The sequence below is a fragment of the Mya arenaria genome, chromosome 3 (genome assembly GCF_026914265.1).
Source record: "Mya arenaria isolate MELC-2E11 chromosome 3, ASM2691426v1".
NCBI classification, from domain to species: domain Eukaryota; kingdom Metazoa; phylum Mollusca; class Bivalvia; order Myida; family Myidae; genus Mya; species Mya arenaria.
In genome coordinates this window covers 23,472,201-23,544,289 of record NC_069124.1, presented here as the reverse complement: position 1 = coordinate 23,544,289, position 72,089 = coordinate 23,472,201, and the positions used below count along the sequence as shown (strand labels likewise).

At 32.8% G+C, this 72,089-nt stretch overlaps 2 protein-coding genes and 1 long non-coding RNA gene across 4 annotated transcripts in view; 2 read left to right on the top strand and 1 right to left on the bottom strand.

Annotated features, from left to right (window-relative positions):
- LOC128227387 (receptor-type tyrosine-protein phosphatase alpha-like) overlaps positions 1-7,155 on the top strand; it is an 8,849-nt gene extending 1,694 nt beyond the window's left edge. Inside the window, exons 4-17 of the mRNA XM_052937887.1 lie at positions 515-588; positions 753-789; positions 924-1,021; positions 1,325-1,447; positions 1,754-1,905; positions 2,161-2,296; positions 2,489-2,638; positions 2,969-3,050; positions 3,191-3,264; positions 3,974-4,111; positions 4,384-4,509; positions 5,994-6,154; positions 6,489-6,627; positions 6,952-7,155. Of these exons, the coding sequence (XP_052793847.1) occupies positions 515-588; positions 753-789; positions 924-1,021; positions 1,325-1,447; positions 1,754-1,905; positions 2,161-2,296; positions 2,489-2,638; positions 2,969-3,050; positions 3,191-3,264; positions 3,974-4,111; positions 4,384-4,509; positions 5,994-6,154; positions 6,489-6,627; positions 6,952-7,023 (1,562 nt within the window). The 3' untranslated portion in view covers positions 7,024-7,155. The remainder of the gene's footprint in view (positions 1-514; positions 589-752; positions 790-923; positions 1,022-1,324; positions 1,448-1,753; positions 1,906-2,160; positions 2,297-2,488; positions 2,639-2,968; positions 3,051-3,190; positions 3,265-3,973; positions 4,112-4,383; positions 4,510-5,993; positions 6,155-6,488; positions 6,628-6,951) is intronic.
- A 13,613-nt stretch (positions 7,156-20,768) lies between these two features.
- On the bottom strand, positions 20,769-24,489 carry LOC128227392 (uncharacterized). 2 transcript variants are annotated; one of them, XR_008259807.1, is made up of 6 exons: positions 24,404-24,489; positions 23,436-23,557; positions 23,032-23,184; positions 22,711-22,817; positions 22,352-22,465; positions 20,769-22,149 (listed from the first exon to the last, which is right to left on the bottom strand). It is a non-coding gene; the product is annotated as an uncharacterized LOC128227392 (long non-coding RNA). The 2 variants fall into 2 exon arrangements; XR_008259806.1 differs by having other exon boundaries at positions 20,770-22,149; positions 22,711-22,804.
- Positions 24,490-30,060: 5,571 nt separating this feature from the next.
- Positions 30,061-43,131, top strand: LOC128225861 (multiple epidermal growth factor-like domains protein 10). Its single transcript, XM_052935759.1, has 7 exons — positions 30,061-30,094; positions 30,559-30,699; positions 31,265-31,438; positions 32,145-32,282; positions 35,155-35,249; positions 40,620-40,760; positions 43,033-43,131. Exons 1-7 carry the CDS (start codon positions 30,061-30,063, stop codon positions 43,129-43,131), a joined length of 822 nt encoding a protein of 273 aa, XP_052791719.1.
- Positions 43,132-72,089: the final 28,958 nt, after the last annotated feature.

The following is a 72,089-nucleotide window of genomic DNA, read 5'->3' as shown; positions in this document are numbered from 1 at the left end:
TTATTATTTTAATCCAATTTATGCAACGGCATTTAAATAATGCCAATGCGCTATCAATCATTCCCTATTTATTTTATACATATTGGCAATTACCGGTAATTTAATAACAAAAAAACACACACAGAAAGAAAGATACAGATATATATTAATGGTTGGTTGCATTTGATTCATGTGCAAATGCTGTATAAAAGGAGATTTCTGTGGAGCACTTCACATATAGGAAGCTTGCGATGCATGCTGCGATTATTCAGCACACACATACACACACACAAACTGGGACAAAATCTTAATATGCAATGTAAACAACATTTGAATCAACAGCAAACGTGATTATACAGTTGAAGTATAGTTGTTCTTTAAATTTGGCTTTCATTTTAATAAAACCATAGGTTGCTTTTTCATTTAGTAACCAAAGTCTTATTGTATTATTCATATATCATATACTACTTCATGTTTTACTGTTTTCCTTTATTCTGTCTATGTCAACATAAAAGCTCTATAACCATGTTTTCAGACGATCATTCACGTGTACCACTTGAAAAAGCGAAGCCAGACGATCCAGACTATGTAAATGCTTGTTTCGTCGATGTAAGTATCTTTTAATGAACATTTTATCCGAACATCAGTTTTTTAATTAAGTAGATATAAACTAATCGTTTAGGAATCCCATGTTGCTAGTTACGTAAGTTATTTTTTTTGATAAATGTCACGTTATGTTATTATGTGACTCACAGTTCCTTGTTTGTTTGCAGGGTTATGAGAAAGTAAAGAAGTTCATTGCATCACAAGGTTGGTAACTTATGTTTTCTTGCAATCAGAGCTGAGACTGTCTCATTGGTTTTATACACCTTTATACATAAGTTTTGTATCTGTTTCTCAATATGTGATGTCATCCCACCAAAACTTCGTTGTCCTTGCTTTAGGTCCGACGAAAAACATGATAGATGAATTTTGGCAGATGGTTTGGCAACAGAAGGCTGACAAAATTGTGATGCTGACAAATCTAATTGAAATGGCATCGGTATTTGTGTTTTCGTACCTATCAGAAGCGTTTAGCTTACAGTGATTTGGTGTTTGAAGCGAATCAATGTATCAACATTAAGTCTTGTTTGTAATTGACATATATTAAGAATTCGAAAATATTGAATATGGAATACTAAATGACTCGTTTAATCTACTGTATAATATTTTCTGTTTTCAAAATTGTATTTTAAAATTAATTTGAACAGAACTCGCTTTGTATAAGAGAGAATGGAGTTTTCAGAATAATAAATGAAACACAGCTTTTATTAACGTCAATTAAGCTTCTCCATTATAACTACAGATAAAGTGCATACAATACTGGCCAGAGAAAGGTGAACCTTGCTCATACGGCGGCATAACTATATCATACATCAACACGAAAGAATTTCCAGACTACAATATACGAACATGGGAAGCCGTGCAGGTACACTGACTGTTGGAATTGAGTAATACTCCATGAGTGCAAGATCAACTGATAAAATAACCTTTATTGTTTTATTTGTTAGCCTAAAAATACAAAGAAAATAAATGTCATATTGATTTCTTTCATCTACAAAGATCAGGGTTATTTCAAACATTCCTAGTAATGGTACATCACTGTTGACAAACATGACTAATGACTTTTCTGTAAATGCATGTTAACCTCATACAATAACAATTTCGTTTTGAAAATCGGCGCAAATGAGTATTGTGTAGCCTTGGATAATTCAGGAAGATTATTTCTTTTTAGACTGGCAGTAAACCACGTCGAATACGCCAGTTCCATTTCAAAACCTGGCCTGACAAGGACGTTCCAGACAGTGCTTGGTGCCTCGTCGATTTCTGGAAATCTGTTGACACTAACTGTTCAGCAAATGGATCACCGATTATTGTGCACTGCAGGTTAGGTTATTAGATTAGGTTTGTTATAAACATCATGTACAGCTGCTTACAAAGTGACATGATAAAGTCTTATCTTTAGTTATCTCTGAAGTCAAAACATTTTCCAATGGTGTTATCATATTCATCTCAAAATAGTGTCAATTATTGTTAAGTTATGTCAATACAATGTTCCTATTATTAATCACACATTAAACACATATATTGAAACCATTTGTTGCTACTACTTTGAACAACTTAGCATTAAATGCTTGACAGTGCTGGAGTTGGTCGGACAGGAACATTTATTGCCCTTGACAACCTGATATACCAGGCAAAAGAAGAAAAGTGTGTTCGACCTCTTCAAATGGTTCAGACACTGCGCAGACAAAGGGTGAACATGGTACAGACAAAGGTGAGCTACCTTTATCACTGGACTTTATATTTTTATAACAATGGCGAAATATAACACCTTTTTTCCAACACTGACGCTTATATATATTAAGTGCTTGAACAATTGAATTATGTGATACTATATTCATGACATAAGTAGTTTGAAATTATTCAGCAGATGTATGCAATATACCCATTTATACATATTGTATAGGAACAGTACGTGTACCTTCACGAGGCCGTAGCAGAGGCTTTACTGATCGGCACACATCACGTCTACTCCAAGCAGTTTGATAGTTTCTACAAGCACATGGTCACCAAAGAACCCGGGTCGCCGAGGACGAGAGTTGAAGAACAGTTCGACGTAAGTTACAAAACTGTTAGGTATGACCATCTCGAAAAAGATAGATATTTAAATATTAATTAAAAATTCACCTAAAATGATGTACGCCTTATCAATTCTCATCGAATATAAAACCGTTTAATCTGATACTAGTGAGGGCTGGTGACTTTCTTCACTTAGTATACCATGTATTTTATGCTTCTTGTTCGAGATCTACATTAAGTTTTGTTTCCCTTAATTATTCTAAAGGAATGCCATGAGTAATTGACAACGCATTGGTATTTTATTAGACAAACTGAAACTGGCAGTTATGTATTGTTGATACCATCCAAGTTTTTAATCGCTTTACAGCTGATTGAAAATGGGATCACAGAAGAGACGGTACAGGAAAGTGGTCATGAATATGGAAACATGGAATCCCTGCAATCTGAAAGTAATTATGTTAAGCGATTAGATACTGGACTGAATTTTGCTATATAATTACTTTCCTATTATTTCTAACATTATATGTGATGTCAACATATGATAACTCCTGATATTACTAGAATTATTTGTTGTATTCTCTATCTTTAGTAGATGCCTATCGCCCTAAACTGAAAAACAGAGGATCTAACATTGTCCAAAGACTTGGAACAATTTTCTTACCGGTGAGTGAAAACTACTGAAAATTATTGCACGGCATTTACGTGATTAACAAGTTGTGTTTTTGTCTGTATTTATACTTTTTTATTAAGTCAACGTTTCTTATTATAATGATAAGACCCCTTTGTATCACAACACATGCTATACGTTTAGAATACTTAATTATACTGAATCAATAAGCAATAAGGCGAACGGGTTGTTAAAACGCACATCAATGAACATCAATGCGCGCTAACTATTTGTAAATGTAAATTTACTACAAGATCACCTTGTTGATATTTCTGATGTAGCTGCTATACATATCATTGTCCACCACTTAGTTGGAATAAGTGTCAATGGTATAGTTTGGAACAAACATGTTGAGAGACATATACTGTAATTAGTTTTACTGACATGAATATATATTAGAAGAAGACCGCCCTAGGTAACTACCTCCTTTGTCTAAAAAAAGCATGCAATTAATTCAAGTTAGAGTGCCCCGATATGCCTACAGTCAAACCCAATTGGCTCAAACACTCAGGGACCGATGAAATTACCTCAAACCTCGGAAATACTGAGCCAAGCGGGAGTGCATTACTTTAGTATAAAGAAATCGGTCTCTTACATCCATATTGAGCAATCGAGGAATTCGAGCCCTTTAGGTTTGAATCAACGGTGTTCGACTCTAAATATACGGCTTGTTTGAAATATATGTTCGTATGGTTACCTTTATAGAACTACGCGAATAAAAACACGTTCCTGATGGGCATGTCGCCGACAGAAAATACGCTGGAAGAGTTCTGGTCCTTGATTGAGGAACAACACATCACCACCGTAATTATGGTGACGTCGCAATCAAATGCCGCGTACAAGGTTGTTAAATTATTTCAGTTGCCATTAATGTAATACAACAGGCTTTTCGATGGAAGGGGACGTTTTACCCAAGCGACTATTTATCGTTTAGTTTATTTGCCATACTGTTAGAATAGCGTTGTGTACTAGTGTGATTAATTGCGATACGTCACTTGTGTTCGTTCGTAAAAACACAGCATGATACACATATTTCAAAATTAAAATATTAACACACAAGCATCCATCACTTAAGATTGTTAGCACTATTGATATTATATTTAAACATTTTTAAGACTTGCCAATACCTTGGAAGCAGTGACGGAAGACAAATCGGCAAGTTTAAAGTCAACTGTATCCATGAAAAGCAGAACAAATCTTTCCAAGAGAAGTGCTTTTCATTCAAGGACGTTAACCATGAGGTGAATTATATGACAGACTAACAAAGAGTTTTTTTTATATATATATTACTTGTTGTAATGAAACTTTGCAATGATACATTGTCGGTTTGCTCATATAACGTGTAATTATGATAAAACTACATTTTGGCATACCAGTACGTTCATTCAACGAAATACCATACCGTGGTGACAAAAAAACAACATGCGTTTGCACATAATGACACGCTCATTTGACAATATCACATATTATTTAGACAAGATTGCATACATGGTTCACATAATACGAGTAGTACACACCATTGACAATTTAATATCAACTTTTAAGATGACAACACTATTTTTTGACATTTTAACGATCAGTTCGAACAAGATCGCAATATACTTTGGCAAGTTAGACATCGTTGCAAATTTAGATAATATAACATTGTAACTGGAAAAGATGGTGTTCGCTACTTTTATCAAAACATATTTCTGTTGGGCAGGATAACAAGTAGAATATAGAAGAGAAGTGAGTATTTTGACAGGTCAACACGTCCGATTGACAAGATAGCACACTATGAAGACAAGTTTACACGTTCTTTTACACAAAACAACAACTACAGTTTATATAATATAACAACATATTAAGAGGATAGCATATATGTAAGAATATAATTGCGGCATTGATTTTATTATCGGGGTATGAACGCAGTTGGGGTTACTAAAGTGTGTGGAGTCCCAATTGCGTTCATATCCCCTGATAATGACATCAATCCCGCAATTCATTACATATATTAACAAGAATTCTTCATTATTTAATTCAATAATTGTTGAAACAATACTTCATTTTATATATAAATTATCAATTGAAGTCACAATTACGTGGTAAAATATCAACCACTTGAAATCACTTTTAAAAGTAAAATTGAATCAATAATGACACCAATACATTTCACATATCATAAATTAACATTTTTTGAAATGTTGATTATTTCAAACGGGACTTGCTGACACAATACAAACATGGTGAACAAATCCCATGTATATTGAAATACGGTGATTTGTGCTCCGAAATTGCCGACAGGAATATAAGTTGAGGTGTAAATACAGACTTATCAACATATCATTTCTACAAGATGGCATAGCAGTTAGTAATATATAATACTTAATTGAGCAAATATAATAACTATTTAACACGATAGGACGTTCAATGAACAAAACGGCTTGAAATTTCAGAGCGTAAGACAGGTTCGGCATTTCATAGTAACACATACCTTATGTAGAGTTAAAATTCAAAAAGTTACTCGAACTATTAATTATTTAATTTAAAGAAATATTTATGTATTTAAAAGAAATTTATGGAAGAAATAACAAAGAATTCAAATTAGGTAAGAGAAAGATTCATATTGTAATTTTCATCACACCAATTATTTTGTTAGCCTAAATAATACACGATACAGCCTACCAAATAAACCAATATTAAAACGGACCCTGTTATTCTCTCTTCCATCTTTTGAACATTTAAGTATGAGGATTATCTAACGACAATTCGCCAGTTTGAGTTTTTGGCCTGGCGGGATAGCGAGGACACGCCTATGGCGGTACAACCTATGCTGGACATTTTGGATGCAGTCAACAGGTGGCAGCCTCACCTCGGCGAGACTAGACCCATCCTCATACATTGCGAGTAAGATCAGGAAACTATTTTTTTACTTCAAAACTATTTCTTTAGCATAAATTCGATTTAATTGTTTATACACGGAAACGTTGAACATTCATATTTTAGGTAAATATAAAGTTAGAGAACAAACTTGAAACGCAAATAATACTTGTATTGCATTGTTTAATTTTCAGAAAGGTAAACTGTTTGCAAGCCAAACAGCTTACATACCTCAATTGGGTGAACAATTATCCGCATTTAATGGTATAGGCGGTATGCGTAAACGTGGATGCCATGTGTGCATGTTTGGTGCTCAATTAGAAGCATTCCATAACACAAATCTATTATTCTGATTTTACAGATCAGGATATCGTCGCAGTGGGGTTGTAGCTGTACTTCTGAATGAAGTTCATCGGGTTCAAGACAACAAGGGCCAGATAAACATCGTGGACAGCGTGAAGACCATGAAACAACGCAATAAAGATATTGTGCAGAACCCGGTAGGTTTGGCATACGAAGTGTTCACAAATAAACTTATACCCAGGACACTATATGGTAATAAAATAAAAAAGTTTTTCGACCTTCCCTGATTTACCGACTAAAAAGTTGCTAACGCCTTTTAAGATACAGACACAATTTTCGTGACGTCACTTCGGTATTTATCAAATATCAATCATGTTTAATTAAAGGACGAACTTACAAACCAATTCAGTTTAATACTTTATTTGTTTAAGAACCTTTCTAACTGTGCAGTAAAACATTTGGTTTGCCTACCCAAGGGTCACTACTGAGGTATGAATTTATATCAATTTCCTGTTTTGCAGACTCAACTTCGATACATCTACGACGTAATGCAAGAACATGTCAAACAGATCGGTGTTTATCAGAATTTGTAGGCCATGGCAGAATAGTGTTTACCCATTTCTACAGACTGTGTCACATTTATTATATCAAATGACGGTTTACATTTAATAGTTATGCATGGTTTAAATGACACCTGGTATACGTTGGTTGTTATTACTCTTATTATACGGATTTTATTATTATATATAGCTAAAGTAGAAAGGTTCAGTGTGGACTAAATAACTGTGCATTCAAAAACGAAACATGACTTTAATAACTCATAACTAAAATAATATTATTTTTCATTTATTAAATTCCGTAATATTTTGCATGAAAATAATGAGGAAGCACTCTTTTAAGATTAACTTTTAAACTCGTTTTACAATTGGGATTCACATCATATCAACATTAATCAATTTAAGACTTATTTCTTTCCATGCACAGTTACTACTACTATCTATATTATTTTCTGTTTTATATCAACCTGTGATGCTTACACAATTATGTCTTATATTGCATTGTGGTGGTGTTGGGATTCATTTATGTTCGTATATACTAAAATGTGCCTCTTAAGGTTATGGATATTAGTAAAAGTTAAAATCAAGTGCTCAAATTAATAGTGTATTAGTTAACTGTTAGAATGAAACGTTTCAGGGAGAAAGTGCATTCAAGTAAAAACAACAAGTTATCATTTGAATTATGTTTAAAGGTTCGGAATGAATATTAATTATTTTCCTTTCACGAACATTCATTTTAATGACACTTAGAAGAACAGACATGTATAGAAACTCTTTTATAAAGCGTGTGTTTCTTTTGTTATAATACCTATTCAGATAAAATCAATTATTATTTGAAGAGTAACCAATATTACGTGTTATAGGAACAGGCATCGAAATATTAAATTTCATGTGTAGTGTTAATTTACTTCTGGAAGCAAGGGTAAGTCGCAACTATATTTGTAAGTGAGACTTATTTATATATGAAATCTATATATTTTATGTATTTATAAGATATGATAAGATATAGGAAATAAAGGAAGCAAAGCTATTGATATAGGATTTAATGCTTGAACTTAAGTATAACTAAGTTATTGGTTAGTGTGTGATTATATGTGTACCTACAATAACCAAAGTTCAGGTCAATTTCAAAACAATTATCAACAACATGGAATTTGTGATAGATTGCCTTTCAGACGAAATTTATTTTTAAAACACGTTTATCTCTGTAACCGAATTGTGTGTTTTTTTTCGCTAATAAATCTATGAATCATACCGAATCAATAGTATGCATCCTACCCGCGTACGTTTCCAGCAGTGGTTAAACAGAGGCCATAACCAATGTTGAAGCAAAATGTTCTAAGCGCCATGGACGATGTTGGGCGATGAGGGATTGAAGTGGATTTCATCACAAACATAACGTTCAACCTCAATATAATCATTATGGTCAATACTTTTCTTGCAAAATACGACGTTAACATGTCACTGTACATCATTTTCTGTTCTGTTCAACATCGAATTAAGTCGAGTTGTGTTTTTTAGTTGAAATAAGTCGTCTTAATGTTGTATTATTGACAAGCCATTTGACCTGTAGATAGTAGTTTACCAAAAATTGTACTGTCGCACTTTTTTTCTATAAATTAAAAGGTAGAATTAATATACGATCAAAATACTAGGACATCTTTTCAATATGTTATAACCTTATCACATTACAATCTTTCACACAAATATTAGATATTATTCCCACATTTACTTGATACAAAATTGCAGTAAGGTATAGCAAGATATAGCAATTACTATTTTCAACTTACTTTTAATACTGAAAACAATTCCTAGTAAATTATTGAAGCACAATACTATTTTTACTTCAAACGGTTCATAAGCATGTCGCATGAATTGCACATTTCCACTTATTACTGTACGTAGTTAACCAATGCAATCAGCATTAAGCTGTATATAAAAAGGCTGTGAAAGTTAGCTGTCATCGTTATTTTCCAATATATTTAAAACATTTTGCAAAGTACAGCACACACTTTGTATATAGGGCTTAAAACAGAAAACATATCAGCAAGAAAATAATAAATTGCATCCATTTTTTTCCCTTTAAAAACACTTTTCTCAAAATTAAAAAAGTCAATCAGCGCAGTTTCCAATAACAAAATAACATGTAATTTTGTCGTAGCAAAAGCTACTTCATGAGTAGATGAGAGTAGAAACTAACACTTAAAAAAGAGGTGCAAGATCATTAAAAACATCGCTTAAACAATTCAAATATAACATAGCTGACTAATTATTGTAATTAATATGAACTAAGGCGCTGCCTCTACGGGTTTGAAGTGTTATTGCCGGACACTTTAATGTTAAAGTTTACTTAATGACTAAGTGAAACATACTAGGAGTAAAAGAGAAACGTTTTTCGTAGAAGTTAATGAAACTTGGAAGTCTTTCACCCCATTTTAAATAACAAGCAGTTCTGCTGTTGTTGGCAATTTAAATAGTATATTCACAATCGTCTACAATAGTATTGTATACTTTATATATAATGATATATAAAATTAAATCGAAGTTTGGAGTTGGTCTTCTTATTTGACTAAAATACAGCTTTCAAGCATTTAAGATCAAATACACAAACACATTTGAATAATATGTTACAAACAGAAAATAAATAAAAATGATCACATAACAATAATGTTGCACTGAAGTATATTACAATCAGTGCTAATTATATATATTTACTAGAATTAAATGGGCAAAAATCCATTTAAATATGATGCTAAAACATGGCAAACATCTGCAAAACATCTCAGTGAGAATACAACAGCAACAACAACAACTTTTAATGCATTCAGGCAATAATGCCTATAGCATACAGACAGTTTACGAGCAAACAGGTAAAATTTAGCGAGAAGCATAAAAATAAAATGTGAACATAAAGATAAATGATTTTTAGACAGTAGTTGTGATTTTTTTTTGTAATTAAAAGGTAAATCTAGAATGCTTAAATAAAGTAAATAAAAAAGTTGCAGATGTAGACTTCTATTGTTGTTGTCAGACGATGTTCTCGATTTTAATAACACTTCAACAATTCCTATTAGTCATTTGCTGAAATAAGCAGTTACTATTGTATTTTTTTACCTGGAGGTTAATTGTTTGTTTCAGTGTTAGCTCGAAAAATAATTCACTGAGTGAGCACCAAAAGATTTATCTCACGAGTAGCGTGGCCACGAGTGAACTGCTCACTTTTGTTGTTCACGAGGTGAAATGATATTCTTTCTTATACTAAATCAAATGAGAAATTGTGTATGCCTTTAATTAGACTTAAAGGTCAGTTAATTACATTTTTTAGAAACATGCGTCAATTTTTATGCACACGTAACGTCATTTCGGAAATGACGTCAACGCAATGGTGTCCAAGCCCTGTGCGCGCTGACGTTTGTTTTGGAACCAAATTAAAATACCATTTTGATATGTTTTACCCTTTCAAACAGTGAAATATCAATTTTATTTTACTGATGAATCTTCATATACCACCGGAAAGCATATACTGAAAGTCCCGTGATTCATTTCTCAATTGAGCTCCATATTAATGACGGAATCGTCATTTAAACCGACGTCGGGAAAGTCAGCCGAATCATTTACTCTTTTTCCTGCACTGGCCTTTGTTGCAGAATGGGCACAATATAGAGCAGTTTTGTATTTAATAGCTTGATAAGCCATGCGTATAATAATAAGCAGCAGTAAAATTGCTTATTTGTTGGATTTTCTATAACCTTGGAGTATTTAGATAGTGAAAACAAATGGTACAAGTTGTATAAATAAGGACTTAGAGGAAAGTTTTTTGAGGTCATAAAAAGCATATATTTAAGGTTAAATATAGATTATAGCTATTTAATGAGACATGAGAATAATTTGAAGTTATCAGGCGTGAGGCCATGCTATTGTCTTAGTCCTTTCTTTTTTTCATAACACCTTAGCGATCTGGAAATGAATGGTTTCTAGATGGAGGCATTGATGTTCCATTGATAAAACTGTTTATGTTACTGTATACATATGATAAAGTTATTTTTCCTCAAACTAGCGAATATATGCAACACAATTTCAATATTTTATTCGAATATTGTTCAAAGTGGAGGTAAACTGTCATTAAAGATAACACTAGAATAGTTATATTAAGGAAAAGGTGTAGAATGCCTGACAATTCATATTTTTACTATGGCGACTCTGATATTGAGATTATCTCGAGATACTGTTATCTTGGAGTTAATTGACGTCTGGAATGTAAAATTACTTCAAAAAGCAATTTACAAGTTAAAAATATTTTTGTTTAAATTTACTAATTGATCAGTTGAACCTGCTCTTGATTTATTTGATAAGTTAGTTAAACTAATACTGTTTAACAGCTGTGAAGTTTTTGGGTTTCTCGAAGCAGGCATCATTAAAATAATTATAACACTTTTTTGGAAAGTATCTGGTGTGTTCAAGTTATTACTAAGAATGACTTTGAATTTTGAGAGTATTGGGGGGGGGGGTAGGTAGACCTAATATTACACGCAACGATTAACTTATATTGTTAAGTACTGGTTTAAAGTTTTTAAAAAGTGAAGATAGAAAGTATATTAAAGTTATGTATAATGTATTACTTCAATATTTTAAAAATAATCGTATAACTACTAATTAGGTATCTATGTTAAGAAATATTCTATGTAATTTCGGTTTTCATGAGGTGTAGCTTGCACAAAGGGTAGACAATGTAAATGATTTTGTCAATATTTTCAAACGATGTGTCAAGGACACTCTTGTTCAAAATTGGTATGGTAGAATAGAAAATAAAAATTGAAACAGGTAGATGGTCTAACATACCAAAAAATAAAAGACTATGCAATGCATGTAACAAATAAAAAGACGAGTTTCACTTCCTATTTGAATGCATGTTATTAAAATAAAATTGAAAACAATTCCTCAAGAAATATTATATTAGTAGACCAAGTATGTTGAAGTATATTGGTATGTTAAATATTTTCAAAAGATATTTTGACCCGGTAAGTGAATTTATTTCGCTTTTATCGCAATATAAATACGCCTACCCGGATGCCAAACGTTTAAGCTTCTCTCGGTGTTTTTACCTATGTTTCTAAGGGCCTTAACCAAAATTTGTTTTAATGTATGTCGTTTGAATAAAGTGAAAATAGAAAAAAGAGTGACTTGAAACTGCGTTTTGAGACAAAATAATTATTTTGAACCATTCTATCTAATTTTGATTGAGAGTTTGCATCTTTTTCTTTACGACGGCTTGAGCACTTAACATTTGTAATATATGCTCAATTTTTAATGTTTAAATAACTTTTCTGTTTGCCCTGGAAATTTTATGCAGTTTTTGTTGGCTGTAGAAAAAGATTAGGAATGCATAAATATTAGGTTTTTTTAATCAATACATAAGCTGTAACACTCGTAATTTGTTAACCAATAAGAACGTATAGCTCTTTACATATGTGCTTATTAAATTATTTCTCTTTACCTTAATGTAGGAACTCTTGATGTAATATAACGTCTAACATTACGGCAACAACAAAAAACAACACAAAAACACTATCAGTCTGATTCTATTTCACCACGAGAATCATGAAAATACATAAAAAAACAGAGAACAACTTCTTTATGGACAGTGAAAAATGGTGAATTTTGGAGTATTCAAAGTATTTTTTATTTACATTTGAAATGTATAGTTTGCTGTTTAGCGTTGTGCTCAAATATCAGTTGCCAGACAACTGTGGGGGTGCATAAACCGCCACTGTTTTTGAACGTATTTGCATGATTTGCATGGTGAAATAGTATCGAACTGATTTATTAGACCTTTTTTCAAACACATAGTTTGTATATACTTTTTCGATGAATAAACGTTTCTTCTCTCCTCTATGTGTTAACTTGTTTTGTTTTATTACTTTGATTTTATTTCACTTTCTGATTTCTACAATGCTATAATGACATAGCATGAACTTCTTAAGCTTAATAGGCTTAAGTCACTTATTTCAATTAGCTAAAATACATATTAATAATTGATTTTGATAAATGAAAAATGGTTTCTTCTTATTAGCATACAGATTTTTCTTATATAATTTATAAAAACTCTTAAAGAAGTAAATATAACACATATTATAGAACAAAAAAAAGTGAGTTAAGCTTAATCCTGTTATATTAATAAAGGGACTTAAGAAGTTTCGAGAAATCGGGACCTGTAGTTTAAGTGTTTGTTTGCCCTATGGCTTTTGCCTGATAACATGGCCTTCTTAGTTTACAAATTTATTAAGAGCCGAATAAGCTTGGCCTATTTTACTTCTTTATTAAGAATTGAAACGCAATCTCATCCTGTATCCTTAATCAAACACACTTATCGTGACCGCCTCGTTCAGATAAACTGAATTTAAAAGGTTGAAGAAAAAAGAAATAAACAGGAATCTAAATAATCTCAGTAAAAGCGATGTAAATTCAATTACTCTATTTATGCAAGGAGAGATCTCGTTTGGAAAATAATATCTGTCGCCGATATGTAATATAAGTATTTTCTTTCAATCAGCTTTGCTCCATATATATACTCTGTATCCAATGTGGGAACGATAATTCAATTAGTTGTTTTGTTCTGTTTCTGATTTGTTCTCGGTCTATCTATTTGGACCTTAACGTGTTTTAATGTTCCGGCATATTTAAAAAGAAGTGAATTTGTAAAAAATAAAAATGTGAAATTAACGTAACTAATGATTGATTAAGTTACACAGTCAAATAGTTTGATTTAAGTTAATAAACATAATTGCATTTAAGCTGAGCTGTTTGCGTAAAGCATATTAGTTGGCTCAAAACATTGACTTCATAAAATATATTGCATTGAAAATGAAATATTTATGTTCCTCAACGAAAGCTGAAGACATTCAAGTACGGTGTGTATTGATCAGATGATATATAGAGGGAAAAGATAACAGGACTAAGACAGGTTCGGCCCTATCTATCATTGGTATAATCATTGTTTGTATGAATTTTGATATGGATTGAGTATTTAAACGATTAAATAATTTTAAAGCTTCCTCATTCATTTATTTGTGATTTTATTGTGCATTAAGCGGAATTAAAATGATGACATGATGAGGTAAGGGTAATTGGGAATAATCTATTTCACTTCGATATATCCAAAATATAAGATTTTGTTTTCACCTTTATGCTCATTGATTGGTGAACTAGTACTTATGCACAAGACTCCAATACTATTGCTGCTGTATAATTAACAACACAGATGCGTAATATCGTTTTCATTTAATGTATCGATTAATGGTGAAGGTATTTCACGTTCTATATGAGCGATTAATCGATTATTGGCGGTCTGTGTAGGCCACATTTTAGACATAGGATAATAGCCTTAATATGAAGATGTGATACCATTTTTTTATAATTATGGCAGTCAGGGACGATGAGTCAATTTCACAGATTCTTAATTGTTCGCAATAAATTGAAAATGAAGATTTATACTTTGATAGTCAGTACTCAAGTGATAAAATGACGGACGATACAGGAAGCACAGGTGGTCAAGTGCAGAGTTGACAATGGATTGCCCAAACAAGATACTAGCAAGGCGGAATACGGGTAATGAGGAACTTAAAGACTTTGAGACATGTGGTATGGATGATTTAGCTTTTCTCCAAATTAACAAGATTGAAGACTCACGGCAACCCTGCCTTCCGTGAAAATGCTAGCCGAACATACGAAATCTAGAGTCGATGATCAAGATTATTAAATCAAAGGTCTTACTAACAGAATGTTATATCTTGAAGCTCAAACTAAAAATAAACAAAATGATAATTTACGGCCTTGCAGAACAACGAACCAATAGCACTGTGTATAAAGACGTTATTGATTTTCTATCTGAAACATTAAGGCTCTGATCAAATTTTCATTGATAACACAGAGAGACTGGGACCCGGTTCGCGTAATAGGATTCTCATAAAAAAAATATTTTTGTTACTTTTCGGTACAAACATGAAGTGGATGCGGTGTTGAAATGCATAGCGACTGGCTCGAACAGGCATCGCAGGGGATATGGAATATCCCGAAGAAATCCGGATGGCCCGTAAACGTGTTTGGGCTATTTTAAATAGAACCGCGAAAATAAAAACAATCGTGTGCAACTGCGTTTCCCAGCAGCGTTATACGCCAATTACCGGCTTGTCATGGACAAATCACCCAGTGGCAGGACATTATATACCCATCACGAGCAACGCCCCCGAGGCGTTTAAATACACTGGAAGGGGCAGTCCCTACATTAAGTCAATCCGGCTCTTCAAGTCACGATGCCGTGCTTCGAATCAGCCAATCCAGATCTACCGTCGCTATTACGGCATCACATGGTGATACTGCGACAGTAACATCGGCAACGTACTCAATTGTGGTGCAAGGTTCTCCAACCCTGACGCCGAGCATCCTAATTAACAGCAACAATTTAGCATGTCTATTGTATGTAATGGATGCAGTTATGTGCAGGTGACCAGGCAAGCTAGTGACACTTCTCATACATTCACTCCCTCGCAACCTGTTAAAACTACAAATAATTCGTCACAGCGTGGTCGCTCGCGATCACGAGCATAACAGTCGACCAACAAACCGAGATCAAGATTAGGGAGTACACGTGCGACTCAGAAGAATGTGACCTCACCACTTGAGAACGGGTTTATGTAACAGTCAACATGTAAACACTAGTTAAATCCAATTACCTGTTTTGAACACTTAAGGTCGTTTTAAAAAAGCAATATTTACACCTCAACTTCCATTCCTTAATTGAACTGCCTTTCGGCAATTGCGTCCATCAATCGATGAACGCAACATCTTCGGATATGTTCGGATCGCATTTCATCGCATAACAATATACATGAAAACTATTGATATGGTTATTGTTTGCATTGTGTCAGCAGGTCCCGTAAAATATAAATCAACATTTTATAAAGTGTTAAGTTATTATAATTTAAACGTTTTGTTGCCAAAAGTGTTTCAATTTTACGTTTTAAAGTGATTTCAAGTGGTTGATCTTTTCCCGCGTTATTGTGACGTCATTTGAAAAAATGTTTCCGGTAACAGTCGGGTCGTCCTATTTACAGAATGGGTAAGAAAGAATTACTGATATGTAAACCGAAATGAAATGGAGTATTTTTTAACGTTTCTTGAATAAAGCAATGTACTATTGGTGTAAATATAAAGAATGAATTGCGGGGTTGATGTCATTATCGGGGATATGAACGCAATTGGGCTGGTCAAAGTACTCGTGGAGTCCTTCGGACGCCACACTCTTAGACCAACCCAATTGCGTCCATAACCCGATAATGACATTAACCCCGCAATTCATTCCTTAATTCAACAAATTGAAAACGAATGGTTTTAGCAAGATATTTGATAATGATGACAATTTTTTTGTCAACCAAAACTTGGGCTAACAGTGAAATTAACTATGAGTGTGAGTATTTTAAATGTTTTGTTTTAATATATCTGAGAAAGTAACACGATGGATTTTATAAAACGCAATTCAGGGGGGATAATTGTTAACGTAAGAGCTTTTTTTCAGTTACACAATAAGCGTTTACTACAACATGTAGCCAGTTTTGTGTATAAGGCTTTTGAATTAAGAAATGCAAATACCCAGTAATAGTAATTGTTTCGTAATATTGTTTAATATACATTTTTTACATAGGGTATATTTTTTTACCAATTGCTATGCATAAAATTTCGTTTACAAATGATCAAGGGTCATGTTTGACCCATTTCATTGACTATTTAAGGATTGAATTGCGGGGTTACTTTGACCAGCCCGATTGCGTTCATATCCCCGATAATGAAATCAACCCCGCAATTTATTCATTATATTTACACCATAGTTCATTTTTCATGCACGAATTGTTAAAAAAACACTTCATTTCATTTAAGAAAATCTTTTAGTAATCCATAAGTAATTGTTTGAATTGTTTAAAAGGAAATAAATTGTGTTCTGTTCTATAAAAACCCGATGTCGACAGTTATAATTTAGTATCTCTATGATCTTGGATAATCAACCTGTAACTTGACTGTACTGTTCAAATCTAAAACAAAAATATGTTTAACAGGTACATTGACTTTCGTATACCAAAATGTGATCTCATTTTTTCTCAAGAAACTTTCGCACCAATGTTCATCGACATCTGGTTACATTTATTGAAAGAAGGAAGCGAACAACATTTTTTTTTTTTTAATTTTAGGAACATTTATTTTAAAGATGCACTATTACTCAAACATAAGATTTAACACATTTAATACAATTGTTTTAATACACCAAAAAGGATGAACAAATGTCGAAAACAATAGATCTTATGAAGGACACCGAGTTTAATTTGAAAGAAATGTGCAGAAAACACGGTATTGCTACCTTACGAGACAATAGGAGATCGCAGTAAATATTTTAGCATTCACCAATCATTTAATATTTTTGCATTTTCCGCTTTTAAATACATGGTTATAATATTGCTTAAAGTAATTAATATTTTCCATAAGTGCATTATTTAGTAAGTATTTGACGGTGTATCACTCAAAATGTGTGTATGTTTTACATGTGTAGGTATTGATTTTGAATAATGAGTGTAACTTTAATACAAAACATACTGGTTCCGATTACAAACGTTACTTAGCCGACTTCATAAACAAAACCTAATAACTATACAACTGTAAATAATAAATTATGTATCATATGAAAAGAAATCGATAAAACTATCCGAGCTAATAACATTGACCACGACCCCTTAAAGACGGGGGATCTTTCGGCTGCAGTACATGTTTACAAAGTACGAAACTAGCAATAACGGCTTGACTAGGAGTTTCGATTTCAAAACTAGCAGTCTCGGTTTGACTATGAGTTTCGATTTCAAAACTAGCGCTCTCGGTTTGACTAGGGGTTTAGTTTCCAAAACTTACAGTCTCGGTGTAACACAGTCATGAAACGTGTTATTGTCTGTTCCACATACTGAAGAGGCAAGTTTGTTACAAATTGTTTTTTATTCAAAGTTCTCAAACTGGCTGACTTGTGTTTACCCTGATCTCTCTCCACATAAACAAACTTTATGGATTACTTTCATATTTATCAACCCATCCTTGAAGTAGTGAAACTAAAGGTACATGTTCGAAACGGTGTTTGTGTGTGTGTGCACTCGCAACTTGATTTCCAATATCGTGATATAAGAAAAATAATATATTTGATTTATATCTGACTTAAGTGCCACTTACTGATAACAAGTAACGGCAACAAACAAGATCAGAAGTATTTCAGTATTCAATTTCAATAGTTACAGTGACTACTATTGCCTCTATAATGGTAGTAACTTCGTTCACGAATGCTAGTCTGTCAGGAATTCCAAAGTCCCATGCCCTATTGAGTTGTATATTTGATGCTTTAACTCTTACAAACCATAGGTAGGGAACACCGCAGAACTATGAATACTCAAAGCCAAACGAATTCACTGTTGTACAGAACTACTTTATCTCTGCAAGAACTGTATAAACATTTACATTGTTCATTTAAGGACTTCGAGGCCAAATTATATTTGAGGCCAGAAAATCACAAATGAGATCTTAGAACTATCACGTTATAAGTTAGTGTCACATTTGTCCAAGCGATATGACTTGCCTGACGTTTTCTTTCGAATAAGACTTCAGGCGTCCTACGCAAACGCAGATGAAATACCAGAAAACAACAAGGTGTAATCAAAGTTGTTTTTCACGTAATAAGTGGGTGTCACTTTTGTCCGAGCCACTTGACTAGTCGGAATGTTCCATTTCAGATTACAGCTACCAATAAGCCAGGGCAGACTTATTTAGAGCTAAACTGAGTATTTATATAAGTGCAAGGTGTCATGTGAAATTGAATTATGGGATAATAATACAAAAGAGCGGCTATTGCATACCTCTGTAGAGTTACAATTAATTGATGGGGTATACTAAATTGGTTAATATAATAATGGCAAAATGTCATCGCTTCTAGCTGAATAACTATTGTGAATAATTTATTGTGAAATCAATTATTAATTTTGAAAACTTGGTTGTCAAAATAATTCATTTTTTAAAAGTATCCGTTGGGTCTTTCATAATCCGTTTTCACTAGATATGTAAACAATAATTGAAGTTCAATCTAAACCTCGATTAAGTTTAAATTATTCAATATTTATACAGCTTTAATAAAAGAATGCGCATTTTTCTGTGTGTGTGAAATGATTAAATTCATCTTGTTAATGATTAAACAGCAAATGGATACATATTACAAAAAGGGTGGGTCATGAGGCGGTTACATGACACTTATACTACCAGAAAGTTAGAATTGTCATACGTCTTACAGTTTACGATGTACGTATATCTTTCAAATTGTAATAAAAAAACCACTAGAAATAACAAACACCTGTGAACACTCACGAGTACACATTATTTATAGCAGACATTGACCTTGAACTGATGCCAACGCGACACCCAATCGCCGTAAAATTCCTGGTCACATTTTACGACAACCCAAAACCGTTTTTATCCACATACCCCAATATTACTGTAATATTTTACTGCCTACTTGAAAGGAACACTGAGGATCAAATTAATAACTTTCTGATCAAAGGTAGTGAAAATTATTACAAATCAAAGTTATAAATGCAATGTACGTATCTTTTGACAGTAAGAGAGAAATGGGCCGTTTAATTTGAGCATGCTTGTCCATTAAAATCTTAATATATGGTAGTAGTAGCAGCAGCAGCAGAAGTAGCAGTAGCAGTAGTAGTATTAGAAGTAGTAGAAAATGCGTGCGTTTTGTTGTTGTTGTTTTGTTGTCGCTGTTGTAGTTGTTGCTTTAGTTCATCATCAGTTTAAGGAAGAATTTATGCATCAGAAATAAAATATATCGCGACGCTAAATTATTCACCGGTTTGATGTAGTTTACTTAGAAAAATGAATATGAATACATAATAAAAAGCAACAAAAAGACCTTTTATGTTAACTTCCCAGGCCGAATTACAAATGTTACAAGTAAATTATTTGAAAAACATCGTTTTATATAAAAACTCTAACTGAGCAAAAAATGTCAACGCGGTAGTTAATCAATAGAAAGGACATTAGAAATAAAGCACTATTTTGATGATTTTGATGGTAAAACATACGATTGACAGCTTCAATTATAGGCCAATACCATTATTCAGTGTATCAACGGCCTCGAAAATGAATGATGATGATGATGATGATGATGATGATGATGATGGTGATGGTTGTGGTGATGGTGGTGGTGGTGGTGGTGGTGGTGGTGGTGGTGGTGATGATGATGATGATGATGATGATGATGATGATGATGATGATGATGATGATGATGATGATGATGATGATGATGATGATGATGATGAGGAGGAGGAGGAGGAGGAGGAGGAGTGGTGTGTGGTGTGTGCCTTGACGCATTCAAACATTATTTTAAGTGTCTATAATCGTTTTATTTCGTATGCGCAGTCTCTCATGTATAACCATAAATATACATGACGTATTCTTGTTTATATTTGTGACCAGTCACGGGATTTTTTGCCCGAAACCTATTTTTGGGCGAAAATGAGATATGAGTAATTTCTGACAGTACTATTCTTTAGGATACAAATACTGAAAATAAAATTCAAAAATTTATATTTTTAACGAAATTATGACAAAAACTAGAAGGGCACTTGTTTAAGAAACAGCTGGAAATTCGGTAAAGTTTAAGAATTTATTGAAACATTTGTATTCACAGATGCAATAAATATTCATCACTACATTTTATTCCAACATTATAACGAAAACAACATATTTTCAAAACTATTCTCAATTATTATTGAGAAAATAAATGAAAATTAATTGGTTACTATGGCAACCATTATTGAAAAAGGCGTTTTGGGGTTAAATTTGCATTTAAATATACAATAAATGCCATATGAAGCATTCAATAATAATTGATGTTAATTGATATCCTTAAACCTTACTGTACATGGTGTATGTATTTGACATTCAAAAAAATTCAGAATAAATAAAAACTGTTTGCCAAGTACCGTAGTTTATTGGCAATTTTTCACAATAAATTGACATTAGGTTTGAACTTGCACCTTATACAAACCAATGTATATCTAGAGGTTAAAGTATGTTACCCCTGTAATTTACTACAATTTACCTTATTTGAATGGTATTTAAGTGTTTTTTTATCCTGTTTACCATGGCAACAGGCCACAAGCATGATTATTTTCACACCAACTTTACCAATTTACCTCAAATGTGATTTTTGTATAGCCATTCATTGCTCAGAACACATGAAATGGTAGTAAATATACTCTTTATTTAATAAACATAACAATACTTCACAATTTACACTTTTGTAAAAATAGATCATTTAATAAATGGACACATTTACAAAAATGAAAACAATTTATTTAACATACTAACTACTTAGCATGTACACGTCATTATGTAGTTTTAAGAAGTATGCAATTGGCCACATAGTACATGACAAATTATATTTTCATAGGTAAAAGTTAAAGCTGAAAATGTTTATAGGGTTCAGGAAGGTTTTAAAAATAAAGATATGGAAGAAAAACTGAAAGGTTGCTAAGGTACATTTTATCAGGCTGTGAAGTAACTAAATTTGACAAACAATATTACAAATGTCTTCAATTCAAGCATATATAGGATTCAACTGCCAGATTGTTTTATGTTTGTATTAATAATAATCATATTGTGGTCTCCATTATGGCAGAGGGGTTCTACCAACAAAAGACAGGGTGTAGCACCCTTCTATCACTCATTTGCTAAAACCTCAGTTTTTAACTCAAAATCACTGGTAGCTTCATTTCACATGAACATGTTTCTATTGAATAAATAATTGTCAATAAAAAAATGATACACGATTTCATCAGCTCAGTAACAGCATTCGCAAATCTTATATTTAGTTTATAAATATCACATATCAGTATATTAGTTTTTTCACTTATTTAAGGGATCAGAGCCTTTTTGCATTAAGTCCTTTTAGTTGGATGCGTTCAGGGTACCCTCTATGGACAAGCCATTGTTGTGGGCTTGTCAATTTTAACTTCAATCTCACTGTCCTTAACATGCTCTCTCATGATTTCTCTCACTGGGTTGTCAGCTGAAGTTCTGCAAAATAATGTTCAAAGTACAATACTTAGTGTTTGGAATAAATAATGAAAATTAACTTGAACATCAAAACACACATCTGAATGAAAATGAAAATACATGTAATGTCTAAAATTGTTTTAGTTTTCTGTTTATAGAATTAAATACACAGGCAGTGATACTGTCTATAATGCTTTTGTTATACCTGAACTGATGATATTACCTTAAGTTTGGAATGGACTCCAGGGGTCTCTTGGTGTACTCCAACCAGTCAAAGAATATAACCAGTTTGTCAAGGTCATCAATCCACAAAGGATGTCTGCTGCCTCCATTTGGTCTAAGTAAATAAACATGTTGTTTATATTATGATATAATACCTATTGTTTTAATACAAGCTTTCTTTTACATAATAAGGTATAAAAACAAGTTCAGTGTTTAAATAAAGTACCAAACTTCAATATTTGTATATACAACATCCTTTAATATGGCTTTAAATCAACAGAGAAACAATTTCAGTTTTACAACAGAAACATTTAAAGCACCAAAATTAAAAACAACAACAACAACATTATTACAACTTACCTTCCACAGACCAAATCCAGACAGGACTGAACCTTATGTCACCCGCTTCAATTTAAGTAAATGCTATTTCTCTCCCTTCAGAATACATCAGACCCTTAAACAAAGAACTACATACAATTTATTGAACTGATTGCCTTCAATCCATGACATTTAGAGAAGTAAGCCAAAACTATTTTTATAAGACTTATGAATATTTTGAGATTTCTGATTACTGGTATTGAAAAAATAATAAATGTTGCATTGTTTTCTTATTCTAATGTTCTCATGTATCAATATGCTATGCATAAGTGATGTACTTCAACACTGTTTTGTCAATCATACCTAATGACTGCATTGATCTTATTCTGCCCAATACAGTTGTCCATGTGCAGGTTTGCAGATTCTTCTCAATATGGATGATGTTGAAAATGAGGTACCACACCATTGGCCACATAACAGCTAAACCCTTCATCACTGAGATAAATATCTGTGAACCTGGAAGAAACAACAACTTTGAAATAGAAAAGATGTAAACATATATATTTACACTATAATTTTATGTTCAAGTAAGGTCCTTGAATAATGGTGATATAAAATATGTAAACAAGAGCGTCGCAGAGCAAATGTGAGCGCTTCTCTGCTCTTTTTAGTGAATTCATAAAATATAAGAGTTTTCCATTTCCCCTATAAAAATTAAGTGAGATGGCAAAACTGTATTAACCACTCAATTTATAAATACAATTTACCATATGATTTACAGAACTCTTCAAAGCATGGCCCACTTGCTGTGCCTAGTATGGGTGGAAGACCTGTTCGGCATAGTCAAAGCTGCAATGGATTGTTGTTCTATGTACAGCAGGTGCTTCACCTGAAATTTCACATTTGATCATATAGTTTTAAAAATATGTATTTACTGAAATGCAATTCTTTAACTGTTTATAGTTGGGGTGATACCCTGGCAGTCTTACATGTACACATTTTTGCATGCCAAAGAAATTTCCTGGTAGTCTGAACCTCATGCATAATCAAAAAGCAGCTTGCAGCTACAGTCATTAATATTGGTCCTGGCTTTTAAACAGTATTTTGTGCTAATTCTATATGAACATGTCCACCAATTGCACCAGTCTATTGTTATCATGATTATCATGATCATCTTCATCATTACAGTAATTCATTTCAATGTACGTGAACCTCATGAGGTTGTCTTTTGTGCACATAAATCACCATTGCTAAAAAATATTTTTATCTACAACTTCATCTACAACCACAGGCGCTAGTCACATAATCAAATATTTTGCAAAATCGGCCTATATATGTATTTTTAGATATATCTTATTATAGTATATAGCCGTTTTAGAACATTAAAAAAGTGTGTGTCAAGTACCTGTGTCTACAACATTGCTAAAAAATAGTTAATATACAACTTTAAAATCATTCATAAAATCCATCATTAATTGTATTGATAGTTGGTTGCGTTGAGATAATGAACATTAGTTTGTTTATGTCCTTTTTCGGTGATAATAAGTATGCAAAAAGAGAATATCTGCTGGATTTTGTTTCTGTTTACATTTTCAATGTCAAAATTTCACTTCCGCTTTCTTTTCCTTCAATCAATTTCCATCCATTAGACCTAATTTAAAATATATTGCATTACATTAAAAAATAAAAACATTGTAAACTTATATGCTTAAACAATGAAAAGAATTCTACTTACCTACAAATTCCAAAATTCGATGTAAATGCCTTTGGTTCAGCTCGACCTACATCCTCAAATTTGGGTTAAAAAATAGCACATGACAGCTACGGGAGATAACACCGAAAGTAATAAACAATACGAAAGAAAGTGGTTAAAAACCACTATTTCTATGAACAATACATTTTCAAGAGTATGTTAGACTGAACAATCTAGGGTGACAAAAGTTTAAATGGTTGGCTTAACGACAAATACTTCATTACTTTATTTATGTTTTTACACATTCAACTTTGCGCACGTTTTTCTCGAAATCGAGGCTATCGGTTTCGGGTCAAAAGTCTCATGACGCGTCACATTTATTGCCTTCCTTACAAATGAATAATACAATGTTAGTGATATTTTTTGATGTTATGAAAAAAAAAAGACATTTCGGTGCTACCCCTGCCCCAAGCCCCCCAAAATAAATAAATAAAAAATGAAACATTCTTAACATTTAAAAGTTCATAAAGAAGTTTACGAGCTTCTTGAACAAACTTGTTTATCCTTGTACCAAAAACAACTTGCAGTCTAACAAATACATTCACATATCGTAAGTTTGATTTTGACACCTGACCTGACCGCAGCAAATTTCTGAAAAGATTTGGCCTCACGGACTTCGTCTTAATTTATTAAAAATCAACGATTCCAAACCTTGTTACAAACATTTTAAATTAAGATAACGTTCTTCTAATAATTTAAAAAAACCCAGCACCTTTGTAGCCATCCCGAATCTTTAAAATGATCAGCAGTCATTGAATTTCCGTACATACCCATGCGAAAAAGATTCACAACTCAAATTTAAATAGACTACATAAGTCCTAATTCTGCCAGATATTACGGTAAATAGAAGGATTTTTTCCATTGACGCTTGATAATATGAAACATTACTTCATTGCTAAGATATGCGTTTGCGACCTTTACAATCGCAAAGCTACCGTTGGACAGGTTCGATTACGTTTAAATGGAGCTTGAAGCGAATCGAAACTCTACCAGGATAAAGGAATATTGAGGGGACACTAGTAATTTTAAAAAGCGACCAAAGGTGCCTTTATAACAGCTTTTTTTCAATTTTCGAGCTCTATTTTCATCTTCTTATGAGAAAAGCTCCAGCGATCTAAATACCTCATATTGTATGCCTCATGGCATAGTTGAATCCTACACTTTTCGTTATGGTCCTCTTAGTCAAATTGTCGGGTCAATTCGTGCCAAAAAAGCCATTACAGCAGATAATTTCGATTGTCGAGCTCTATTTTGGACTGCTCAGGACAAAGGCTCCAGCAATCAAAACAAGCTGATATTGTCAGTCTCGTTGCATAGTCATACCCTACACTTTTCGTTATAGTCACCTTAGTCGAATATCCTAGTTTTTGTCCATATGGTTTTTGGATAGCATTGCTTAGGGCCTCTACTGCAGGAATATTCGAGTTAACCCATGTGATTGCCTTTATTTATAGTTTATCATTTTGCTTTGGTACACAAATATATATATATAATATTTTATTTGTTAATTGAAAAGCATACTACAATCTAAATGCCAGTATCTAGGTGCTATACTAACTTCTAACCTCTGTTGCTGCTGGCAGCTAGCTGTTATGATGCCGTGCTGCTTACTCGACATTACATTTATGTTTAAGGGTAACAAACATCATGAACAGACTTTCTTTCTTCTGAAATGAATAGGAATAAAACGTTCGTCATTTTTCCATGACTAAGGATGTTTTTCAGGTAAATGCATTCATTAACACTGACCTGACTTGCATCAAACAGGATGAAGACGCAAATACTGTTGCTAGTTTGGTTTAGTATCCAGGTCATTTTGTCAGGTAACAGTAGATAAAATGCATATATGTACTAGTAACAAAACATGTTTATTAGATATATCGGTTTTAATTGTTTAAAAACAGTTAGACGTCCATATTTGTTAAGTACACATAACTGATTAACTGAACTACTTTTAAGCTGTAAAAAAGCTGTGATATGGGGAATCTTAGCAATCCTGTTTCATATTAATTTGTATTTAAAGAAGTTGATTTGGAAGTAATGTCTATTTTGAAATTACTGATGAAGGTTTTGATTAAAGTTTCTTAAAACCAACAATGCTTTCAGATCTTTACTTAGTTGTTTCATTTGGCACTAGTATTAATGCTGATGAATTCGATTTTAATTTAAAAGCGGATTCAAGAAACATTGGCAATATAATATATGCAATCACACAGCATATTGATTTCATTAACCTATGCATATGCAATTTTTATATTAACCTTTCTATTGATAGGATACAATCTCATATTGACTCATTAGACACAAACAATTAAGATTATGGCTGGCAGTGAGTTGGTCGGACGTTGTTCACATTGTATTTAATAGTTTCCTGTTGTTTCAGGTGTCCAGTTTCAGAATATCTCTTTATCAACAAGTAACGGCCTACGCATTTCGGTAGCTAACAAAACAAATACTTACATTTCGACGATTATCAATCCACGTCAGTTTATTCAAATGATAAGAATATCTAGTCATCAAAGTGGTGGAGTTATGACCATATGCAATGTGAAGGTTTATGGGCGGGAATATTGTAAGTACATTTTATAATTACTGTTAAAGTATATTTGCGTTAACATATTTTGAGACCACAAACTAAATTTCGAGCTGCAATATTTTAGTTATGTTTTAAAACTCAATATCATGGTATAAAATTAGAAACCTTCTCCATGAACGCAAAGCAATACAGAAACTATTATTATGTAGTGACAGCATTCATTGATTGGACGGACATAAACTCATTATGAAGATAACAGTATCAAAAACACTTAAAATAGTGTTTCGTTTATTTTGGACAACTTGTAATTCGGTACGAATCAAATTGAAAACAAACGCACCAGTTATTCTAAAATGAGTTAAATGTTGGTGATGAATTTATTTTGCTTAGTAAATGCACTGACATCTGAGTAAATATATATTAAGTCTTGAATATGTATTAACAACTACTTTTTATAAAATTAGGTCACATAAATAATCACACCTTAGAATTCATCATTCAATAAATGAATATTTCTGTATGTTTTGAATTGACAAATCAATACATACAGTTTTAGTCTTGATTTTATGTATTGATAGATACTATTCGATATCTTTAGATACCATTAAATACTTCTTTACGCTAAGAATTTTAAGGGGTTCCAAATAGTTTTTATTCTAATTAATGACGGCGTCAACAGACGTGCAAACCCTAGAAAGGTTTTATGTTCCGAGTAAACTTTGAGTCTTGACGTATAAAAACAGATAGGCCAATAGTAATACCTATAGCATAATTATTTTGATCAAGAGCAATACCTTAAAGTTAAACAGAAATGACGAATATAATTATATTAATTAATGTCCTTGATTATTATGAAAAAGTTCCTGGCTAATCTTATTGTTGGTTTGGTATTATTGATATCTTGAATACATCTTATATAAATACTAAGAATGCCTAAGAATGATATTTGAAAGAGAATACTTCTTAAGATGGATATTGTATGGCGAATGTTATCAAGCAACAGGGGTCAGATTGTGTCTTCATTGACAATTTCTTAACTTAACATTATTAATTTTGTGATCATAAATGATTTATGCGCTTTAAAACAGGTCGTGTGCTCTTTTGCGGGAACAGACAAACTCACCTTGTTTTACTGACATTGCAAATGCTATGAATAATTTGTATGGTGTAACTAATATAACGAGCAGTAGAGTTCCTTTTATACAGTGACAGGTAATCCAAGACAATCCTCGGTGTACAAGACTTGCACTGCCGAAAGGGCATTGAATGGCAACGAAGATTATGGTTTGAATGATACACAAATTTGTAAAGCTTGCAGTGTTACTAATATAGAAAACTCTTGGTGGGCACTCGATTTAGTCGGCCATCACCTGATTAGACGCATTCAAGTGATTGGAAGAGGTAAAAGAGCTTCTGCAGCCCACATGTTTTTTTTCTTTGCCTAATAACATGAATAAAATATTAATTCATTTAGTACACTTAAGATACTAAGTGCATTCATAATTTTAGCAGTTCCTCGAGAATCCGAGGTTAGAGGTAGTACTAAGGATATATACTCTCGAACATACAACCTTTTCAAATGCGATTCGAAAAATGAGTGATTGATTACCAGGATGATCACTGTCATCGTGAATTTACGTGTAAAGGAGACACTTTCAAATTTATAGCGACGTAATTCTTCAAGATAGACTAGCTTCTATATTGTACCATGATCGTCATGTTGTCTTATATCAGAAACATCATACAGTCTCATAAAATGTTAAGTATTATAACTCAAGTTATAAGTGAGCAGCACTCCCCGGTTTTAGCCATTAGACAAAATTCATACAAATGAAATACTTATATGTATCTAAAAATTATTGCTGTTTTACATTCACGCACTACTACTTCTCAGAAGTTGTTTTAAAATGACATAATAAATGATTCTATGACATAAACGGGTATTAATATGATCTGTATAGATTCAATTCCTATTATCCTTTTTAAATGACCTTATTGATTGTGATATTATGATGAATCATCAAAATTAATAAGATGTGTGTTCTTATGGGATTTATTTCAAAAATAAAACTAGATTTCAAGCCTTCATATCATATTTACAGTGTTTGAAATGTGATGAAATACTATGATTTCACTATATTATTACAGCATGTGTGTGCTGTCCAGTTAAGCAATCATAATGCGCACCGCATGGTCATGCTTGTAAAATGTGTTTTTTCTCCAGACTTATAGACATGAAACTTCAGTATTGTTATTAACATTGTCTTTTTTTAAATGTGAAAGAATAACAATCAAAACCGCATTTATGCATGAAAGCCCTCAATCATGTATGTAGTTTAATTATCTATTTTCCAAAATAAATATTTTTATGTAATGTTAATACATTTTTGAGAGTAAATGATAGGGTATACCACTACAAGCATTTAAAATGCTGAACACACATTACTTTCGAGACTTGAATGCATTATATTAGAGACTGTAGTGGCTGTAATAGTAACAAAAGTGTATCAAAGAACTGATTTTATTTATACTTTGTATCACAATAAGTGCATCATGTTTCCTAAAATGCTTTTTACAATTTCTTAAGTCATGAATCTATTCAGATTGCTTCTTACCAGTTTAGCAGTATAATGTACATTGCTTCTATTAACCTGATTTTACATTTATTTTATTTATTTGTACAACGCCATTGAATATGTTTTTACGTAAAAATAGGCGTTTTATCAAATTAAAATGTTTCATGTTTCAAATGTTATCCACACTGTGTTAAAATTTATTTTAACATTAAAAAAGGATACGTCTCTTATTAATAAATTGATTGAGTTAAAACAACGTAAGCACAGTATTGTTTCTGACCATTATTATAGATAAAATATAGAAGTTAGTGTTTGCTCTTATTGAATCTTGTTATGATTAAGCACATTTGCTTCTTTAAGACAATGCTTTACAAAGTCATGGACTTCGCGTTTCTATTGCTGACGCATTGGGGGGCACGGAAGTTATTGTCCAAGGGAACATCAGTGTACTAGGATTAGACCAAGATATAAACCCTCCTAGACTTGCAAATTCAATCAAAATCACTTTCATATCAGAAGCGCAGAATATGGTCCTTTGTGAAGTTAAAGTATCTGAAACAGGTATGTTTTTACACTATCGATACCTACATGAATCGGTATCGGCCACTAGTTTGGCATACGACCGTTTGATGTCGTACGGACAATATTTCGTGTATAATCGTTAATGCAGTGTGTGTATTTACACAGAATTTTTTTGTAATTAAGCCGCGCTAATTAAAATGTTATGTAAAATTTTTCGTCGAAAAAAAGTGTTTATTATATCACATATACCTCTCTCTATATATGTATGAATAGAACACTCAGTAAGAGACTAAAAGAATATTCAATCAGAGAACGATACCAGAACTCTTACGTTATATACAGTAAATGTATGTCATATCATACTCTTATTATGCATGAGATGTATGTATTATTTATACTAGCCTTTGTCAAAAGCTTTAACATGCAGAAGATTAACAACGTCCAATACACATGTTTCCAAGTATTTTTACGTCAATAGTTTTTAACTACAACATATATTTAAGATTGCCCAATCGGAACATATGGAGATAAGTGCTCTGAAAGCTGCGGACATTGCAGAGGAGGCTCTAAACAGTGTGACTATGTCAATGGAACTTGCAAAATGGGATGTGAAACAGGATATGTGAGTCTGCCTTGCTTGCAAGGTAAGTGTTGCATCTTTGAATGCATAAAATAAACATACTTGCAGGTATTCGCAAAATATGGTACAAGCAATCATTAAATACCAACACAGTTCTAGTAGCGTAAATGTATACAACTGGAAGGGAAAAAATAGTGGACTCGAAGGTATTTGATTTTATAAAGGAATTGAAAATTGTATTCGATGTTGATACATTTATTTCAATTGTTTAAGCGCCAAATAACTTTATTGCTGTATGTTTCCATAATGTATTCATATTTTATATAACTCACTCAAACTTTTCAAAACGAAACTAAAATATTTGTGAGTCACCAGGCATCCAACCTGCATATAATTGTTTATACGGATGGATACCTATACAGACTTTTCACTGAGAGAAAATGAAATCGTTTTAAAGTATCAAAAGGGACACACTAAGACATTGATTCATGCCATTTTTTTAATAGTTGCCTCTGTCAATGCCAAACAGATAAAAAGATAGAATATACAAATAATGTATAAGCCTTATGAAGTAAATATTTTGTTTTGAGGCCCGGTCGCACATGTATGAATCATTCGTTTTTTTGTAGAGATAAATATACTTCATTTGCAAATGAGTTTGATATTCAGAAGAAGAAGTTACTACGGTGAAAACTGTGCCAAACGCTGCGGCAACTGTTTAGACGGGAGTCGATGTGATTTGCATAATGGAAGCTGTCCAGGAAAATGTTCACCAGGGTATCTTGGACTATACTGTAATCAAAGTACGTTTTGTATTTAAACTTTGATGCCATTCACCCAAACCGAACTGTTTTAAAACCCTTCAGTTATTGGTGAGATTGTTTTTTTATTTATCTACGTAATCGGATAAATTTATAAACACATTGGAATTCAAGTTGTTCAAACGAGGTAAAAATTATGTAAGTCACCAGACATAAAAAATGTACATACTTGTTTATATCGGATACCTTAAACATTCCACTGAAAGAAAAATAACTCATTTTAGAGTATTGAAAATGACACAATAAGTCATTAATTCACGCCAAAAAAAATACTTTTATCAAACCTTAGTTTTTGTTGAGATGTTTTTAACCATTTTGGGTATCGGAAAAAAATATTAACACACCGAATCTACTCATTCAATCTTTCCAATGAAACCAAGATAAAGTGAGTGCACTAGACAGCCAAAATGCACATAATTGTATATATCGGATACCTTTAACATTTCTCTGAGAGAAAATGAACTCATTTTAGAGGATTGAAAGGGACACAATAAGACATTATTTCAGGCCAAAACAGATTCCTTTGTCAATGACAAATATATAAAGAAAGGAATAGAATTATACTTGTTATGCCTTGAATAGTAAATTTATACAATATTTCGTTTTGAGGCCACCGTCGCACACAATTTCATTGTGTATCAATACTTATACTACATTTGCAATACCCGTATATTGTCTTCCATTTTAGGCTGCAACAACAGTTATTACGGTGAAAACTGTGCCCAACTTTGCGGCAACTGTTTAGAGGGGGCTCGATGTGATTTACAGAATGGAAATTGTCCATTTGGATGTTCAGCAGGCCACAGTGGAGTGTTCTGTAATCAAAGTACGCTTTATATTTAAAATTTAATTATATGTAATTCATACAAACTGAATTTCTGTTAAGCATTATTTATAAGCGACCACATGGTTTAACAGTTTTGAACCTTTTAAGGCAGACTGTGTGTGAAGCTTTTGGTTTCTAACGATGACTGCGTCGTATCTTTGAAAAGTATTTGCATTAGGTGCTCTGAATTGTTTCCCTCCGTCTGCAGATAGAGTTGGGATCTCTAATCATTGAAGTACTTGGGGTTTACCTTTTCGTTTTTTATTATTATTTGTTTTATTGATAAGTTTCCTCAAGTTAAAGCATACTTTGATAAGATTAACCTTTTGCGTTTTATCTTTATTAAGGATTGTTGGGATAAGAGTGAGGTCTGTGCACATAAACTGGTTTAAACCCCCAGTAAATTTACATTTTACTGACCGTTCCAAGGCGGTACTTAACAATTCTTGATAAACATACCAATTATATATATATATATATATATATATATATATATATATATATATATATATATATATATATATATATATATAGATATATATATACATATAGTTTTTATGCACTGTGCTGTTTGTAGAGTTGTGTGCTGTTCTATGTTTCTTGTTTGTGAATTTGTGTTCTATGTCGTTGGCGTTGCCCATTGCCACTAAACCGGGTTTATGTTTAAACTTTTTTGCTACTGAGCATGTTTCTGTAGCTTTTTGCATATATATTAACTGTCGAAGGTATCGGAAACCTTTTAAACAGACTTATAACATGTTTATAAAGTAAACAATCAGCACGTTCCTTATATTCGGCGACTAGTTGCCAGCTGCTTGTACGGCATATGTCTATTGTCGTACGAATTAAGTCCGGTCATTGAATATATTTGAATACACATGATCGTCTTGTCGTATGAATAACTGTTACGTAACTGGTCTACAGTAACAAAATATCTAATATGCTTTGAAAATTATTTTATTTCATGTTGTATGTCGGATTTATACTTTATAGAATCATTTACAAAAAGCATATAACAAGTACAGATGCAATTTTAGAAAGTTTTTTCTTCTTTAGTTATGGGTTTGATAGGATATTCCGAAAAGAAGGTATTTAATAATAGTCTCTCAAAATTATAATTATTCAGTAAAAACTGATTTGATTTTTTTAACTTTGCAAGAATTACTTTGTTTGCATAGAAGTGTCATATTTTTCGTTTAATTCATATGATTTAGCAGATTCGCAAAAAGTGTCCAATTCCAGAATTGGCAATTAACAGCATCCGGAATATGTTTGCAAATCCGGATTTTTGCACACTTAATTTCATTGTTTTTTCACCCAATTTTTTATACTATTATTAAAAGGGGTTTGGTAATACTAAAATATTTTTTTTATATCTGATATTTGATTTAGAAATAAGGGTATCTTTGTAATTATAGTCAACTTTTCCAATGGGAATCCAATTTGAAATTTGCCTTCTCATTGAAAAATTGTTTTTCCAACTGATAAACAAAGACAGATATAAATCACAACTATTATTATCAATTGGTAGAATGTTAAATTGAAAAGGTGCGTTTAGAGTTTATCAATTGGAAACATTGGCAATGAGCTTAATCCAATTGGAGATTCTGAAAAACAATATTAATAAGATAACATTTTTCAATTTCCTAATTCTCTTAAAAAATGTCTATCAATTTATTTAGGAATATATTTTTTTTTATTTTTTACCTGTGTCCTGACTCTGTATTCACCCCATTTCACGCAATAAATCAGATCAAAATTAAACTTTATTATTCTAACCCAACCATGGATACAACTTTAACATCTTTAAATCGTTTTTTTTTTTCTCATCAGACGCCATTTTGTTTGAATCAGTAAAGATGTGGAAGCGAACGACTAAGAAGTTTTTCTTTTTGGGGTCAAGTTAAACCAGTTTTGGGCTTGAAAATGTTGTTATGGTTGTCACTATTACACAAAAAATTACCATTGTCTTTATTCTTAAAGAAGATGTAATAATCTGAAGGTGATGCATATGTGGCATATGAAATGTTATACATAATTATTTATTTTATAGACACTGCTCTGCACTATGATATTATTACATACCCTTCATCATGTATACTTGTATGTGAATCATCTTGTACATGTAAAAATGGATATTGAAATTTTACATTAAAACATTGTACTTGTAAGCTCGCCGAAGCTCGTATAAATCACTTTCCACATCAATCTTAAAGGGACTCGCTCATGTTTTTGCACAAAATAATATTTCCCAAACCTGTAAAGCATCTGGAAACACTTAAATTATATTAAGTTTACTCTTTGATACCGAAATTACGAACACAACAAATGTATATCAATAAAATCAGGTTTTAATCCGGAGCGAACTTACGCTTAAGTCAAGAAAAAAACGATAGCATAACCACTCAGCAATAGGGACTCATATATACTTCATTGGATCTTTTATCATTCATTTAATACCTTGAAAGCATCATTGGAAAATGTCAATTAACTAAACATGCTTCAGCCTTTTGCTGAATTTCGTAAGCAACATTTGTTGAAGGGTTCCAGTTGTCAGCATATTGATTTAAACACTCCTGATGATTTGATACACTTTATTATATATACAACTTGATACTGTTCATGTCGGGTATGAACAGGCATACAGAACTCAGCATTTTTCCAGTTCAGGCTAACAAAAAGAAAAAGTAATTTTTCGGTATTGATAGCCACAACACGAAACAGTGAATTCAAATTTATATTTACACGCAAGTGCAATCTGAATCTACCTGAACAAATACATGTAAAATAAGTCTTAAAAACTTAACATAAATATGTAACATATCTTTTAAAAGAAGATGGAAAAAAACGTCGGTATTTCGTCCTCTTTTAGGCTGCAACAGCAGTTACTACGGCGAAAACTGCGCACACCGTTGCGGAAACTGCAAAGAGGGGAGTCGATGTGATTTGAAGAGTGGGAACTGTCCAGTAGGATGTTTTGCAGGGTATCATGGAATCTACTGTAATCAAAGTACGCTTCACATTTATAGGTCAAAGCTTAAGTACTATTTAACCCATGTTGTTGTACCGTGTACAGTATCGGACAAATGTTAAACAAACTGATTCTAATAAAAAGTGTCATATAGTAAACAATGTACTTGCATACTATTTGGCGACCTGTTGTTGATCTATTAGAGTTGGAACGATTGCGTACTGGTGTACTAAGATTATCGAAGGTGTTTGGCGAAACATGACGATCATGTTATGCGAAATAACATAAAATGGTCGACGACTTCTTGGCGATTTATTGGCGAACAGCATCAACTGGTTGCCAAACAAATATAATAGTTGGTATTATATAAATGTTCTTTAATGACGTCAAACTAACGTTTTGTATGTTTTATCAGCAAACGAACTTAGGCATTTCTTTTGGACATACGCAAATAATATAAATTATTTCTAAAAATATCTTAATTGGTGGTCTCTTTTAATGTGTATTATTCCGTTGCGAATATGTGATTATGTTTATATAATATAACCCTAAATTAAATGTGCAGCCTGCGCTGATTATTCGTATGGTGACAACTGCTCCTCCCGATGTGGTCAATGCCATGACAAGGCAGTATGTGATAAAGTATCAGGAAACTGTATAGCAGGTGGATGTGACCGGGGGTACACTGGAGTCAGATGTGAAACAAGTATGTTAAAGTTGTTTTCCTATTTTATAATAAATGCAAACATTGAGTTATTTGCAAATATGGACTTTAATGGTTTTTGCTTGTTTAAAACCTACATTAAAGACATGGCTTACATTTCAATACAACTTGCCTATTAACTGTTCGATCAATCGCTTACCAACTTTATGTTTAAACACGTTGTGCTGCTAAAATGATCTATTACGGTCTTTGGACGTCCGTTCGTATGTCCGTTTAAATTAATTTTCCTTCATAGCAAACATTGGTCGTTTTGAAATGCTTTGTTCGTTCAAAGCTTTGAAATAATTATTTAATGCAGAACTCAACCTGTGATGGCAATTGAAAGGAAATGAAACAATAATTAAATATTCCAGTCCGATATCGCCAGCCCGATTAGCCTCTTTAAGAATGTCAATGTTGTTCGCGAGATTCTTTACAACAAATAGAGTTATTGTCATGCTAGAGGTCATCAAAAATGCTGCAATTGTTATATATTCAGATTATGTTGCTAAAAACGTTAACATAATTGGACAACATGTGCACTAGTTAGAATACAAAATATAGACACAACATACTTCTTAGTTAACACCTGGAGGGATGGATACATGTAGTTTTATAGACTACTTTCGCTCGCCCTACAACTTGTCATTGTCATACAGATAGCTATTCTTATCATAATAAATCAAGAAGGTTTCTTGGAGAACCCTCTACCCTCCGCCTACATAGCTTAACATGTTACCTAAGAGTTGTGAATATGTAATAGTTCTATAATTGCAAATGGTTTGCTTTTGGGAAAGTTCAGAACAAATGTCCTCCTAATGTGTTCAAGTTGTTGCAATTCGATTGGCATTGAGTCGTGAAGGGTTTCCCTAAACGATATTGTTTCTTTTTGACTGTCCTAAGCTAGATCTTTCGTCATAAACATTTAAATAGCTCTTCACCGTTAAGTGTGTTCAATGGGATTGTAATTTGTCATATTCATCAACAGAACAAATTATTTCAAAATAAGACCATAATGACACTTAGACTCTTTCGTTTAAGTGTGCACAGACAAAACGTTTGGATATAATTGTGAGGGGCATTGTCATTGTAACAATGCTTCTGAGCAATGCAATGTAATGACTGGGAGCTGCAGCAGTGGATGCGCGAACGGCTGGACCAGTGACAACTGTAGTAAAGGTATTATTACAATTTTTTTTTAAACTTATCAGTTTAAATGACACCTCTCTGATACTTCATATGAGTGACAATAATATAATTACTCATCTGAAGTGATTTTTGAATATTCTGGAATTGTCATCGCATATGAAGAGTGTTATTCGGCAAACTATAGAATTAAATTATGTTTTTTTAAAATGAAATGTTAACAAAACATATATTATGTTAAACTTTAATGACATTTTACCAAAACCTTAAGCTTTTTCACACTGTACACACTTGCATTAGCTAGTCTGTATTTCATAGTAATACAACTTCAGGAACAGAGTTGTAACAAAAAGCATTTTCTGATATTCCTGTTTTGTTCTGACTGTATAAAACATGGGACGGTTCATTTAGTAAGTCACATATTTATTTTGTCTTTAAATAAATTTCAAAATAGGGCAACATATCACAATTAAGTATTGTCCAGTTATATAATACCTTTTACAGCTTGTATTGCCGGATTCTATGGATTTAGGTGTCAAAACAACTGTAGTGGAAATTGTCGGGAAAATGCTACCTGCAATTTTATTACCGGTGTATGCTCCAATGGCTGTGAAGCGGGTTTTGACTTCAATCAAGATAATCATTGTACAAGAGGTAAACACAACTAGAACATACTATACCAAAAAAAAGGATTACAATCACCAATGAAATAATTCCTCTGAATATCTTATATTGCATCGTTAGCTTAGTGAAGAAGTCGCATTATTTTTATTTTATTTAAATCACCTTTCGCTAATTTAATCTCTCGCCGAACTTAATGTTCTTGTGTGTTATTATTATCAGTGATTTTTGCTTTTCTCACATTTAAAACATGCATAGTGTAACTGTTCTTTTAGAGAAAGTTACATAAATATTTCTTTTGTCAAACTACATAGAAACAAGCCGATGTTAAATTTAACAATAAAAAGAAACTATTTTCCAGATAAAGATTTAATTTTTAAAGCCTAAGATTGTTTACCTTTGTATTTTAACCAAAATGTTTTAAATGAGGTATCTGTCACGAGTCGTCATATGATAAACAGTTTTATTGGTCGAGTTCAGGAAACATTTTATTGTTTTACTTATATTATTATCTTATGCCTATTTCCGAGTAAAATATAACTACCTGTTTCACCGGTGCTATAGATGAAGTGAATACCACAAAGTGTCAAAGCAATACCACTTCCAGCGATACAATCATTTCGGAAAATATCATGTTTTTATATAATTTTATGAGTGAAACAAGAACTGAAATTAAACCAAGTAATAATGATATTATAAACAAAATACTTTTAACAAAGTAAGCTCTCTATGAAATGTTAATTTCACATTCGGTCATATAAAGTAATAATAATTGGGTTAATAATTTATTAACCCAAATAATTGGGTTTCCTGTTTACATCTAGAATGTAAGAAACGTTCAAAGAATGTTTTTCATAAATTCAAGTGGAATATCACTTTTCCCTATGATGATTAAATTAAGGAAACGAACTACATTATTCAAATAAATCTTCATCATAAAAACAAAAATAGCAAAAAAAACCCCACATGATTTGCTGGATTGTTACTTACTCAACAAAAATTGGTTAGAATTAACTTGTTTACAAACATATATAGTGATATTGTTATATAACACATACAGAAATATACGGGATATATATGGAACCGGAAACCGAAAACACTGTATAGCGTATGATAAAGAGTATTAAAAAACAGGCAAATTTGTAAATTATATCCAACTCTTATACCTGTCACTATGTGCAATCTAGTAAGATTAACGTTCAGTGTCAGGTTGCATTTGTTATCCAATATTATTTACTGATTAATAAATACCAAACAATACAATAATATATAATCTACTTTGTATCGCTGTATTACAGGTTTAAACAGAGCCACATAAAATATAAGGATGGTTGTATCAATATAGTTGATATTTGGTTATTGGCGAAAATTGCTATACTGTGCTAAAATGGTTGTTTCTATATTTAAATATGAATATAATTATAAACACAATAATGTACTAGTATGAAGAAAAATAAAGAAACAAAAAATAGAGATTTACTTATGGATTAACGAATACAAAGCACATTACATTTATAATTATATTGTTTACACTTTTTGTTCATAATGCATATAACATTTAAATAACATTGCAAAACATATTTTTATAATTTATATCAAAAAGTAAAGATAAATCGCGAATTTCGAAATATGTATATATAAACTGAAAAAAAATTAAAACATTATATATTATATTGACTCAATATAGTATGATTCTTGCACATTAAACTTGTATATAAAACACTTTACTCATCCCTTCGTACACATTGTTTACCATTTACCTTGTGAGAAACATTATCAGCGTATGTCATGGTGTCTTTTTGCTAAGTCGCATCTTGTGCTTTAGACTGATGTGCCTTTGGTCTAGCTCTCGATAGACCCGCTTCCTGGGCAGCTGCTTTCCACCGTTGGCACACAGGCACATATTTGCATTGTTAGCAGCCTGCTCTTTCTGGATCATGTCTACCAGAGTGTATATATTAGGGTTGCTGTGTCGCATTTTGTTGTTTATTTTATGGTTTTAACCATCAAATTGCGTGGAAAATTATGTCTTCATGTCTCAAAACATAGTTTTACCTGTATAGACTGGATATGGTTTCGTAGAAGGTTAATATACAACAACGTAGGTGCATGAATCGTCCCATTGCGATATATTGCGTATACCAGCATCTCGTTAAAGATAGAGTGCATCTGCTGTGTTGTCATTCGGACCTACTTTTGAACACCGATCGGGATGTCTGCAGTAACGATGCCTCATCTCTCGAGCGATTGTGTCCATTTTCTGTTTATAAGGCTGTATATATGGCAATTAAGAACCAACACCTGACTTCCTCTGGAATGCAGGGTTTTGGTATAAACTATCATATCCCATTTCAATTGGGTAGCAAATGTTCCATAAAAAGGTGCGGAGTATATTAGAATGACAATGCTAATTGTAGATTCCCTTGAAACAATACCAACTTGAGATTGTATTCCTTAAAGTGTTTGAAAATGGGCACAACGTATGGACAGTTAAAATTAGTTTCGTTGTTTTACAAACATCAGATTAAAAATGTTTTGAAAAAATTATCCTACGGAAAGAAAACGATTATTAATTGTTGTACGCAATTTCGTTCTCAAGTGAAAAGAACTATTAGAATACAAAATTGATTTACAGTGAAGTGGTGGATTGGTATAAGTGTGTATCTTTTACCCAGATCATGTTATGCTTAATTGAAGCCTACGATTGCCACTTCGTCATAAATTCACAAACTGGACTTCCGCACTTGTTTCATACCAAGGAAGCGAACTCGAGCATGATTCATATCCGAGTATACACTTCTGGATAACCAAGCTAATCAATGACTGTTACGTTCATGTTTGTATGCGTTCTATTATATACCATTTATGTGTTTGTGAGACTAAGTATTATACACAGTGTGCGCAGACGGCTTTTACGGTTATGGTTGCTCCTCCAAATGCGGTCAGTGTCGGGACGCTGTTGTCTGTCATAAAGTATCAGGAGACTTTCGAGCAGGAAGATGTGAGCGGGGATACGAAGGAGTCAGATGTGATTCAAGTACGTTCACCTTGTAATAATATCGTTTCCTGATTGTATTTATCTTAAATATTTAATTGTATGTATAAAACAGGCATTTGTGAACTTTCATTTGCATATTATTTTAAGTTCAGTGATTAAATATTTTAAACGTTTATTTCATGGCTTGGTAATGTTTGTCCATTATCCGGTCATGGAAGCCAATACAAAATTTGGATAAAACATGTCTGTTATGCCTTAGGTGTGGTTTTTTTAACCCTACCGCAGTCCCTGCTCATGGCGCGTCATGTCAGGCATGTCTTGTCAACTTCCACAACTTAATTTTCAAAAAGCAAAGAAGGAGGAGAACATTTTTTCAGTAAAAATATAAACAACATATGATTTTGAATATGACCCATGATTTGAACATTTTAATTTATACAAACCAAGTCATAAAATGCACTTTGGCGGGTCGTAAAGGAAATCAAACTAGTTGGTACAACTGATACATAATTACATCAATAAAATGAACTCATACAATTTAAATATTATAATTATAATTATAATATAATAAAAACACAATGATCAGATCACTGGTTTACAAAAGACTGCAACAGTAAATGCTTACTCATTATACATTTATTTGCAACACTAATCCACGACCCGTTATTACCGTCATTACCTATACGACCATTTTCTCATTTCTGACAGTTTAAAAACTCCAATCACACAGGCGTCATTTTCGTACACCTTTTTATTGTTTTATCTCATTACCCGATCAGAATTGTTATCATCCGGCAATATATTGAAATGTCAATATCATCATTTTCAACAAAATCATGTAAATGTACTGTGCGTTATTTTAAATAGCCTAAAATCATAAATTTATATTTGTCATCTTCAAATGTGCTATGAACATTTGTAAAAGTGTCACTATGAATAGTAGTACATGTGTACCCGAGTTTGCAAGTTTAAAATAGCATTTACAAAACAGCAAATATGACTTGTTATGGCAATTTCCATCAAATTAAACCCAACACTGTGAGGAAATTTGCTGCATAGCATAAATATTAGAGCTTAGAAGTTCCTCTCTAACCTCTTATATTATTCCACCTAAATTTCTTGTGCTGCCAGGTTATTTTTTTATGTTTCTTTGTTGAAATTCACTCACTTTAAAATAAAAAAATATAAATACCCCATGTTTCCGTTCAACATAATAATTATGTTTTGTTTACAAAATGCGACCCCAAATTAGGCCCAAACACAGAAAAAGGCATTATCTTAATATGGTATTACCTTAAAGATTTAAACTGCTGCTTTCACGTGTTTTTACTTGGAACGGCTATATACAATATTCTGATATAGCGACATCAGAATAGATTCTAAAGACAGTCTTTTGTTTAATATAGAAATAGTAGCTATACATGTTATTAGTGGTCACCAAGCCGGACAAGTGAGTTTTCTCCGGGTACTCCGGTTTCCCCCACAACACAAGACCACTCTCTCACGCAATATCTTGCCAACGAGAGTAATTAATATAACTTGCAATGGCTTGTATCACAATCGTTGTAAAATTAAATAAGTTTAAACACACATGTTATCATTTTTAAACACAATTCATTAAATTAAATCTTATTTATTGTATACATCAAACAAATTCATGATATGATACCAAAGGTTAACTTCGTCAGTCAAACGGACATTCCACAAGCGAATGGTGTCACCAGTCGATGAGTACAGTATATACTAGTTGTATGCAACCCCATATGGTATGATAATATTTGAGTCAACCATGTTCGTATTTCAGATAAAACGCTTCACTAATACAGCTCGTATAGTTGCAATTTTTAATAACTTTCATCTGATGTTACCATGTCGGAAATACTATTGTTTAGTGAATAGATGGATTATGAGAAAAATATCATCCGTCCTGCTGTTGCATGAAATAAGTATAATTTACGAATTGTATACACACTTGGTATTCTATTCGAGGCGGCAAACCGTAACGGATGTGTGTTGTTTGGGTTACTGGTGTATGTTTTAAAATTAAAAGGGTACTTTGCGTAGTGACAACATTGCAAGGGGGGTTTAAACTCAACCGCAATAAATAAATTAAAAAATGTAGGATGAAGTTTGTTTTGCCACAAAAAGACGAGCCGTACTGATCAACGATTTAGGAAATAAACACTTATTAAAACAAAAACAAAAACCCAACAACAAAAAAAGCATTATAATGGCACATATACATGGAACATGTTAACTTTGCATTCAAAAGTAGACATGCGAAATTCTTATAAATTCTATCCATTTAAAGCATGTCCGGCTGGTAGATATGGTCAAGAATGCCAGAACAACTGCAGTGGGTATTGTTGGAACAAAGAACCCTGTCGATTTACAACGGGTGTTTGCTTAAATAGCTGTTCGCCAGGCTATGACTTCAAACAGGATGACAAATGTAAAACAAGTAAGCACGACTCAATCGTTGTTCCTTGACACAGGTATCTTTAATCTGAGGATAATTGCGCTTCAAGTTATGTGACAGTACTCTCATGTAGCATGTACCAAACACATATATATTATATATATAAATGCTAAGCTAAAAATGAGCTGCCGTTCAAAAAATATCATATGATGCATGCTAGTCTTACAATTACTTGTATTTGACGATTCTATTATTGCAATCTGTGCTGGTGGAAAGTTTTGTGAAGGTTGCAATTTTATCTGTGGCTTCTGCAGAAATGAAGCTCACTGTAACAATTTAAGCGGAAGTTTCACTGATGGTTTCGAAAATGGTCACTTCTGACTGTCTTGTATAAAGAGTGAGTATTTAGTGGTTGAAGTTTCGTTATAAAATGTTCGATGTAGATGTGCGATTTGCATTCGTCTAGAGCTCCGCGAGACAAAATTGATGAACCTTCCCAGTTTGCTAGAGGGGTTCAGAGTATGCTTCCGGTGCATAAGTATAATACCGGATGCACGTAGGTGCAATTTCGAAAAGAGAGACAGACTTTTAGTCTTAACTAAAGCATAATACCTCTACCACTTAAGCTTAAATGCATTTTGGACTTGTAAAAAATGCTATTTTTTTGGAAAATCAGGAGCAGGCCCTGGACTTAAGTGCCTACGTGGAGCTACTACAATGCTCGTGTTTTAAATGTTACTACAGCTTCCATATATGAACGATTTTAACGCTTGCTATCGATAAATTATTTCAGAGTGCGATAAACATTACATTGGGTATAACTGTAACAGCACGTGTCATTGTGAAGAATGTGAGAACGTGGACGGATATTGTGGTGTTTATCCTTGCTACATTGGTTGGATTGGTGACACATGCTCGGAACAGATGGAGAGTACAAACCGTGCGTTAATTAGTCTTGACGTACACTTTAACAATTGGCACTTTTATTCAGAATTCTAACGTTGAGCTCGTTTAAAGGAACACATATAAATGTCCAAAAGATACGTAATGGAACACACAAGGTCTCAAGTCATAACAAACGCATTTATGAAATATCCAAGTTTTTTTATCAGTTAATGTTTGATTTAATGCTTTGGAAGGATTCAAGATAGGTCCTAATGCAGATTTGTTTTCACAAATTGATGTATTTATTTACTCAAATCTTTTATAACACAGGATCACTTATCGGAATGATTTTGTGATCTCAACCATTTTCAGAACAGAATCGAAATCCTGATTGCGAATCAGATGTTACGTCGAAAATTATTGCTGCAGTTTCATCAACTATTGCTATTGGCTTGATCATTGCAAACGTTATTGGAGTCAGTATTTATTGTAGAAGACAATCTAAAAAAAGGTAAACTGAACTTATTTTGAAACTTTGTTGATTTAAACTATATTAATTTCATAGAAATTATTCCTTTTTAAAAAATGTATGCAGATATGTATACCTTAATTAAGTATTTTTCGTATGATTGTCATCATGTATAACCTTCGGCACGCGCTAATAAATTCCACGAAGCGCGCTTGCCTGCTCTTCTGAGGTCAAGCAGCATGTACACAGAAACAAATGCGATATATCGATGGATATTTCACGTTTGAAATAAAGATTCATCGCGATTAAAATAGTTTATAATATTTTTTTTTCTTCTGCTGTGTCTTGTTTTTTTTTAAATGGTTATCGACAAAATATCCCGACTGTTTTGAAATATGGTATAATTAAACCGATTTCGGGAACATTTCGTGTCTCTTAATAATGCTTGGAAACGTCGAATTGCTTTTAACCAATTGGTCATAGCATCATGAATACGAAAATAATCATTACAATTGATTGGCATTTAAACAGTTGGAAATTGAGCCAATATTGAAATGTTCTTTGCGAGGATTAAATATTGTAACGGACAAAATCGACACTAATCAATTCTTTAAAAGTGTTTAAGTAACTTTCATAATTGTTAAATTATATTTAATTGTAACTGAATCAGTGAAATCAAAAGCAACATGAGCACAATGCACTCAAACCCGTACACTGCACCTGTTCCTTCATTATCAACTGGAGATTACGCCACACTTGATATTAACGAACGTAAGTTGAATAAGCATTTTATTCTGGATCATATGTTATGCGCCTACGTTTACTTTTCTAATTGCAACGGAAAGTTCTATATTTGTAACATAATGTCTCATTTTCATCATCTTGCAGCAAATCTAGTTTGGTTATTTTGATGAAAGTGTAATTGTACCAATGATATAAAAAATGAATAATATGAACAATTTTATTTGATATTTAGCCGTTTATTCATTTTAATACACACGGACTACAAACACAATGCATGAGGCTCATGTGAAAAATTAATACTTTGCTTTTCGTGTTTATAGATTATTGTCGACATTTGTAATTTGAGTTTTTGTTTTATTTTATTTTGTTTAGAAAATATTGGTGTCGATGACAGAAGATACGTTAATATTGAAACGACTGGCTGCCTTTGATTAGCAATCTTACGATGAGGAACCAACGTGATGTAGCTAGAAGACTACAACCTATTTATGCAACACAGTCTGGTTCTCATACACCTCATTACTAGAAGCAGACGTTTGATTGTTTCAAGAAAGTGCATTTACTGCTTGTGTTAAATGTTGCCAAAATGCCAATCATATTTAGCATATTCTTTAACAAAGATACACAATCCATAAAGTCGGTATTGTTGCATTAAATAACTGGATATACTTAAACATTGAAGGTTTTGAAAATATACTATTTCTTTATGCTTTTAGAGCGTAAGAATAAAAACACATTCATGTTAAGTGAAACTCATCTTCGATATCGATATAATTACAACATTGAGCATTATTGAGCTTTATGTATATTCCGGAATATCTACCAGTTTGAATACTGCTAAAGTAATTTAAATAAGCCAATTCTTAACTCTCCTGGTAAAAAATAAAGTTCCTTGAATTCATATTCTAAACAAAATTTGACTAGTATATATACATCCAATACGCTACTGTTCTGAACAAATCTTGATTAAAAGTATCGTATGATCTACCTTTGTAAGCTTCAGTAAATACATGTGCATCAATATTTAGAACATTATTAAAGACGTGGCTAAAATGAGAATCATGCATGTTAAATCATTTTAACATAATAAATCTGATTGCGACAACCTTTCATGCAATAATTCATAGCTTAGTTATATATTGTGTAATAGTAATATTGTCAGTGGTAACAATCTTGAACCAATATTTCGAAATATTTAGGTATCTATGCAAATATAAAGGGTAGTTGTAACTCTCAATAATCCTTTAAACATGCCTTGTGAGAGGCACTCACTTTCTTACCTCGTGATTTTTGTTTCAATAAATGCTCAAAACTGCAACTATTTTATATATTGTATAACTATTTAGATATAATTATATTCAAGCAGAACTTTTAATTAATAACCAGTAAATGGACAATTGGAAATATCAGTTTTTAGCTGATTGCGATTCAATATTTAACATTGCATCGAAAGCAATGTTTCGGGAAGTGGGGGGAAGGGGGGGGGCGGTAAGCTTATTTACCCTCGCCATGCCATCGGGTAATACCCACTCGGCAAGCAAAGCAATGTTTCGTATACATTACATAACATAACATAACATAATTTGTTTTAGCATTTATGTTGTGACAACATCATAGCCATACTAAAAATAACATACAATGTAATACAGTGGTACAAGTGCACAAGAACACAAACTTTTACACAAGAACACAAACCTTTACACGAAAGAAGAGTAAACATTTAATTTCCACCTCTGATGCAAAATGAAAAATATACAAACTTTGATAAATTTAGAAGTAATTTTGGCGATTTAGTAATCATAAGGTTTTCGAATTTTGTTAATGTTGGCAATCTGCAGTAAAAATTGCTTAAATACTTTTTTCGCAATTCTATGTGTTTAGGGCAAACTAGAAGGAAATGGTATTCATCCTCAATAATTATCATGTTACAACTATTACATAATCTTTCGTGTCGACGAGTATTAGTATATCTGCTTATTTATATTTGTAGATCGTAAGATGAAGTTCTTAGTTTGGTTAAAGCAATTCTAAATTTATTTTCAGTGATATCACTAAGGTACGCTTCCTGGTCAAAATCATGTTTAAATAATGAATATGTGCAAAGTCTAGGTAGGTTGTTTATTTGTCCATACCATGTCTGTTTATAATTGTCGATTATTATTTGCCTTATTGGTATTATATCAATAGATAACGTATCTTGATTAAGACAAATGTAAGTCATCCCAAGGCGATTCAATAAGGTTTGTATATGATACGCCCAGTTATTACCGTTATACGTAGTATCATTGTTAATGTAATCACGTAGCATATTATATACTAGTTTGATCAGGCTATTATTCGGAGAGTTAAGAATTTTTATCCAGTATCTGATCATTATAATCGTTCTATTCATCTTCCAGATTCAAACCAGTCTGATCTTGACTGTTTGTATCTAACACAACATTGGACCGCAGAATGAATACATCGCCTTAAGTGAAAGTACTATTTTAGAGCTTACATTTTCTTGTATGAGCTTTGTCCAAAGCTTAATTCTATCGATTTTGTCATATGCCTTTTCATAATGAACAAAAATGCAATACAGTTTTTACCACCATTTAGGGTTTTAGCAATGATAGAGAATAGCACGAATATACAATCAATAGTTGATTTTCCTTTCTGGAAACCAAATTGTGAATCGCTTATTTTTTCGTTGTTAATTGCCCATTTAGTCAGTCTATTTAATTGTATCTGAGAATACACTTTACTTAATATATTACTTAACGTAATGCCTCTATAGTTTTTAGATTCACTCGCGTTACCACCTTTAAATATTGGTGTTATTATACCTTCTCCCCATGACTGCGGGTATCCTGCGCTATTTAACGTTCTGTTATACAGTTTGAGCAAATATGGGGAAGTAATTTCAAATGAATTCTTAAAAATTTCCGTCATTAACATATCGTTGCCAGGACTTTTCCCGCTTTTTTGAGAAAATATAGCATTCTTGACTTCCGATTCCGAAATTATCCCGTCTAGCGATTTATCCGCCAAAAAGGGCACATTAAATTCCTGTTCATTATTCGCAGCACCAAAAAGATTATTAAAATGATCATGCAAATCATCTATAGATAAGCTTTCAGAGCTGGGTATATTTTTCTTGAACTGATTTTTGATATTTTTTGCCATGTTAGCTATTCTAATAACCTCATTTTTAAGGTAGAATTACTTTTCTTTTCGTTCAATCCTACTATATGTGATTTCACATTAAATTATTTCTGACGGAACTGGATATTATTTTTATTTCTTACGAATCTATTTCGAGCCTCCTTAAATGCTTTTCTAGCATTGTAACACTCAGAGTTAAACCATTTATTTTTGTTTGCTATATGCTTATTATTATTATTATATGTATTTTTACAATCATTAACCCTATTTCTGTTATTACCCATAGTGTTTTTTTGCACAATTTAGCAATATTTCAGTAAATGAATTAACTGAGCGGCTAATCCGTTACTGTGCAACTGTAGCAAATTTATGAATGAATTACGTTTATCGTCCTCCCACGCAATGTGTATACTGGGGATATCCGATAGATCACGTGATTTAATTCCCGCTTGTAAACAAATACCTTGTAAACATACTTTAATTGCCGAGTGATCAGAAAAATATGTGTGGAGGAGTATTTCAAAATAGCTCAAAAGAGAAATAAATTGGTGGATAAATGCATGCTTAAGGTAAATATAATCAAATATGACATTTAAAAGTTTTACTCTCTGAACGAAAACTTACTTTCTGAACATTTTTTAAAGCTGCAATCTCATAGATACTTTTTTAACAACTTATTTCATTTTTTGTCTTAGATAGATCAACTTTTGACGTAAATATCTGCATACCAACAATAAAAGATTGCAGACAAAAGATCAGATCGTTGATTTTCATATTTATGTTCGAAAATATATGTTTTAGGGTTTATTAACGATTAAATAAATATGCACCATTTTTTTATCTTAAATATAAATATCTGTGATCTATCTTTTTGCCAGCAGTCTTAAATAATTGGTTTTCATGGATTTTTGCCAAAATTGGCTCGTTCCAAGACAAAAGTAAGAAAGTTGTCAAATTGTTCAATCCGTGAGAGGGAAGCTTTAAACATTCATTGAACAACTTGAACTCATACCATCCAGTGTCATTTTAAAAGAGTTGAACTCTCTTTAAAAAAATCCACTTGCATCATTGAGCATGCAATTCAGCTATATCTGAACATCAATCTTTATCAATCCATGGGTGAAAAAGCAAAATAAATGACTTTTTTGCACAAGTTTAAAACTATTATGATGTCTACTGGCCAAAGAACTGTGGTCTTCTCAATGTCTATAAATACGAGCAAGGTCAGTCTAAAGCATTTTCATTCATAGATTCACACTTGAATAGCAAATATTTGCCAGGCTGTGCAGCACTTCGCAGACTAGTAAGATCATTGCAATTAACATTCATGTATGTTATTGACAGCGTATCTCAAGTTTATTTTAATGAACTAGGGCCAATTCACGTATTAAAATATATTTCGATGAATGCAGGGATCGCTAATTATCCATGATTTTGATTAGCATACTGTAGATTAAAAATATCGTTTTATATAGCATCCATGATTCTTACTGACAGCGAATATAAAGCGAATCCCGACAAACTGCGGCCATTTTCTTGCTTAAAACAACTTTTAAATGCAGACGGCAGTGCAGACACTATGACAAATAAACGCTTGCATGTGGTAACGGAAACCGTCTTAGTCTCGATCATTCAGCCGCTCTGATCAGAGTCAATACAAAAGAACAGGGTCGGATGCAAGCGTCTAGATGATCGAGAGAATTCTCCTTTAATAGTTTCGTACCCAAAATAGTTCGAACTTTAAATATTACTTTTCCCGGCTTTTTCCTGATTTTAACCTATAATCGCAAACTTCAAGGCATTTTCAAGACCGGGAACAGACTTTTCGATATTCCCGACTTTTTCCCGTTTTCCAAGTGGCGTGGGAACCCTAAAAAAGGGTACACTTATGTTGGCATGAGGAACACAACTTTGCTCCAAAAAACCAATTGAGAATTTGTGATTTCATGTACGAAAATGTAATACATGAAAGCGAAGTCAGTTTGACAATATATTTATATATTCTTCGGATTTTATATCAGATCTGCGAGGAGATTAAAAGGTAGGGTACTTTTCCTAGTATGTGTTATTCGGCGAAAACAGTTACAATGTAGTTGCTCAATAAGCTCTAGGTTTTTAAATGCCCAGACTTTGTATCGTTATGTAAGAATATGTACTATAGAAGCATCCACAAATTTTATATTTAAATCTGCTTATTTGATAAATATAAATGTAAGAGATATATTTAGAATATTTTTTGTTTATCGTTTATATAAATACTTGTATTGATTCATCTGTTAACACTGTAATGTAAAGGTTTTTGTCAACACGGGCCATTTTTTGCCTTCTTATTCATTGTGGATATATATCTTCCACCTTAAATACGAATTAGTTAGTCAGAAGGCCTTAGTGTTTCGGTATTCACGTTTGGTACATGTACTCTCTCTCTGCCACACTGTATATATCTGTCTTGGTTTCTGTTAGCAATGTTAGTCCTCATTTCAGGTGAGATTCACCCAAACCCCGGCCCATCCGAAAGTAATGTATCTGCAAACACATCTTCTTCATCATATGCTCATAGTCTTAATAATGGGTTAAGCATTATGCATTATAACTATCCAAAGTTTTAAACCTAAAATTTACATGCTTGTGGTAGAAGTCCAACCATATGATGAATTGATTTTCACGGAAACATGGTTTTCTGATCGAGTTTCTGACTACGATTTAATTAATCCAAATTTCTCCCAACCATTTCGTTGCCATCGTGTCGGTAGAATTGGGGTCGGTGTAGCCATATACATTAGACAAGGAATCCATGCTTTGGTTCGACAAGACCTGAGCATTAATAGTCTAGAAGCTCTATGACCTGATCTAAAAGTCAAAAATCGTAAATTACTTGTTGGTGGTTTTTACAGACAACCAGATGCTAACAATAACTATTGGCTTCTGCTCGAGCAGAGTATAGACCAGGCTTTTAACGAAATTTAGCAAACATCGTAGTAGCCGGTGACTTTATTATATATGTACAATCGTCTGTCTCAAACAAAATATCTAGGCTTATAACGTCATATAACGCTCACCTACTGATTGACTCACCAACCCACTTCACCGAAAGGTCATGCTCAATTATTGATCTTATATTTGTAAAAACACCAAATAATATTATTACAAGTTTTGTTGCTGACCCATTTATACTTGATCTTGCAAGATATCATTGTCCTGTTGTTTGTGTTTCAAATTTCGAGAAACCTAAAGTGACTTGTTATAAACGTCGTGTTTGGTAATATGATAATGGTAATTATGATGACTAAAGGGACAAATTGGAGATGAAGGACTGGTGTTTTATACACAATGATGATTTCGACTATGTTGCCGATGAAATTGCTAAAACCATTTTATCGTGTGTTTCAGAGACTATCCCAAATAAAATAGCAACAATTAGACCACACGATATTCCATGAATGAACAATGATATCAGAAAGCTTATAAGAAAACGTACCAAACTACACAAACATGCAGAACGCCTCAATCCCAATGAAGCCTCGATTAATTTCAAAAAGCAAGAAATGATGTGACCAAACTTTTCGAAAATCAAAATCAGACCACATTACCGAATTACTAGATAAATAAAATTTAACAACGTTTTAACAAAGGTATGATTTCAAACTGCCAAGCAAATTACAAATAGAAACAAGTAAAACCACATTCCCACCTTGTCTGATAACAACATTGAAGCTTCAACAGATCGAAAAAGCAACTTTGTTAAATAACTTCTTTTGTACACAATCCTCTCTTGACGATTCACAGAATCCACTTCCTGATAATATTACTGTGACTGAAAGCTCTCTTGAGAACATTATTGTTTCTGAACAGGATGTGAAGGATGCTATAAGTTGTATGGATCCTTCAAATGCTAGTGGCCCAGATCTCATACACCCTAGACTCATTTGTGAGGAATCTGTGTTCTGGCGGCTCCATTGTCTACTTTTTCTCCAAACTCATTGATTCCTCCACATTTCCAGCGCCTTGGAAACTTGCAAATGATACTCCTATATTCAAAAAGTCTGATCCTTCCAAGCCCTCGAACTATCCTGTTGTTCTCCTAAGCTGTCTAGGCAAGCTTATGGAACGCTGTATTATCAAACAGCTTTATATTTACGTTGTCAGCAACAATCTCATTACTCTGCATCAGTCTGGCTTTATCAAAGGGGATTCTACAGTAAACCAACTTACTTTCCCTTATAAAGAAATATTTCAAGCTCTTGATGAGGGGAAGGTGAGGGCTTTTTTGCGATATATCTAAGGCTTTTGATCGAGTCTGGCATAGAGGCCTAATTCACAAACTGTCTTCTATTGGCAATAGAGGGACTCTTCTCAACTGGTTTACATCATATCTTTCTGGTAGGAAACAAAGAGTCGTTGTCTCAAATTCTTCTTCATCTTGACCAGACGTGATTGTGGGAGTGCATCAAGGCTCTTTTTTTGGTCCTCTTCTTTTTCTCATTTATATAGACGACATCGTTGATGATATTGAAGCTAACGTTCGTTTATTTGCAGATAATACTAGCCTATACATTGTGGTCGAGACACCTGAAGCTTTAGCTGCTGTAATCCACGCTAATCTTCTGAATTTCTCTATTTGGTCAACTAAATGGCTTTTTCAATTCTTACAAAACAGAATCAAATATTCTCTAGGAAACGTGAAAGAGGAGATCATCCCCCTTAGTTTATGCACAATACTCCAGTTCTTTTTCACAATCATCCTGGTCTCTGCCTTTCAGATGATGCGAAATGGAAAGATCATAACACTTCCGTTCTCGACAAAACTTGGATACCATGCGTTCTCTTAAATTCATGTTTTCTCGTACCTGCCTTGAAAACATGTATATAAGCTTTATAAGACCCCTTTGGAGTACGGGGACGTTGTCTGACCGATTTTTGATTTTCGATTCAGACCGAAGCAGCGAGGATAGTTACCGCTGCCACTAAACTGTGTAACATATAGGGTCTTATGGCTGATTTGAAGAGGGACACCCTTACAATTAGAATAAAAAGACATAGGCTTGTTCTTTTTTATATGATGAGTAAAGGTATGACACCCGAATATCTATCGTCGTTGATTCCCACCCAGTCTCAGGTCAGATATCAGCTTAGAAACTCTGAAAACGTCCCACTACCAGTTTGTCGCACCCAGTCATATGCGTCATCATTTCTTCCTGCTACAGTCCGAGAACGGAATTTCCTTCGAATAGCAGCAAGACACTCGGAAACAGTCTAATCTTTTAAATACAAACTTCAAACACACTCCACAAAACCATCTCCACTTTACAATGTCGGTTCGCGCCGCATCCGAATCATGCATTGTCGTCTAAGACTTGGGTGTAGTTTGCTTAACCATGATCTTCATAGAAAAATATCATTGACCCCACTTTATGTACGTGCACTGCAATTGAAGATGCGTCCCATGTCCTCATGATTTGCCCTTTATACTTCACACAGATGTTTCAATGACCTTCCTTGCGCACCAACAATTCATAATTTACTTTTCGGTGACGAGCGCATAACTTTTGAACAAAACAAGGACGTATTTCTGTGTGTGCAGAGGTTTTAATCAAGTTCTAGGAGAATCGATTCTTGATCGGGTCTGTTCAGATGGTGTTCGGTGTCGGGGGCAGTGTGTCATGCATGAGATGATAAACCTACTATATATCTACATGTGTTAGAAATGATAACAGTAAATAAGCAAATATATCCTTATTTTCAGTATCTTGATCGGATTTGAATATTATATGTTCATTGAACTAAATAATTATTAGGAAAGGAATTTACATAAGTTTTCAGTAACTTTTTTTCCAATCCTTATTATTTGTTTTGTTGTTTAAATACCTTGTATATGTAAATACTGTTTAAAATAACACGGGCTATTGGATTCTTGATATTCTATATATGAAGTTCTATTCAACGAACAATGATTAAACGTAGATTTAAGTATCGCAAGTAAAAATTAAAGATTTCAACGATCGTTGATAATGACGGTTACAAAACATATAGGGATAACACACACGAGGGCATAAACACGTATTTGCAAATGTTCAAGCCGCGAAAAGTGGATTATTCTCTAGAATTGCATAAATAAAGTTTTTATCTTGCATTGAAAGGTCGCCGAATTTGAACAAAATACACAACTTCAAATACCAAGAAAAAGATTCCAATTTATTAAAGTTTGTGAGGTTATAAATACCAATATTATGACGTAACACATATCGACGAAATTTTGCTACCTGAACTCCAAAATAAAAAGTGGATAATTTGCAATATCCCTTTAATAAGAGATGATTTAAATCATATTAATACAATTTTGTATATACCATTGTCGACAAACGTGGATGATTGAGATTGTTTCTTTACAAATATCGAAAAGCAAGTTGTTAGTTTTAGATGGGGCCACAAATGCTACGAGATTTACATCGTTTATAGAAAGTCATGTGATCTCACTGTGTTAATAATATATAATAACAAATACAAGAACAAACCGATGTTGCATTATTTTTGCATTCACGTTTAGTACCGTGTTTTTGCCATAATATACTTTCACATGCCCACTAAAAATAGCATGTTAGTTATTGGTTCGAATCCGATAGAAATTTTGTTTCTAACAACTACCTTTTGTTGCAATTGATGTGGGTTTGATATTATTATATGATCTCGGCCTTCTTTGTTCAATTTTCCTATCAGAAACACTACGTTTTAAACAGAAACCTGTAAGTCAGTCACGATGAATAGAAGCTTCAAACAAAAGTTTGTATTTGGGCAAGTGTAATTAATTATACATTTACCGTTTCAGTGGGTAACTAGATGTCTTGCATGGGTTCTTTTCATTGTTCCCTATACAGATTCCTTTGAAACTGGTGTAAATCATTTGATTTTATATGGTTTCGTTTATTATGGACAGGTTATTGGTAACGAGAATGTTTTTCATGCTTCATAATACTATATTAAATGTAAAATAACTTCGACCAAAAACGATTAATTTTATTCATGAAAGTTTTGTGCTGTTAAATCATAACTAAGCTAAAATAAATGGACTTGAAATATCGCTTGTCTTTGGTTTCGACAATAATATTTGACGAACGATGACGTCAAAACGCTATGAAATTTATTGACTTTAAATATCAGAGTTTTTTTTTATTTAGAAACAACTCTAATCTCATTTGAATTTATAAACGTTTCTGAAACAAAACTATTTTATTACAGCTTTCAATGTAGCCTCAAACAAGTGTGCCTGGCAGTACGCTAAGAATATTGCATCGTCTGGTATCTGGTCCGCAAGCAACGCGGTGGACGGTGACAAAACATGTTCACCTGTGGACAGCGCTCATTTTACCTTATCCGGGTACGGCGATCTCCCATGGTGGCAGGTTGATCTTGGAGCTGTTTACAACATAAGCAGGATCAAAATCTACGAACGAATAAACGGTGTAACAAGTATTATAAACAATACTTATATAGTGTATACTTTAGCACGGACGTATTAAGGAAAACATAATTCACTTCTTCAATAATAATTGATACCCAGGGACTACACAATGTAATTATACCTGCTTTTAAGTACAATGGACCAAACGTTGACGCTTATCGGGTAAATGTTTGTCTTGCATCATTGTGTTTTAAAAAATAAAAGGTTTGTTTGACTTTCTTGGTCAACCATAGTTACATTCGAATGAGAAGGAGTTCGAATAACAAGGAGCTTGAACGTCTTCAGTTTCTTTCACATAAGTATTCATCTTTATTAAGTTATTTAAACACACCCGATAGTTCGTTTTGACGGCTCTTTAAATATAATGATTATCTTCTTTTATTTGCCAAAAACAATAATATTTTTTGAAATGTATTTGGTGCTATTCGAACATTTAAGCTGCATTAGAATAGCCCATCGGCAAGTAATATCCCATCGTTTATCACCTGCGAAAGGAATTGGGTTGTCGATAGTAATATAATGCAATAACCTTGTCGCTTAGTTGTCCAATTGTAAGATATTTTATCATATAGGCTATTTCATTGTTAATACTCAATAAGGATACGTCATTTAATATGATCTTATGTTCACTGAAAGAAAGTGATATTGACCGACACGCAGCATTTTAATTTACTTGAAGTGGCCGTTATTACGAACAAAGAAGTTAAGCTATTTTGCGGAAGTATTGTTTTGATAATAATAAACTTATTATATGCACTATGATGTCAATAAAACTAAACTAATGAATAGAGTATATGTTTGAAAATTACAACTATCAATTTAATTTACTAAATATCTTAATGCTCTCCTCCGTTTTTCCTTTACTTCGCTATCTTTAAGATTAAAATGTTGAATTAGATAAAATTTACTTTTGGTCAAATGCATACGTTTTTACGTTTTTATTGCTTTTAAAATATACAAATCCGTTTTGTTTCATGCATTTCTCTTAGTACTGTTAAATTCATATATTAAACATTATTTATTTAATTTTATATCTTGAAAGTATAATTTTAAAAATATCTTAATCTGATGCATGGTGAAAATACGTTAAAAATGGTTTGGAGTAATGAATTCATCAAGCTCAGTACTAAAGCTGCTAAATGACTTTCAAACAAAACACATACAAATAACGAAGATTAACATAAATATATGCAAGTTATAACACTTATACTCGCTCTCGCTCTCTCTCTCTCTCTCTCCTTCATTCTCTCTCTCCTTCCCTCTCTCTCTCTCTCTCTCTCTCTCTCTCTCTCTCTCTCTCTCTCTCTCTCTCTCTCTCTCTCTCTCTCTCTCTCTCTCCCTCCCCTCGATCGTAACAATAAGACACTCTTGTTTCAGATTTGGAAACAACTGCGAGGGACATTGCCGTTGTAAAAAATCTTCTGAACAATGCAATGTAGCGACTGGACATTGCAGCAGCGGATGCGCGAATGGCTGGACAGGCGTCAACTGCAGTAAAGGTAATATAGTTGCATTTAAACAGCATGTATCATATAGCTCATGTTCGCTAAAATTATTTCTTTATTTGATTAAATGGGAAACTTGCATTTGGTAATATAAATTGATAAAAGAAATAATGGTTAGATTTCGTTGATGTACATGTGTCATTATTGTTCTAAATGCCTCCTTCATTAAGTTCTGTCTCATGTTAAACTATTGTTAAATAATTTGATTATTAAGCGAATTAATAACATGTTATTTCTTTCTAATTATTGTGAAATAAGTATTAAATCAAATGTCTTTTTTTCATGAATTGTGACATGAGTTATACTTAATAAGATTGGAAACTTGGTAGAAGAACCGTTAAGGTTCTCAAACATTTCAATTTACCTCTCATGGGAAAACTTGGTGTAAAGTACATCGTGCTTACCTAAAAAAGTTATTGAAAAACAATTAATATACACCCGCTTTATAAAGTGAAGTGGTAGATATATAGGAATTATCAAAAAGATTATGTCGCGCGCAACATCCGGTTCTTATTTCGGTGTCAAAGTCATTGCATGCCTCTGAACATTGTCATATACAACCCCCTAGTAATGAATTATCTTTTTTTACTTCAATACTTGCCTTAATCAAGCAATAACATACTGTGCTAAGGCGATGTGCGAAGATTATAAGTAACTTCCATGCCCGAGGTTGTAAGATAGGTTCATCTCCACCCGAGCGTAAGGTTAAACAAAATTAAGTAAAAATGTATTTTTTGCTGGAACTCTTTTTGTGCGTAGTGAAAATTAATGTGTATGGATATGTGGTCATTCGTTGTTGTCATAGATATGCGCGTAGTGATTTAGATTATGTTTATAGTCAAATCGGTCTTCTGAGGAGAGTGAAGCATTATTTCTTGAAAGGTTCGTGAAAACTTTTTTATGGTGACATTTGAAGCCAGAAATAATTAATAAGCATTCTAAATATTGCCACAAGATAAGATTTATATGATGCTACAGACGACAGTCTTCAACAAGGGAGGTAGTTACAATGTGATGACCATTAAAACGAGTTTCATATGGGTACTTGGTTTTCCTTTGCCCGTGGGCAAGATAAGAATTTCTCGAATGGGTAACTCTTTGGATCTACTTATCTGATGTGGGAGAAAGTCATCTCTTTGGTAATATATATAGCTGTATTTATATACTAACACTCTAATGCAATAAGGAGTTGACCAATTTTACGAAAGAAGATTATTTTAGATTTCGGATCAAAACGCATTTGCATTTTTTTTTCGGAAAAGTTGACAAAAAATAAATGAGTTTGTTTCAAAATGCACCAGACATAAAAATTACCAATGCTGTATTGATGATACGTTTTAAATAAAAAATATCGATAAAATAAAAAAATGGTTTGAATTCATGAATGCAAATAATTTTCTTAAATAAGCTGCAATCTCCACTAAGCCACACGTCAGTGTTACTAAAGATAACTTCGACGCAAAAACATATTCGTGGTGTATTAAGCCAATTGTCCTTTAGGAATTTTATAAATTATATGAGGGAATGGTTTAATATGTGTGTATATATTTTACTGGTTGTCCTTTTAGCTTATTCGGTTTTCGCTAAATGTGTCCTTGTTCATATTCCGTGCCAAGGCGCTGGTGGGTTTGATTTGTGATCGACCGACTGGGTAAGAACGTTTTCTCTGGAACTCTGGTTTCCCCAACAGCACAAGCTCACACTCTCGTACAACAGTGTCCAAACAAGAGTGACTTAAAAAAAAAGTTCTTCCAATCAAATCGAAATTCAATTAGTTTAACCTAAATATCTAAACAAAATCTGAATAAGATGGATTTTCTTTGATATAAACGGCATAGTTTATTATTTTCTAAATAGCTGCTCTCTATCACAACTCTTAAGCAAGACTGATGTGCAACTGTGCAACTATTATTTCTCTTGAAATACAGTCGAACCCCGTTGGCTCGAACTCTCAGGGACCGGCGAAAATACCTCGAGCCTCGAAAAATTCGACCCAAGCGGGATTATTAACCTTCAGTTTTTAGAAATTGGCCCTTTACATCAAGTTCGAGCCAACCAGGAATTCGAGCCAATCGAGTTTGAGCCAACGGGGTTTGACTGTATAGCCATATATAAGCAGTACAAAAGGCAAGATTATAACCGTTCTGTTGATTTGTTTTTTATCTTGCCTAAATATATTAACTCAAGTGGCGATTCAAGACATGTTATTCTGCAGCAAGATCCGTTGACTTCACTGAAATTTATATTGACATTAATGTATCTCTTGAAAAGAGAAAATGTAATTTCGTCAATAGTTTCTACAAATTAGAATCCCTTTTAAAAGAAAATAAGTCAAAAACATTGTCATCTTATATTTTATTTCTTCAAATTAATATCAATAATACAATGAGCATTTCAGGGACAAGCCCAATAGTCACGCAATAAAGTCAATAACAACACGTTCTCTCATACCACATGCTATTAATTGAATGTTTTCTTTGACAACATACAACAGATCCTTAATGTTACCTGCAAACCTCGCGATTGAAAGTATATACTTGAGAAAAATGTAACTTCTCAATGACTCGGATGGCGGGTGCCGTATCTGTTGCTCAGCCAATCAGTTAATTCTAAAACTTATAAGCCGGTTTTATATAAAAGTAAGCTTATTTATCATTTTATGAACGGATCCAGGAAATGTCCTTCAAAAAAGTTTCAATAGCAGTTCGATCTCTTCCGAAACTCATGTTAACTTTTATTTAACAATTGAATACAAAAAGTTATATGAATAAGTATTTTAGCACAAGCAACATTTACATAGAATAAACATATTTTTTCCTTTGTCTTAGAAGTATATAAGCAAACTGTTGTGTTTTGTATCAGTGTTGCATCGACGCGCTTAAATCGCGAGCATGGAACCAAATCGCATACGCTAGGCGCAAACACTTTTCCTGAACTCAGAACAGTTCACTGTTTTTTCAATGTCTAACAGAAAAGAAACTGTCTCTGAAATTACTCATAACCGTGCCGAAAACACTTGATGAATTTGCAATTTTTGCCAAATGTTTATAACATATCAATTATTGGTTTATACAGAAAGGTATTCTCTCTACATGTGTGACAATATTTAGAAAATTGTGATTTTTTATCCTTTAACAGAAGCCGTGTATTTTGGCCTGCGTGATTAATTGCTCAGCTTGTGTGTCATTCTGTTTTGCAGACTTAAAGCAATTTGAAAGCCAAAAGACAGGAGGCGGGAATATAGCTATTGCAGTTTTGACAACGTTGCTTGTTGTGTCAATTATTGGGAACACGATTGCGGTAATAAAGAATTGCAGACGAAAAGCAAGGAAAATGTGATGTTGGTGTTCTGACACCTCAGTATACTTCATAAGTATATGTGCTTTGCTAATGTTTAGTTATTTTAAAGCAGATTCAATTTGATGGATTTATAAAACACTGTCTTGCTGTTTTACCTTAGCCTAGTGTATTGCTTTATTGTTAAGCACGTTCTTATTTAAGAATTGTGTTTATTTCTTAAAACATGGCTTAACTTCAATCATAATAGTTATTAACACAATATCAGAGTTTCAGAAGAAAACTTTATATTCTGCATGTTTGCAGTTCCGTGAAAACTATAGCTAAAATTAATTTTTGATATCGATTGTTATGTTGTTTTCCAACCACAAAAAATGCAATGTATTGACAACTCTCTGCATGGGTAAAGTGCAGGATTGTGATTCTTTAAAACACAAATAAAACGGTGTTCAAATTATATATACATGTATATGTCTTGATCAGAAATTGTATAATTTATGTTGACGTTTTAGAATTGTCTTAATATTCAGTAAACCATTTTAAATGTATCATTTTAGCCTTGCTAAAGACAAAAAGACGGACGAAAATGATTACGCTGTACCAGGACAGTCGGTGCCTTCTGATTATACCACCCTTAATGTTTCCGAAAGTATGTCATTAAAATAGTGTTTCTTTAGTATTTACGTCTGTTTAGGCCAACATAACACAACTGAATATCAGGGTTTGGAAATGATGTGTAGAAATGATGTAAAGAACAGTATCAAAACATTCACACTAGCTTATTTAGTTAGCTCAAATATATTGCCACAATACTGATACGACTAGTAGTCCATGGTTTTTTTCTACTTTAGTATATATTATGTGTTTTACAAGCATAAATTCTTTTCTATTTCAGTGAATTATATTCCAACAGAGAGACACGATCACAATATGAATGATGGACAATAATGAAAATTATCTGCACCTTTTTTGGGAAACATTGAATAAATGAATGCTCAAATTACACGACTGTTCCATTCTCGTTTCATCTGATGAACTGATTCACCCCAACTATTTACATACTTGATACTTAATACCATAAATTCACTGAGTGATAACAGTTGCAATATTCATGTCAAATTAATTATCTTTATAGTAATTAATACCAAATCGTATTTCACAGCTACCGAATGACATTATAAGACTCAGCAATCAGCGGCGAGCGTGGGAGATCGACAGGAAACGCCGATGACAAACAAGCTTCGAGAAATCAGGATATGACAAGTAATGCTCGAGAAAGAGTACATTTAAGGAAAACAGACAAATTCAAACTAGTATGCGTTATGTCGTCGGTAGCCATTGACTATGTTGTTTTTATTTTTTTAACCGGAGGTTTTCATTATAGTATGTCTTTTTATTACGTTTTGCTTTTTTTCAAAATTTGTTTCTCACATTTGACTGTTATGTGACTAATAAACCAGTTTTCTATAGTCATTTTATTTGAAAGTACCCTACCGCTGTTTTTAACAGGGACATATTTCAGATGAAGGGCCTTTTCAAAGTGTGTGTGGAAAGGCATAGAATGAAACTTTTGCAATTCATATTTAGGTTTTAAGTAAAATGTTTTTCAATTGCATAACATAAACCCTTTGCTACGTATTTTGCTGTGTAATGCAGTTGAGAGAATGTTAAAAGTTAATATAACATAAAATACTTGTTTATTTATATTTCATTCAAACGCAAAAGTCGGTACTGTCAATGTGTTTTTATGAACAAATGTTTTAGACTGTTCGATCTACAATGTCTTATATTCAACACTTGCTGATTTCTTTGCAAATAATTACATTTGAAAAACTACTCTTTTTTTACTTAAATTCCCCTCAATAGTTTAATGACTTCGTATTATACCTTTAACCCCAGGCGACAATAATGCAATGATTGTGCTGGATATCGCCTCTAAAAGAGATTGTCAATCAATTGTTTCAGTGTAAAAAAAGCTAGATCAACAAACCCTTTTGCAAGAATTTTAGTAAATAAGATGAGTAAACTATTTTCTGGACAGTTCTGAACAGTACTTAAATTAGCCATTTAGCGGTTGACATTTGGATGAAGTCGATTGATTTTCGATTTTACCAAGTAAGATACGATTATGCAAAAGTCATGTCCTTAGATAATTATAGTTCAAGTCTTCGGGCCATACTAAACATATGCTAAAGCGATCGACTGCTCCATATATTCTCAGAATATCTAATCGACACCTGCCGGTAACGGTAATGAAGCTCATATAACAATAAACGCTATTAAAATAATATATACTGTATCAAAATGTCGGGGTATAAATAAAAGTCGCTTTTTTGAAACGTGAAGCAAATTAAGGAATTAGTTAGGAAATGTAATATTATATTTATAAATAATGGTTTCCTTGATGAAAAAGCTGAACAAAATTGTTGAAAAAAGATCATATGGGAGTTTATCCTTCAAACCTACTTTTGCATGTGACAATGCGGTAAAGTAAAACAAAAAACCCTGGCTACCGGCCAACACTACACTGATAATTATATTTAGATTGTAAACTATCACGGGAGTGTTTGGCTTCCCTGGATCATTTTTCAGATCCCCAAAACATGAGCACATATTTGTATAAATTAACGGATTTTACTTTTCGGCATATGTTAGACTTAAATCTATTTTCACCATTTTTTTGTGATGACACAAGTATCGCTTGCAAAATAAACCACAACTTTTCAAGAACACACAGAGTTTCTGGAGGACCAACCTATACTTAAATCTACTATTTGGGTAACAGAAAGAAAAACAAATTAAAACTTGTTTGTTTTTTCACACAAACACACGTACATAATAGAAGAAAACCGCTTTTAGAGGTGGGCGAAAACGAAAGAGATGATCCTCCTGTTCTAGTCCAGTATAAACAATAAAAATAGGCACCTGTCAGATATGGCGCCTTAAGCGAGCATGATACTGACACTAGTGTTGCTCGTTTTACCAGTTTTGTTAGATATATCAGTAGTGAAAGTGACTTGTATGATAACACTGTGTTGTCAATACGCTGGCAAACGTGTGCCGATTACTTCAGGAAAAGCCTTCAACCGCCGGGGTTGCCACTAAGGTAGTTTCAGAAAAGCCATAGCTCAACAGTTTTTGTCTATAAATGGGAAAAATTACAGGTAATCCGTACGTTTTAGATTATGTTCAACATTGTCACATGTAATATATCAAAGTTCATTACCGTATCAGGATAGAATGGCCTTGTTGATCTAGCATTAAAACAGTTTACATATGTGATTGCAAACACAATACATTTCAAGCAATGAAAGTCATTGAAGTTTGTTTTATTTTGCATGTTTTTTGTCACTTGTATTTTAAAGAGAAAAAAATATATGGATTGGTCTTGAAACTAAAACTAACTAAAATGAATTCCTAGTCGATATTTAAAAAAAAATCGATGAAAGATCCGATTTTGGAGTGAAGTAGTTGTTTCAATGACAAGTTATAAGGTGCAATTTCACTGTTCTTTTACATTAGCCCCCTATGTTCTGGAATATTTGAATATGTATTCAAATTTCCTTCTTTCAGCTTCATCAACAGCTGCATTCGTAAATTGTTGTCCAACAAAGTAAAAAGATGAATTATCCGAACACCACAGTGGGAAACTCAGGCATATTGAAACTTCTTTTAAAAAGTATAGTAGATCACACACAGGCATGACGCTCTTGGAACAACAACACTCTAACAAATAGATAATCTAAATTGACCTGATGTATATTTCTTTAAATATTAATGTGTACTAATAAATCAACAAATTCCTAAATGAATGAATTGGCATGAATTTAACTTACGACATTGTATGCACACATTTGTACAGGTGAATCGTACACGGAAGTGCTTGCTTGAACTTGGTAGGACAACCTCTTGTCAGTGTTTAACTCTTAAACTTGGACCACGTTCATTTCAGAAAGTTTAGTTATAAAAACAAAATCAGCCCCGAAGGAAAACCCGGGTCATTACGCTAACAAACGTTTTAGTGCACTAATAGCCAAGAGATGTACTTGACAAACGGTTAATTATTTTAGTGTCTTGTGTCAGTCGTGCGTTATTCATTGTGAATGTTTTTAACACTTGCAGCCACATCTCCATTAATTACGTCTGAGTTATTTAGAATGGTGGTTATAAATGTAATTTGTGCAAGCAACGACATGGAATATGCTCCGTTTTATCACTCCTTAGATATTGACACAAATAAATAAATACTAAATAATAAAATCCGTGTATGTGTCAGTTCAAAATAGGATGTAAAGAATGCATCAATGTCTACTCTGACCTTTGATGTGTCAAAGCTGCCAATATAAAACGTTTATTGATTTAAAAAGTAACATTTGATCTGTCTCATTCAAATCAGTCAATATATCAATGGAAACTTGTTTAATTAAATAAAATGAATTTGTGCTGCAATTCAAAGAAGCGCTCTTTCCATGGCCAGACTACTTGTTTAAAATCACGAACACATAAATACTTAATAAGTTGGATTTCTTATAGACATGTTGTTTATATAGATGGATAGTCTTCCATTGCTTGCTGAATATAAAATGTACTCCGCCTTCGGTCTCGTGCAATATGGACTTGATCAAGCAACTCGACGTTATGGAACTCCACATCTTACATGAAATTCCATTTATCTGTGGTGTATATACTTTGTTAATGATATATAATTACTCGATGGATTAGCACAGAAGAGTTGCGCCCCTTACCGGTAATAGGGATAGAAGTTTCCGATACGGCAAATACTGTTTCTATTATCGCTGAACATTACGAGTTGTTATCGTGAACACATGGTTAATCCATGTGTCCTTTTTACAGCCGCCATGATACTAGCTTTAACTAACGCCAGTACAACGCAGAACCACAGCGCCGCAAGGTGGACTCTGGCAAAAAAAATGGCACACTGTATATATTTAATAAAGCAACGGTGATATTATTAACATTTTGCATTAAATTGACAGATGCATGTTTATAGCGAAGGGCTCTTGTTCAATTCAGCTATTACAACAAATTTGTTATTTTAATGTAATGATAGTGAGACGCTGATTACAAAAGGATAAGAACTTCTGGTGTTCTTGTAAAAGATGCACTATTACTGCCAAATAAGATTTACCATATTTAATACAATTGTTTGACTTTACCAAAAAGGATTTATACATGTCGAAAACAATAGTTCTCGTGAGGGATACTGTGTTTAATTTGAAAGAAAGTTGCAGAAAACACGGTATTTATACCTTATGAGACAATAGTAGTTCACAGTAAATCTTTTAGCATTCACCAATCATTTAATATTTTTGCTATAATATTTACGGTCATAAACTTGTTATCAGTAATTAACACTTTCCATAAATGCATTAATTGGTAAGAAGTTGAAGGTTTATCACTCAAAATCTATGTTTGTTGTTTTTTTTGTATGTATTGATTTTGAATAGGAGTGTCACTTTTAAGTATGTTTGATCGGTGGGTGCTGTATATAGTTCACTGAAATCTAAAGGTTTTGTTATTACTTTACTGAAATCTGTATGTATGTTTGTTTCTTAATGAATTTGTACTGTCCTAGTTTCACTGACATTTGTTTTGTATTAATTTCTCTGACATCTGCATGGTCAAGCATTATTTTTCTGTCAGCGCTCCTGCCTCCTTACGTTTTTGTTTTCAAGTTCAAAAATCTATGATCATGGATTTGGCGTATATATTAATGTATTTGTATCACACTTTCATAAAGAATCCAGTGTTATTGATCGTTTTTATTTATAAATGTTGCCTTATTCATAATCGTATTTTCTTTCAGTTGTCAAGATATGAAGCTTGGTACACGTGTTGCAAGACAATTTAGCTTTATTTTTTTAATTATGATTTATTTAAGTTTGAAATGTGTACACACACTTGACGTAGCATTTTTTGAAAATTCTTTAATTTATCGACTTCAAACTTCTTACACATTAAGTCCTTATTGAGACAGAAGTACAGTCTGTGAATTTTATTGTTTCACATGACGTAAAGGCGCATTTCTTTCATTCCTCAGGGGGATGCTAAAACTATGGAATAAATCAGGAACCAAAACATACTGGAGCTACTTTAAGGTAATCTACAGACATATTATTTGTTTTTTAAAGCTAAAAATGGAAAAAAAAGATGTCACATTTATCATCGTTAGCTCATATACAATTTCAAAGAATAAATAAAACGTCTACCACTTGACCCGCCAAAATATGTGAGATTGAAATAATAACATTTTAAGTCTCGAAGGTACACATTTCAATTTTCAATAGCCAGGACAAGATATTTTTGTGTCCACGGTTTACGTGTATTTAATTGAGTGCAGTACCTGGTCAAAGATGATGCAATTCTTGAAATTTGCACTTTCCACATGATTTATTTAAGCTGCAATACTTTTGGTCCTTTTCACTTCAATGTCAGTTATTTTCCAGGTAATTTAGTTTTGATAGGCCAGTTGTATGACTTTCAGGAACCAAACAGATTTTGTTTTACTGCGAAGAGAAGAAGAAGACAAACTGAAATAAGTAAGAAGCTCTTCTTTTTAAAAGATGCAAATATCTAAATATAACATTAAATATGGTCTGCGAACTAATAATTGCGGCAGGGCTTGATGTGTATTAAGAAAGTCGCGAAAATATGTGACAAGCGGATTATTCCCCTCAAAGCGCGGCTCTTTTTTAAATATCATATACGTTTTCAATATGAATTATTTAATATATTTTAAAATGCATCAAACCTGTTCTGTGCTTTATATCGCATTCCACCATCAAATTGATAACGTCGCCTAAATAGCGCTCTGTTATAGGATATCCCCTCGTGGTGTCATCAAAGGGTCGATAATTTTAAACACATTATCATTGAAACGAAAACGTGTGTCTTAGGTGAAATTTATTCAGCTGAAACTATCTCGGTCTATACGCCTCGGTGTCCATTGTTATCATAGCCGCATTTCAGCGTTCGAGTGTGTTTATATGATGAGATATGACTTAAATTTGAAACATTCCTTAGTTATTAGGCAACAGGAGAACTTCTTTATCTGACGAATTGATTTAGAAAACTTACAAAACGTATCTATTATTTACTCTTTCTTGTGATACGAAACAAACGCGTGTTCGTACTTGTTAATGTTAATGGAGCAGCAGTGTTCAATTAACCCTTTGTTAAAAGGAGGATTGATCAAAGTAAAATATGAAGTTGGGTTGCCCTTTATACATCTGCTAGTACCTTATGTTACTTTTATTTCATACCACGAACTATGTCGATACACGAACTATGTCGATAAAACAACATGTTTTAAGTTATTTTTGAGTTTCAAAAATATATTAAATAATCTTTGGGTTAACAGAAACTTAGCTAAAATGCCGATGTTAAAGACAATACAAATGATGGTTAAAACATATATTCACCCCGGTTCGTATACACCTTAGACAATCATAATTGGGATGTGCATACACATAGTAAAAACATTTATTGAAAGTTTAAGAAAATGCTGAATATATAAGGAGTATTTTATGTACAGTGGCATGGCCTAGATAAGGTTTAAAATGTTACGTACATGTGCTTTTTTATCAACTCAAATATTGAATTGAAAATATAACGAGTATGTTAGGCCTTTATTAATCAGTTGTTATTTGTGTGTATCGGCTATCGACGACAATAGTTTTCAAACTTCCTTGTCGGATTTTAAACTTAAGAACTGTGGTGCTGGATTTAAATGAATTTTGTTGAGACTGGCTTATTTTCTATATGGCGCATGCTGTGGTGAGAACTTGTTTTTAATTACCTCAATGTTTAAATTGTGTGTCACCGACAGTGTAAACTTTCAAAAGCGTCCCTATTATTCAGAACTTCCCTATTATTTTAAAGTTGGAGGCAACACATTAACATGGTATTCAGACTCAATTTCTGAAATACAAACTGATTAAGTCCATTCATTGTACCCAATCCGCCCCATTCGCCGCCAAAATCTCTAACCCAGGCTTTCTAGAGTTTTTAATATTTGATTACAGATCTGATTGCCATTTATTTAAGTGAAATCTAAGTATTAAATACCTATTGGTAAATTATTTAATCGAGCATTAAAACATGGAATCGTGAGTAGTCATTGTACTATGAGTCGATTTACCAACACGACTGGAAAATTAATTTTCAGGACCGTTACTTTCACCAAGCTCTGTCTGGTTCACAACAGGAGCGGTTACTTTTGTGCTGATGTTACCAAAGTCCCTGCCTACATCGAAACTTACCTTAGCTTCCTCTCCTGTTGTTCTAAATACCATAGAGTGAAATGATAAGGTGGGTTACCAATGTGCTGTTCTTGTTAATTAGACAACAGCATTCTCAGCTTGGTCTATAATTTGATATCCATCCGTGTATCGGTATTTAACTTTTTGTGGATCGGGGTGGCTACCGATGAAGACAGTGAAATTTTCTTTCAAGATTACGCGGACTACCCGAAACAAACATTTAAATCTGACAGCGTATCATACTTAAGTCGAGTTTGTCTCTTCAACTTTTCACCGCTAAGGGACGCCCAAAAAGTTTAGTGCAGATTATTATTCTGGACCTTTGCAAACATGTCACTATCCTCTATTGAGAAGAAACTTTAACCTTCAAAAATATTATATGTCTTGTAACAATGTTGCATTACCACTTCCTTGATATAGCTTTTACCAAATATTGAGTCGAGCTTCGCCAAAGTTTCTGTAACTGTATCTTTTTCCGCAAGAGGTAGCATCAATCTCCTTGCAATACCGGACTGACAGTCGGAGTCCAACTAATACAACAGTGTCGTAACGCTCAGTGATCGAGAACTTCATCTCGTTACGCTATTCCACAGTGCTACATTTTCTATTCGGCATCGGTTTATCGCCTAAAAAGAAAAAGAGTTAGGGCAGATTTTAGACATATTAAAAACCTGTGTAGAAAGGCCATTCTCATCACACTAAGACCTGTTGGAGACTAGTTTCCATCACTTGTTCATTGTCTAAAAATGAGAAATGTGGCAGCATACAATTATTAATTACGCTCAAAATTCTCATTATCAGACTATTTCCTATTCCAACGACCTATAAACGACCTATAACAAACTTAAACAAATATTGTTTTAACTAATACGCAAACAAACACACAGTTTTAACGCAAATACAGGTAAAAGCATAGCACTTAGTCCAAAGAAAACAAAACCAACAACATGACTAATCTAGCCTTAAAATAAAACAAAAACTTAACAATAATACGAATATTATATTTAGCATGACATGCTCTTCACACAACTGTCATATTTAAAACAAAATTAAAACTAACTTTTATTTTGCAAATCCCGTAAATTTTATAAATGCTTTAAACATCATTTGGCTATACAAAGTATATCCACTCAACTCTAAAATCATTTTTGTATAAACTCATAAAGTTCAGAACAAGAAACAAAAGACTACAATTAGAAGAAAAAAATGGAAATTGGAACAGAAAACCTATAAATGAAAGGAAAAGTCAAATATGCAATGAACTAGGTGACAAGTTTCATTTTATATTTGTATTTTGGACAATGAACAAACGAAAACAACAACATTTTTTTTGAAAACATCAAAATATACACAACCAGGAGAAATGTTAAATACTATTATTCAAATACATTTGTTTTTAAATATGTGAAAATTTTGTTCTGAGACAGAAACTGAGACTGAGAATCTGAAACTCTTTTTTTTGTTGATGTTATACATAGTTTATATTTTACTAGTTAATATTTATAGATAATCAATTGTAAGTAAATATATTTGTTTTCTCTAATGCATCTACTGTATTTATTGTTCGGAATGATCTTTTTGTTTCTCGCATTGTGCAAAACTGTTAAATAACACTGATACAGATTATATATAACACATTGGTTATATGATAACATTCCTGCATTACATTGTCTTCATTATAAACCTCACTATTTTCATGTTGTTCATGAATTTTAAAAGAACAAACGTATTGACTTGCCCTATAACCCTTAGGGTAAAAGAAGGATACAAAAACACACACACAAACTATTTATTTTCCTCGTCTTGTCAACCACGCGTAGCTTTTTGTAGCAAATCTGTGTATTTTCCAAAATGTTTCTGCAGTCAAGCTAGATTTTCCATGCAGCATACGCTGCAGTTCAACTTTGCCCAAGGAATGGCTAGGGTTTATAACACAATTGTCGTGCCAAGATCGCAACTTAACCCGGAGTTGAACGACGCTTCTATTTGTTAGTAATAACGCGAGCCGGTTGCAGGTTCTATATTATCGTTTATCTCTTATCATTCCATTCCTTTTTGCAAAATACCAAATGCCAGTTAGTTGTGAAGTAAATATAAATACGTATTAACTTTAAAGTAACGTAAATATGTTGTTTCATTAAAAGTTTGCAAAATTTAGTGATTTATGTTATTTAAAGAGCGGGGAATGTGTTAAGTTGAAAAAAAAACAACATATTAATAATTTGTTCATGTTAATTGAGTTAAAAAAGCCAGTTTTACAGACATACACTAGGTATCGATGAAATCAGTGGACAAGGCAAATCATGTACACTCACTGGACACACGAGTGCATAAGTACACAATCATTTAGATAAGCACAATGTCTGATCTTCCTTAATCTGTTACTTAATGTTTTATTATATTAGTAAAATCTAACATAGGATATATTAATTGATCAACACATTTATATATATATATATGACCTAGTTAAACAAGTTAAGTATATATTATCTGTCCTATATTAATTGTTAATGTATTTTCAACATGTCTTTGACCTTTCATTAGGGTTGTTGATATCAAAAGAGATTTAGTAACAATATTACGATAAACTCTCGGTCAGAACATTATGTAGGCTTTTAAAAATATACAACGTTTATGTCAGACGGTCATGAGTTTATATTCATTATATTCAGTATTTTGAAACTACAAGTATAATGTTGAATTAACTTTTGACTGCCATATTTTTTATTCGGTATTCCTCCCCCTTAAATATCACTTAAAGTAACACATACAAGTAGCAATGCAAAGAAGTGGATATAAATTGAATATTGGAAAACGTTTACTATGATTAAGACGTTGGCATATTTACTCCAAAGATAGGTTAATATAGTAAGTCGATATTTGAGTTAAATACATCAAGATATTAAGAAAGTTACAGTTAGACGTCCAAATTCCGAATTAGTCAGTCAACATTTTTAGTTAATTAGTCGAAATTTAAGGTATGTTAGTCGAAATTATCTATTAATAAGGTAGGTCGTAATTTGAGGAAAGAAGTCGAATGTTTACTTAACTAAGACGAATGCTCTAGTTAATCAATCGAAAATTAATCAAATCTTAAGTTGCCTTTTCTGCTATTCCGTAGATATTGGTTCACTGAAGGTACAGTTTGATGATATAAAATATTATTA

Coding starts and splice junctions, on each gene's coding strand:
- LOC128225861 (XM_052935759.1), top strand. CDS start 30,061: ATGGTCCTTTGTGAAGTTAAAGTATCTGAAACAG. Junction 31,439..32,144: donor TGGACTATACTGTAATCAAA/GTACGTTTTGTA, acceptor CTTCCATTTTAG/GCTGCAACAACAGTTATTAC. Junction 40,761..43,032: donor AGGAGTCAGATGTGATTCAA/GTACGTTCACCT, acceptor ATCCATTTAAAG/CATGTCCGGCTGGTAGATAT.